At 40.7% G+C, this 72,089-nt stretch overlaps 1 protein-coding gene across 1 annotated transcript; it reads right to left on the bottom strand.

Moving 5' to 3' along the window:
• Positions 1 to 28,560: 28,560 nt before the first annotated feature.
• Positions 28,561 to 53,075, bottom strand: TNFSF8 (TNF superfamily member 8). The gene is made up of 4 exons (XM_063082665.1): positions 52,881 to 53,075; positions 42,801 to 42,843; positions 30,381 to 30,452; positions 28,561 to 28,955 (listed from the first exon to the last, which is right to left on the bottom strand). Exons 1-4 carry the CDS (start codon positions 53,073 to 53,075, stop codon positions 28,561 to 28,563), a joined length of 705 nt encoding a protein of 234 aa, XP_062938735.1.
• Between the last annotated feature and the right edge of the window lie 19,014 nt (positions 53,076 to 72,089).

Raw genomic sequence — 72,089 nt, 5'->3', positions numbered from 1 at the left:
ACCAATAAAATGCTAGGAATAAATCAACACCTTTCAATAACAACTCTTAATGTTAAAGGCTTAAATTCCCCAATTAAAAGACACAGACTGGCTGACTGGATCAAAAAGCAGGACCCAACTATATGCTGCCTACAAGAGACCCACCTCACCCATAAAGATTCACACAGACTAAGAGTGAAAGGATGGAAAAAGATTTACCTTGCAAACAGAAAAGAAAAACGAGCTGGAGTGGCTATTCTTATATCTGACAAAATAGACTTTAAACTAAAAACCATAAAAAGAGACAATGAGGGACACTACTTAATGATAAAAGGACTGATCCATCAAGAAGACATAACAATCATAAATATGTACGCACCCAATGTTGGAGCAGCCAGATTTATAAAACAAACTCTATTAGACCTAAAGAAGGAAATAGACACTAATACCATAATAGCAGGGGACCTGAACACTCCACTGTCAATATTAGACAGATAATCTAGGCAAAGAATCAGTAGAGAAACACAAGATCTAAACAAGACTCTAGACCAATTGGAATTGGCAGATATCTACAGAACATTCCACCCAACAACCTCAGAATATTCATTCTTCTCATCAGCACATGGATCATTCTCCAGGATAGATCACATATTAGGTCACAAGTCAAGTCTCAATAAATTCAAAAAAATTGGAATTATCCCATGTATCTTCTCAGACCACAATGGATTAAAACTAGAAATTAATAACAAACAAAACTCTGGAAACTATACAAACACATGGAAATTAAACAGCATTCTACTTAATGACATATGGGTCCAAGAAGAAATCAAGCAGGAAATCAAAAAGTTTATTGAAACTAATGAAAACAATGATACATCATACCAAAACCTGTGGGATACTGCAAAAGCAGTATTGAGGGGAAAATTTATTGCATTAAATGCTCACTTCAGAAGAATGGAAAGATGGCAAGTGAACAACCTAACACTTCACCTTAAAGAACTAGAAAAACAAGAACAATCCAATCCTAAAGTTAGCAGACGGAAAGAAATCATTAAGATCAGAGCAGAACTGAATGAAATTGAAAACCAAAAAACAATTCAAAAGATCAACGAATCAAAAAGTTGGTTTTTTGAAAAGATAAATAAAATTGACAAACCATTAGCATGGCTAACAAAAAAAAGAAGAGAGAAGACTCAAATAACAAAAATTAGAAATGAAAAAGGCGATATTACAACTGATTCATCTGAAATACAAGGAATCATTCGAGACTACTATAAACAACTATACGCCACCAAATTTGAAAATCTGGAGGAAATGGATAAATTTCTGGACACACACAAGCTCCCAAAACTGAACCGTGAAGACGTAGAAAATTTGAACAGACCAATAACAATAAAGGAGATTGAAGCTGTTATCAGAAGGCTCCCAACAAAGAAAAGCCCAGGACCAGATGGATTCACAGCAGAATTTTACCAAACATTCAAAGAGGAATTGACACCGATTCTTTACAAACTATTCCAAAAGATTGAAACAGACGCAAATCTCCCAAACTCATTCTATGAAGCAAACATCATCCTGATACCAAAACCAGGTAGAGATATAACCAAAAAAGAAAACTACAGGCCGATATCCTTGATGAATATAGATGCAAAAATCCTCACTAAAATACTAGCAAACAGAATACAGCAACACATACGAAAAATTATTCATCACGATCAAGTGGGATTCATCCCAGGGATGCAAGGTTGGTTCAACATACGCAAATCAATAAATGTGATACACCATATTAATAAACTCAAACGCAAGGACCATATGATCATCTCTATAGATGCTGAAAAAGCATTTGATAAAGTTCAGCACTCATTCATGACAAAGACCCTCTATAAGTTAGGTATAGAGGGAAAGTATCTCAACATAATTAAAGCCATATATGCCAAACCCACTGCCAATATCATCCTGAATGGGGAAAAGCTGAAAGCTTTTCCTTTAAGAACAGGCACTAGACAAGGATGCCCACTCTCACCACTCCTATTCAACATAGTGTTGGAAGTACTAGCCAGAGCAATCAGAGAAGAGAAGGAAATAAAGGGCATCCAGATTGGAAAAGATGAAGTCAAACTGTCCCTGTTTGCAGATGACATGATCCTATATATCGAACAGCCTAAAACCTCTACAAAAACACTCTTGGAATTGATAAATGATTTCAGCACAGTAGCAGGATACAAAATCAACACACAAAAATCAGTAGCATTTCTTTTCTCCAATAGTGAACATGCAGAAGGAGAAATCAAGAAAGACTGCCCATTTACAATAGCCACCAAAAAAATAAAATACTTAGGAATTGAGTTAACCAAGGAGGTGAAAAATCTCTATAATGAGAACTACAAACCACTGCTGAGAGAAATTAGAGAGGATACAAGAGGATGGAAAGATATTCCATGCTCTTGGATTGGAAGAATCAACATAGTGAAAATGTCCATACTACCCAAAGTGATATACAAATTCAATGCAATCCCCATCAAAATTCCAAAGACATTTTTCTCAGAAATGGAAAAAACTATTCAGACATTTATATGGAACAATAAAAGACCACGAATAGCCAAAGCAATGCTCAGCAAAAAAAATAAAGCTGGAGGCATAACACTACCTGACTTTAAGCTATACTACAAAGCTATAATAACCAAAACAGTATGGTACTGGCATAAAAACAGACACACTGACCAATGGAATAGAATAGAGAGTCCAGAAATCAACCCACACACTTACTGCCATCTGATCTTTGACAAAGGCACCAAGCCTATTCACTGGGGAAGGGACTGCCTCTTCAGCAAGTGGTGCTGGGATAACTGGATATCGATATGCAGGAGAATGAAACTAGATCCATACCTCTCACCGTATACTAAAATCAACTCAAAATGGATTAAGGATTTAAATATACACCCTGAGACAATAAAACTTCTTAAAGAAAACATAGGGGAAACACTTCAGGAAATGGGACTGGGCACAGACTTCATGAATACGACCCCAAAAGCACGGGCAACCAAAGGAAAAATAAACAAATGGGATTATATCAAACTAAAAAGCTTCTGCACAGCAAAAGAAACAATTAAAAGAGTTAAAAGACAACCAACAGAGTGGGAGAAAATATTTGCAAAATATACATCTGACAAAGGATTAATATCCAGAATATATAAGGAACTCAAACAACTTTACAAGAAGAAAACAAGCAACCCAATTAAAAAATGGGCAAAAGAGCTAAGTAGGCATTTCTCTAAGGAAGATATCCAAATGGCCAACAGACATATGAAAAAATGCTCAACATCACTCAGCATCCGGGAAATGCAAATCAAAACCACATTGAGATACCATCTAACCCCAGTTAGGATGGCTAAAATCCAAAAGACTCTGAACGATAAATGCTGGCGAGGCTGCGGAGAAAAAGGAACTCTCATACATTGTTGGTGGGACTGCAAAATGGTGCAGCCTCTATGGAAAATGGTATGGAGGTTCCTTAAACAATTGCAAATAGATCTACCATACGACCCAGCCATCCCACTGTTGGGAATATACCCAGAGGAATGGAAATCATCAAGTCGAAGGTATACCTGTTCCCCAATGTTCATCGCAGCACTCTTTACAATAGCCAAGAGTTGGAACCAGCCCAAATGCCCATCATCAGATGAGTGGATACGGAAAATGTGGTACATCTACACAATGGAATACTACTCAGCTATAAAAACGAATGAAATACTGCCATTTGCAACAACATGGATGGACCTTGAGAGAATTATATTAAGTGAAACAAGTCAGGCACAGAAAGAGAAATACCACATGTTCTCACTTATTGGAAGGAGCTAAAAATTAATATATAAATTCACACACACACATACCCACATACACACACAAACCGGGGGTGGGGGGAAGAAGATATAACAACCGCAATTGTTTGAAGTTGATGCAACAGACAAACGGAGGGGACATGGTTGGGGGGGTGGGGGGGAGGGAGAAGGGAGGGAGGTTTTGGTGATGGGGAGCATTAATCAGCTACAATGTATATCGACAAAATAAAATTTAAAAAAAAAAAATAAAAAAATAAAGTACACATCAGGATTCAAAGACTTAGTGCAAAAAAAGAATTGTAAAATATCTTAATATTTTTATATTGATTAATGTTTGAATGATAATATTTTGGACATATTTGGTTAAATAAAAATATTACTAAATTTAATTTCACCTTTTTGTAATTTACCTTTCTTAATGTGATTACTAGAATATTTAAAATTATATGTGTATCTCACATTTGTGGCTTGCATTATATTTCTATTAGATAACAATTTCATAGGTCATATTTCTTTTCCACAATGTAATGAATTAAAAAGTAAAGCATATGTTATAATAATCAATAAACTCCAGACCACTAGAAATTAAAAAGATAAAAATACAATTATAAACTCCCATTTAAAAGTCTTTTTGTGACAAAGAGGAAATCAAACTGGCAATGTCAGAACATCTGGAAAGTAAATATGAATAATAGAAATCGTATATATCAACTGAACTAATGGGTACAAAACTATGCTATCTGTCCTAAGTGAATCATTATGCATGCAGTATTAAACACCATTAAACATCATTTAATACATGCATGCATGTATTAAAACACCACACAGTACCTCACACCTATGTACAAGTAAATGTTAAAATAAAAATTGAAAAATAAAAAATATAAATTAAAATATCCAATATCATCAAGTAAAAAAAAAAAAAAAGAAAGAAAGAATATATATCAAAACATATGAGATTTACCCAAAAGAAAATTGAGCCCTAGTTACTTTTATTACTAAATAAGAAAAAATAGAAATAAAGGAACTAGACAGTCTATTAAAGAAATCAGGAAAACAAAAAGTACGCTATTCTCAGAGGTCTTACAGTCAAGTTTAAGAAAGAAGTCCCCCCACGTACAATGGATGTCTAATTGTCCCAGTATCAAGCATCTACTATGAGCCAAACAGCAGGGGCTTACATACATTTTCTTTTTTTCTTGAAACATAATTGATTATACATATTTGTGGTCAACAAAGTTAACTATCAATACTTACGTACAATCTGTGATGGTCAAATCAGGATAGTTAGCTTATTCATCATTGCAGTATGCAACCATTCTTTGTGTCCACTAACCAATTCCTCACTGGCTCCCCTCCCTCTGCCCATCCTCCTTTCCCACTTCTAATAACCACAGTAGTGTTCTCTCCTTCGAAAAGTTCAAAGAGTTATTGTGATTGTTGTTTCTCTGTCTTTCTTTTTATTTAGCTCCCACTTATGAGTGAGAGCATGGTGGTATTTCTCTTTCTGTGCCTGGCTTGTTTCACTCAGCATAATTTTCTCCAAGCTCATCTATGCTGCTGTGAATGGCAGAATTTCATTCTTTCTTACAGCTGGATAGTATTCCATTGTATATATATACCACATTTTTCTTACCCCGTCATCCCTCAATGGGCATTTAGATTGGTTCCATATCTTGGCTACTGTAAGTTTACCTACATTTTCTCTAATCCTTTTAAACACAATACAAAGTTAGCATCCCTACTCCCATTTTGTAGATGAGGAAACAAACTCAGCAAGGTTAAGTGACTTGTTAAAATCTTCAGAACAAAATACTAGACATGTAAGTTGGAATTCTGGCTCTAATCCCCATGTGGTTTCCAGTTCATCACACTGGTTTCATAAAATGTTCAGCTACATGCTGAGAGTACATGGGTTATAGGAGAGGAATTTGGAGATGAGAGAATTGAAAAGTCCAAACCATTACAATTGACTTGATTTAATTGGCATCACATGGTTTAGATTTAAGAACTTCAGTCTTCTCCTTTATAACACAAGGGAACGGCAATAGCTGATTGCATAAGTCCCCTTTTGGAAGGCAGCAATGAAAGGTGCTTTGAGAAGGTCAGCTTTCCCAGAGTATGATGGGTGTTACTGGTTTCTGGTGAGACCTCCTATCATAGCACGGCATTTACTCACATGTATGGTGCACTCCCGACACATGTGACATTAAGTGATCCCTGGAGTTTGGGTTGCCTACGCAAGTAATACTCTAATACTGACTCCACACTTGGACACATTTCAGCTAAAACTGGATTATCTGCAAAATAGACTTCACTAGAATTTAGAAAACCATAAAAAATCCAGAAAAAATTAACTCCTTCGAGCGTTCTGGTTTGTTGAATTCATCTCAACATGTACTTTTCAGTCTCCTACTAGGTGCTGGCACCAGGGACAGAGCTGTGAACAAGACAGAACACTAGCTCTGGGAAGAACCATACAGACTCTGTTAGTCTGTTTTTTTCCAGTTGTAAAAACAGTTAACCTCCCAGGTCAACTCAGGAGATACTCAATATTACTTGGACAGACAACTCGAACTCCAGAGAACTTGGGAGATCCCTCAGCCTTCTGTAGGGATACACATAGGAATAAGGAAGAATAGAACCTCAGTTACACAGCTAGACACCCTGAAGAGTGGATCATAATGGTGGCACTGGAACACTACAGGACGACTGCCACTGTCTCAGCTACCACCGACACACTTCTCTTTAGTAATGGTCACAACTGTTGAGGCTCAGACACTGCCAAACACTTTCCAATTGTAATGATGTTCTCTATTTCACATTCCCTACTACTTCTGGGCTGTTATTTTAGCTTCCTTTATATGTGCACTTTGGTTTTTGTCCCTGTTATTAATTTCTCAACTCGCTGTGTCTGCATTTTAAATGATTTTAGGATATCCTGACTGGTCTACTTCATTGACTCATTGAGTCAATATTTACAGTCCTCTTCTTATGGGCCAGTGTTGCATTAGGTTCTGGGAATTCCAAATTTAATGAGTTGTGCATCTTAAAGTGTATGTGTGTGTGTGTGTGTGTGTGATAGATAGATAGATAGATAGATACCAATAAACTGACATGATCCGATTTTTATTTTAAGAAGATCCTTCTTGATGGGTGGAGGATACATCGGAGTGGCAGGGAAGGCAGCAAGGAAGAGATGAGAATTAGAAGCCTATTCCAGTAATCGAGGGGAGAATTATGGCTTGGGTTAAAGTGCTGGCAGAGGGGATGAAGAAAAGAGGAAAAATGTAAGAGCACCTTAGGAGATAGCAGAAGCCACTTACTAGTTGCTTGGATGTTGGATATTAGTAAAAGGGAGACTTCTGTTTTGACCAATTGAGCTGATGGTGATAAAACTTACTGAGAAAGCTAGCCAATTTATAATAGTTACCAAATATATGTGTGTGTGTGTGTGTGTGTGTGTGTGTGTGTGTGCGCGTGCGTGCGCGTGTATGTATGTATATATATATATGTGTATATATATAATACACATACCTGGGAATAAAGTTAACCAGGGAGGTGAAAAGATCTCTACAACAAGAACTACAAATCACTGTTGAAAGAAATTAAAAAGGACACAAAAAGATGGAAAGGCATTCCATGCTCTTGAATTGGAAGAATTAACATTGTGAAAATGTCCATATTACCCAAAGCAATCTACAGATTCAATACAATCCCCATCAAAATACCAATGACATCTTCCACAGAAATAGAAACAACAATCCTAACATTCATATGGAACAGCAAAAGACCCTGAAAGCCAAAGCAATCCTGAGCAAATAAATAAATAAATAAATAAAATTAAAGCAGGAGGTATGACACTACCTGACTTCAAGTTATACTACAAAGCTATAGTAACCCAAAACAGCATGGTACTGACATAAACACTCAGACCAATGGAACACAATAGCGAACCCAGAAATCAATCTACATACTTACAGCCAACTGAGCTTCAACAAAGGCAACAGGAACATACATTGGGGCTAAGATTTCAATAAATCGTGCCAGGAAAACCGAACATCCATATGCAGAAGTATGAAACTAGACCTGTACCTCTTACCACACACCAAAACCTACTCAAAATGGATTAAAGACTTAAATATCATACCTGAAACTATAAAACTCCAAAAGAAAACAAAGGGGGAACACTTCAGGAAGTAGGATTGGGCAAAGACTTTATGAATATGGCCCCAAAAGCACACAATAAAAAGAAAAATAAACAAATGGGATTATATCAAGCTAAAAAGATTCTGCACAGAAAAACAGACAATTGACAGAGTGAAAACCTATAGAGTGGGTGAAAATATTTGCAAACTATTCATCTGACAAAGGATTAATATCCAGAATATACAAAGAACTCGAACAAGTCATCAGTAAAACACCAAACAACCCAATAAAAAATGGGCAAAGGAGTTGAATAGGCGTTTCTCAAAGGAAGATACATGAATGGGTAACAGATACATGAAAAAAATGCTCAGCATCACTAAGCATCAGGGAAATGCAAATAAAAACCACAATGATATAGCATCTCACACCAGTTAGTGGGCCATTATCAAAAAGACAGAGAATAACAAATGCTGGTGAGGATGTGGAGAAAGGAGAACTCCCTTACACTGTTGGTGGGATGTAAATTAGTGCAGCCATTATGGAAAATTGCATGGAGCTTCCTCAAACAACTACAGATAGAAATACCATGTGATCCCTCTATCCCACTGCTGGGGATATATCCAAAGGAATGGAAATCATCATGTTGTAGGGATACGTGCACTCCCATGTTTATTGCAGCTCTATTTACAATAGCCAAGAGTTTGAATTAATCTAAATGTCCATGGTTGAACCATTGGATAAGAAAAATGTGTACACAATGGAATACTATTCTGCCACAAACAGAATGAAATACAGCCATTTGCAGCAACATGGATGAACTTAGAGAAAATTATATTAAGTGAAATAAGCCAGGCATAGAAAGAGAAATACTGCATGTCCTCCTCATAAGTGGGAGCTAAAAAATAAATTAAAAAAAAGAAAGAAAGAAAGATACAACATCACAATAATGCGTTGAACTTTCAAAAGGAGAAAACAGAACTGAGGTTACCAAAGGTGGGAAAGTGGGAGAGGGTGGGGGTAAGGGAGGAAATGGTAAAGGGCAATGAAAATCTATTACATTGTATAATGCTTAAGATACTAATTATCCTTATCTGTGCATTCCATATTGCACAGAGGTATTGATATTGAACTCTGTACCCCACAGATATATATAAAATCAAATCAACTATGTTTCAATAAAAAAATAAAATAAAATAAAACATAATGAGGAAGCCCAGAGAAAGGGAAGCAGGTGGAGAAAGAAGACATTAAAATAATGAGTTTTGGACATTTAAAATTTGGAGTGTCAGGGAGAAAATGTTAAATAGTTGAATTTGGAAGAGTAGAGCTCAGAGGAACTATCTGGACTGGTAGTTACAGCATAGATTATAGTACAGTTATGGTAGAGATGGGTGATGGTCATGGAAGAGATAGTGGAGGGAAAGACTGTAGAGGGAGAAGAGAAAGATTCTCCAGAGAACCATATGTTCAGGGAGATGAGAAGGGGACAGCTAGGTCCCTGAGAAAGATGTCCTAGGGAGGTGGGAGAAAAAAGCCCAGGCAATTGGATTGTGGTGTTATGGAAGCCAAGAGAGAGGCATGTGGCAGGAGAGAAGTGGTCAGCTCTGACAAATGCTGAGAGGTGGAATAAAACAATATATCCATTGGATTTAGAAACATGGAGTGTATTGACTGATGATCTTAACAAGAGTAGTTTCTATTGAGTAGTGGGAGTGGAAACCAGGGTAGATAGTATTGAGAGTAAAACAATAATGCTAAAGTCGCCTGTGTCCCACACTTCTAGTTTTATTTTGCTGTCCTTACCATAGTAGCAACTCTGCTGTGCATTTTGTGTGTATCTTTTTTTTTTTTGATGATAGAAAACACTTTTAATTGTAGTTATGTTCTGCCATTAAAATACATGCTCACTATGTAAAGTGTGAAAAATATAAATTAAGCAAAAAATCATCTGTGATCCTATCACCCAGAAATAACCACTTTTAGTGTTCTAGTGGATGTCTTCAGGGCTAGCACCTATGCATTTGTTAAAAAAAAGTGCAGACAAATATACAATTCTTTCTTTATTTTTAAATTTTCTATTAAAATATAGTAGGTAAAAGAGCAATAAGAGGGAAGTGAGTACTTGGTAATATTGTATGTAAATAACTCATGGTTTGAGAAATGGCGCAGGCACTGGAGGGGTCAGGATTTGCCTTTTTGAAGAGGGCTGTTCTAGAGCCTGTTGCTTGTTGATGGGAATGATTTAGCAGAGGCAGTGCGGGGTGGTGGGAACGTGCTGACCATGTTCCAGGAAAGAACATAACTAAGGAAATAAAGTCCTTCAGAAAGAAGGGATAAATTCATGGCATGGGGTTCAGAGCCCAGGAGGAGGGTTGGACTTTACTAGCCTTGAGGATACTTCCTCTGTCATAGCAGGATATAAAAAGGGGAAAATGAATTGAGCTTGAGCATGGGTGGTGACAAGTTGAGTGAGTTTGCTTCATGACTTCTGTTTTTCTCAAGTAGGAGGCCAGGTCATCAGTTGAAATACAGATGGAGGAGGAGGCGTGGGAGGTATGAGGAGAGGGAAATTATTTGCCTTGGTGAGTGGGAAAGTGAACATGTTAGAGAAAGCTGGCCATCTCTCTGGGCAGCAGTGAGCCTACTGATACTGGGGCTCATGAACACGAAACCCCTCATCTCAGTTGTGCAACTGTTTTCTCCAGCAACATACCGCTGCTTGGGGACAGCCTCAGAGAAGGGAGATGTGGTGGGTGGCATTGGCAGGTGAGTATGGTGTGGGGGGCTATGAGTGAAAGAGTTAAGAGGATTTGCCAGAAACTAAAATGATTATTCATGACATCTAAGGTAGACAAGAAGACAAGTGAAGTCAGGAGAGACCAAGGGATGGTGAACAATGTTGGAAATGGAAGGATGAGGTCAGAGACTTGTGGTGGGGTGTGGGGGCTGTTCTGGAGCATGTGATCTGGAATGATGGAAGGTGGTGGTCAGGGAGTGGGATGTTTAAGTGGCTATTTAGACGATATAGTTTCTATTGATGGGGTGATCCAAGGTGTGACTGTTGGAGTGGGTAGCTGAGATAGTGTGGAGGAAAAGGTGAATAAGCAGAGAGACCAGAGTGCTGGATGGTTTATCACGTGGATGTTGAGACCAGTGGTGAGGATGACAGGGGTTGGAGTGACGGGGAACACTGAGCCAGGAGCTCAGGTCTTCAGGATTAGGGGACATAGCCAGGAGGTCAGTAGACAATAGCAACACGGAGAGGGTGTGAATTGGCAAGTGTCTGTGTTTTATAAGATTAAGGGGGAGGAATGGTATGAAAGAATAAATGGGGAGCAACGAGAACACATACCCCATCTCAAGACTTTGAGGTTATGAGGTGTGAGAGAATAAAACGTCTTCCACTTAAGAGGGCTATAGGAGAAACAGTGTCTCAGAGAATAGCCAGATTTCAACTAAGGCAAAAAAATGTAAAAAAAAAAAACTGACCAAGGAAAGGTTGACAACTTAAGGATGTTCGCTGAACCCGCGGTAGGATTCCATGAGGTTACGGTCAAAGGGTTTGTAGAGGAGGGATTGGGTTAGATCAGGTGTACAAAGTCCTGTGGAGTGGGAGTCCACTTACTGTTTTCCCTATGGAGCCAAGCTTGCAAACCAGATTAACTCATAGGCAACCGAACATTTTATAGGATTGATTAGGGGTAACCTATCCCTGTTCAAATCCTCTAAAAGCCAGGTGGTGATGACTTGTATTCAAAACGTGGTTTCCTACCCTTAAGAAGCTACCCGAACCATTCCCTCAGCTGGGGCTGTGGACAGGGAAGTACACCCTAGGGCAATGGGTTCCTGTGCAAAGTTCAACCAGCCTAATTCCTTTTCAAGCAGAAGTCCTCTCCAGAGCACAGTCAATAGCTTGTATTTACACATGTTTAATTAAGGTGACATTATTTCTAGAGTCTAGTTCATATTAGTGTTGGCAGTTTCCATCATAGATACTAAATTATCTTAAAAACGTGAAATCAAATCAATAAAACACTATTTCTCCCCCCTTAGATTATCAAAAATAATAAAGATTGGTAGTAACCATGGCTGGTGAAGGTGTAGAATATGGACATCTCTATACACTATTGGACAAGTAGTGAATTGGTTCAAAATTTGTAGAGGATAACTTGTGACATCTATTAGAATCTTAAATGCCCATATCCATTGACACCAAATTCCACTTCCAGGAACCTAAACTACAAAAATTTGTCACTGTATGTTAGGTGCATAAAGCTGTATTTTTAGGAATGTTGATTGCAGTACTGTTGAAATCACAAACAATTGCAATCAACCTGTTTGTTTGTCAATGGAGGAATGGTTTAAAAATTATCATAGGTCTTTACATAGATATACCAGAGAGCCATTTAAAAGAATGAACAACAACACAGACATCTGTAAGTGTTGACATGAAAGGATGTCTTTGCTATATCATTAAGCAAATAAAGTCACAGACTAATACATAGAGTTTTTATTGTGTTTTTTATAGAAGAAAATGCATATGTGTATTATTATGTATGTATGTGAATATATATTGATATAAAGGGATACCACACTTCCTCAACTCTAGGACATGTTTTTGTCATAATTTCATGCCTCTGAAATCAGGATGTATCTTACAATGTGTGATGTGTTATGGTTTAATTGCCAATTTTTTTCCTTTATTTCTTGATGGAACAGAAATTAATGGTGCATTTTACAATTGACAGAGACTTAGGTATGATGAAATATGGTAGGTAAATAGATGAATAGAGAGGAAGAAAGAAAAATAAAAATGTATAAAAAAGGATAGACATGAAATAGTTACTAGAAATTGTTTTTGGGGGTGGAATTGAAATAACAGTAGGTGTTTTTTTTGTTTTTTTTGTTTTGCTTTCTTTAAAATATTATAAAATTTAATTTACTGTTTTAATTGCCCAAGTCTTTAGTAAATAGCTCAATGAGTTTTTACAGGTATATATACCTGTGTACCTACCACCAAGAACAGATTTAAAACATTTCCATCACCCCAGAAGTTTCCTTCATACCCCTTCCCAGTCAATATTCACTGTCCCCAATATAAACTCTGTTCTGACTTCTATCAACAGAGATTAGTTTTACCTGTTCTGAACATTATATAAATGAAAACACACATGAATTCCTTCATACCCCTTCCCAGTCAATATTCACTGTCCCCAATATAAACTCTGTTCTGACTTCTATCAACAGAGATTAGTTTTGCCTGTTCTGAACATTATATAAATGAAACCACACATGAATTCCATTCATCAACTGAAAGGTGCTATTTTGTCTGGCTTCTTTTGTTTAACAAAAAATTTTTGAGATTCATTCATATTATTAGATGTAGAAGTAGCTTTTTTCCCTTTGTTTTTGCCTCACATTGTATTGTATGGATATACCACTGTTTCTTTATCCATTTTTCTGTTGATGGACTTTTGGGCTGTTTTCCTTTTGGAAGTACTATAAAAAAAGCTGCTATAAATGTGACCTCAAATCTCCTAGAAATGAGCCTCGGAGTAGAATGGTTGGATCCTAGGGCAAGCATATGTTTAGCTTAAGTAGATACTGCCAAACAGTTTTCCAAAGTTATTGTGCCACTTTAACTTCCTCCAGCAACATATGAGATTATCAATAGCTTCGTGCTCTCACTAACACCTGATATTGTCAATCATCTGAGTTTTAGTAATTGGGTGGGTGTGTAGTTATATCTCACTGTGGTTTTAATTTGCATTTCCCTGGTGACTGATACCATCAAGGAGTCATTAACTTACTGGACATATGGATAGTCTCTTTTTTGAAGTTCTATTCGAATTAGGTTAATTAGGTTAATTTGTCTTTTCAATTGATTTATAGAAATTTCTATATATAGTGGATATGAATCCTTTGTCATATAACTAAGTTCTTTCCAATCTGTGGCTTTTCATAATGGTATCTTTTGATAAACAGAAGTTCTTGTTTTAATTAATACCAATTTATCATTTTTTGCTTTTATGGTTTCTGTCTTTCATATCCCGTAGAAAAAAAAATTTTTCTACCTCAATATCATGAAGATGGTCTTCTATATTTTATCTCAGAAGATTTATTGTCTAACTTTTGCATTTAGGTCTATAATCCATTTTAAATAAATTTTTATGTATGGTGTAAGGTTGGGGGGGTGTCAAAATTTACTTTTTATACAGATATGTAATTGTTCCAGCATCACTATTAAAAAGAACATTGTTTCTCCATTGAGACTTTTGTCACTATTCAAATGATCATATGTGTGGACTTATTACATTGACCTACTTTTCTGTTCCTGTGCTAACACCACACTGTTTTGATTACCTTTGCTTTATAGTAAGTTGACATCTCATAGTAAGTCTTGCAGTTTGCTTGTTTTGAAGAAAACAAGCTATCTTGACTATTCTAGGTTCTTTGCATTTCCAAATAGATTTCACAAACAGCTTGCCAATTTCCATATACAAAACACCTACAGGAATTTTAATTGGAATAACATTGATTCTATGGATCAGTTTGGGGAGAATTTGCATTATTACATATTTAATCTTCAATTCATGTACCTGTAATCTTTCTCCATTGTCTTTACTTTCTTTCAGCAATATTTAATAATTTTTAGTGTAGAAGTTTTTTTTTTTTTTTTACATCGTTCATTAGATTTATTCCTAGGTATGTAATATTTTTGAGTACTATTATGAATGGCATATTTTTCTGAATTTTATTTTGCAGGTGTTTGTCGATAATGTAAGACATAATTGATATTTACATATTGACTTTGTATCTAGCAATTTTGTTAAATTCATTTCAGTATTTGTAAATCTTTTGCATTTTTAATTATAAGATTGGTATCATCTGTTAATAAAAAGTTTCACTTCTTTTCGTATCTTTACACAATTTATTTCTTTTTCTTACTTTATTACTCTGGCTAGAACCTCCGGTTCAATGTTTAATAGAATTGGTGATAATGGACAGTCTTGTCTTGTTCCCAGCCAGAGGGGAAACATTTAACAGCTCACCAGAGAATATGATTTTAGTTATAGGTTTTTATAAATATGGTTCTTTTTTTCTTGATGAGGGGTATTGGTGAGGAACACATCTTTCATTTTCCAGATGTTTCTTGCATATGAAGGAAGCTCAGTTAGTGTAACTGCATGCCTTTCTTTGCTCTTTCATTCACTCTGCCACAGGGATGACAGAATGACTTATCCACTGGTAAATGTGGGAAGAACACATTGAGCATATTCCTCTCAACTGCTCTCCATCTTCCTTAGGAACCCCATCCTTGTCCAGGATGCAGTGATGCTATGGCAGGCAACTGTCTAGATCTGGGAGTCAGCTAGCAGAGCTGGCCCATTTGGCTCTGAAACTGAGCTACATCCCCAACTTAACTTTTCACAGTCACCAAGTTGATATTTTAATTTCCCATCTGCCTTAATCTTTGTTTTAATCTTCAATTTGTTCAGCTCTGAATGCAGAATGGGGTGGCTACTTATTTCTTCTTACCCTTAAAACTCCAACAGTGCTATGAAGGGATACTTTTACTTTTTTGTTGTTGTTGCTGCATTATTTTCAATATTTTTCAATAAAATAAACTTGTCACAAAGAATTTTTTAAAAATCTGTCAAAGCAAGTGTTGGGCTGGATCACAGACCCCTCTGCCCATCCTGTGTAGGTCGTGAGTCAGGTAGTTGAAAAAAGATTCTGGTGGTGGATAACAGGACAGACATGCTTTATTACAACACGAGGTCTGCAAGCGAGCAGTTCAGAGCCACTGCCTTTTATACTAAAAGTACACAATAATGGCACTGAGCCAAGGCGTATATGGGCACGCATGCACAGTCACACCCCTCTTATATAAATTGTTTATGACGGTTGCACTGAATCATACCCAGCCAGATATGAGGTGAGGGGCCCTGACTATACTGATTCCATTTTCCTCACAGCAAGATATTTCCAAAGTATGATACTCATGCTTTAAAGATACCTCCTTCATCATTCTGCTTATCCTTTCCTTTTCCACATTCTTCCTGCTGTACCTTAGCCAGGCTTCCTTCCTGACAGTAAATTGCATCACACTCTTCCCTCCTTGAAGCCTAGACTTTGCCCTCAGTGTAGCACGTCTGCACAGCTTATTTCTCCTGTGGATCCCCCTTCTCCAACTGGCCAAGGGTGAGGAACTCCCCCAAAGCCAAATCTCATAGGATTGCTCCCTAGACTTATCACAGGAGTTCCACCCCTTAGGTAGACATTTTGTGACATGTCCTGAATTAAATTAGCCTTTCAGGGCCTCATTTCCTTATCTTTAAATTGGGCATAATAATAGTATAGACCCACCTCATAGAATACCTGTGAAGATGAAAAGAGTTACTTGATTGTGAAAGCACTTAGACTAATGCCTGGCTCATAGTAAACTCTTATTACAGGTTAGCTATTACTATTAGCCGTTATTATTACATTTGTTGGGTTATTTAATATATCATTTTATACTTTTATCAGGATGTTTTGTGTACACATAACTTATTTTCCAAATTAGTTGTTAAGCTCCATATAAGCACATCTGGGTCTTATACTTTTCTTGCATTTTCTTTGTGCTAGTCACCATAGCAAAACAATAATATGAGGAATTCAATATTTTTTCACCTGTATTTCTAAAATGCCATTAGCCTGATTCTTTTTGAAGTTCTAATATTCTAGAGATAATAGATGTGTCTCTTATACTATACAGAGATTTTACTTTGAGCATTCAGAGAAAGAGATGAAGAAAGCTTCTCTCACTAAACAGAATGAAAGCAAATTTAATCTCTGAAAATCTGGGTTGGAGTCCTGGGTACTGCATTTATTTAGCAGCTAGGTGATTTTCATCTCTGATTCTCAGTTACTCTACATCAATAAAATGAGGACAATAATGCCTCATTTTTAATGCAGCGTTTAGCTTTCTCCTATATTTCAGTATTCAGATTAAAAATACCAAAATCGTTATATTTCTTCAATAAAAATACTACTTAAAAATAGGTGAACCACTAGAGTACTATAAATTGATTCTGCAATTACTAGTGTGAATATGTTTGTGTGTACATGCGTGTGATTGTGCGTATGACATCATTCAGTTAGCAATTGCAGAAAAGGATAGATCAATATTTACCAAAGAAGATTCTCTAGAGATGCTAATAGTTGCTCCAGGGAAGGGCAGGGATTACAGATAGATGAAAAACTTGCAAAACTGGTCAATATCTTCAGAATGATAGCCAGTTGCATTGCATGAAACAAAATTTGCATTTTTATGGACAAGAATTGTTTGCATTACTATTAATTTTCTAAAACTTTCAGGGTTGTAAAAAAATCAGACAATGAAAGCTTGAAATAATTCAAATTCATGAACTAGTCAGCACTCATTAAATTTCATAGTCTTACTATTTTCCCTATATTGTATATTTTCTCAGATAGAATGCTATTCTTGTTAATCCTTTATTTAAAAGGAGCTTTGAGTTAATTATTTTAAAAATACATGCACACATAGCTTATTTAATGGGTATTTGAATAGAATATTTTCAGTTGGAAATGAGCTTAAACCAAGAGGAAAAAATTTAATATAGGAAGGTTTTTTTGGAAAGGTGATTGAAGCTTTTGCTCAAATGATAAAGATCTTATAAGTACCTACTATGTGATTCAAAGAGGAATAATGACAATACCTTGTCTTTATTAGGCATCTACCATGTTTTCTTACCCACAGTGCTGCAGTTTGGCTCCATGTTTGAGTAGACCACCAGCTCTGAGAATGTATTTCCAGAAGTCTGGATAATTCACTCTGCAAAATAGCTATACATGGGGTTTTATAATTCACATAGAATTCATTAAGTCCCATTTACTAGCATAAATGGAAGACATGTTTTCATATTTCTCCAAGTCACGAGCTGATCGCTGTTTCTGAACACCCTTGGGTAGTTGATTGAAGAAAAAACTCTACATTTAAGAGCAAACAATGATTTTTCTGGAGCAGTACATTATGAATTCGTATTTTAGAAAGAGACATTTTCATTAAAAACCTTTTCATTATTATGAAGTTCAACTCCTCATATCTCAAATCTCCTTTTTTTAGAACATGACCTTTGCTTTGTTTTTGCTAACTAAATGATCCATTAACGTGGTTTTCTAAAACTAAGGTTAATTCAAGCTTCTGATGTTAGAAAGCCCCTGGCAGCTTTTTCTCTAACTCAAATCACCAAGATTAAACATAACAACAACAGTAATAATACAAGAAAAATGTAAGCCAGAGCACCATATTACAACCAAATTGTTTCATTGTTAAGTGTGAGTGTAGGACCTTCACCTCTGAGCTAAAAGGTTCAAGTTGTGGATTTTATAATTACCCTGTTTTTCACATTTGTTCTTTCTCCTTTTTTATTATATGTGCTGCCGAAGCGAGCACTTTCTCCTTTTTTATTGGAAGCTATTCCGTCTCATTGCTTTCGATAGACTTGCCTCTGAGGCCACTCTTCTTCTAGTTTGTTACTTCTTATTGTTAGGATGGATATTGCCAAGTCCATGGTTAAAGCCCATGCATTTGCGCATAGAATCTCTTACTCTGCACTCACAGACACATTCTATAATGATTCAATATTGAGAATCTCGATAGCTGCAGTGGTCAAATGGTTCTCTTTGTGGGTGAATTTATGGTGTTTGTGTGTGTGTTCTAAGCATGTATATCTAAGCATACATGGAATCACCAGTAATATACAAGGGTACTTCAAAAAGTTCATGGAAAAATAGAATTGAAAGATGAAACAAATCTTTCCAAGAACTTTTTGAATTACCCTCATATAGCAGGGTCAGCAAACATTTTCTGTAAATGGCCCAATAATAAATATTTTAGGCTTCGCAGGCCATAGGATCTCTCTTGCCTTCTGGGGCAACTACTCAGTGGCACATTGTAGCACAAAATCAGCCGTAGACTATACTTAAATGAATGGACGCAACTGTGATTATATAAAACCTTGTCTACAAAATTAGGCCGAGTCCCATGAGGCTGTAGTTTGCTGACCCCAGAATATAGTATAGTTCTGGACAAGAAATCAGAATGCCAGGGGCTCCCAGTTCTGCTCCTTAGTGGCTGAGTGCACAGCTTTTTTCTCTCATCGGTCACTTGAAAGCATAGATTTGTACACTCTAAAGTACTACATAGATATCTAAGATGCTACTTATTCAAACTTTCATTTGTTCAAGAAGTGTATATCAAATGCCCACTGTGTGTCAAGAAGTTTCCTAGAATAACAAGGTGAAAGTAGATACGGATGAGTCACATAGACTTTGGAAAAGGTACCAATATTGAACTGCTGGGTGATTGTCAGGTCGGGGTCATAGGGTAAGATGACAGCCTGGTAATTGGGGGTGGGGTTTTCCCCTGGAGGGAAATGTTCTCACACAGTCACTCATTTTGGGAAGTGGTTAATTCTGGGCAGGAAATGAGTTGGCACTTTGGGTTGGGGGTGATCAAACTTCTTTCTTTCTCTGGGGCTCAGAAGAGCTGGGCCAAGATTCCAAATAACAGAAAGGCCTGGTGATTCTATTTGTGGGGAGTGAGCTGTCTCCAATCTATGTGGGTTTAAACCGAGAGTGGCTGGAATCATCAAGTTCATGATTTTCTACTTAGTAGTGACAGAGACTGAGAAGGAGAAGCAGTCCATTTCTGGAGCAACCAGCATTAAGATCAAGACTCAGAGTTGTCGAGTTTTAAGGTAATAGTGTCCCTTTCCAGAGTCCAGAATAGGATATGTATGGTGGGGGTTCGTGTCAAAATAATTTGGAAGCAAGAATCACTTTACTTCATAGACACTGGCAGGAGCGGTGTACTACATTTAGACATTGTTCTTACCCCAAAGTCCACAGTCTCGCCAGGGAGGCAAACACATAATCATACCATTACAGTACAGTGTGTTAAGTGCTTAGGTAGAGATGCTATCAAGGCCCAGGTTGGAGACCTAATTTAGCCTGGGAGTGGTTCTTGAGAAATCATGCCCCAGTTGAGGTTTTATGAATGAGATCAAGTTAACCAAGGTGAGAAGAGAGGGCAGGACCTTGTGGACGAAGCAATCAGCATGCAGAATGTCAAGTGGCCTCACAGCAGTGCGGTGTAGTGTGAAAGATGTGGCTCTGGAGCCAAACTGTGAGCATTTATCTCCCGGCTATTCAGCTCATGAGCTGCTTAAATTTGGACAGGTGTGTACATTTCTCTGTGCCTGTGTTTGCTCATCTGTACCATGGGAATGACAATCTCTATCTCAAAAGAGTACTGCGAGGATGAAGTAGACTACAGTATTTAAAGTCTTCAATAGGGAGCCTGGAACCTGGTGAGCAAACATCAGTTAAGTGTTAGCAAATATATAAATGTACATAATAGGAAGCTGTTTAAATAAACACCCACGGCTAGTGAAGGGGAAGCACGAACAGACCAGCTACAATCAAGGGCTGTAACTGGTTGTAGGAATTTAGCCTCCTTCAGTGTTTTCTCTGTTTCCTCATCTTGTCGTGTTGACCCTGTGGTGGGTTGAGGCCTCTCTTCCCTTGACTACTGTGCCAGATACTGACTGCATCAGGCCAGCTGACAAAATAAATGTAGTTGTGAGAGCGGAAGGCAAAGTCAGAAGGTCATGGTAGTTATGTCATCTGTGTCCCTAGTGATCGGAATGAAGTGATGAAATATCTCAGCTGGTTTTTGCTTGGAGCCTTCTGATTGTGGAGGAAGATCAGCCTTCAGTTCAGTCCATTCTTAACTAGTTTAGCCAATACCCTCGACTGTTAGTTCCCTTGTCCTGTTCTGAGTTAAATCTAAAGATTTCCTGAGCACCGACTTTGTGCCAGACACCGATCTTAGAGCTGGGGTTAAGAGATGGATCCTTGCCTTCTAAGTGCACATTTCTAAGTGGGAAAATGCTCATTTCCAGTATGACCAGTGCTGTCTTGAGAGAGGCACTGGAAGAGGATCCCCAATACTCTATCTCTAAAATAGTTGATCCAGTCCAGTTCTCCCTACAGCATGAAAGCATCCTTTGAGTGTTTGCCTCATTGAAGACCTTTGTTGGTTCAATGGCTGGTTTTTCCTGATGCACATGGGAACAGACTTCAGTGAGTTTGAGGAACTTTCATTCCTCACAAACTTGCATTGATTTATTTTTTTTCTTCTCTCTGCAAATTCCTTTGCAGATACTGAATATAATAAAATACTACACAGTTGTATACTTTTTAAGCTTATTATATGTTTATTCTCCTAACAGCTTTGGGAAGGATTATTCTTCCCATTTATAGCAGAGGAAATTTAAGTTTAGAGAGTCCCTGTGACTTGGCAAGGTCACAGTGTTAGTAATTGCATGAGCTAGGATTCAAACTCAGGTTTCCAAATGCCAAGATCACTGACTTTTCTCGTCCGCCACCCCCAGACTTGTTTTCTCTTTTTCCTTGGCTATGGGGAAATGACAGCTCCATTCAAGCTTCTGGACTGTATCCAAAGCTTTCAATATGTTGGCCAGTCTCTTGTCCTGATGCTTGCCCAAGATTTCTAAGGGAAGAGCTGGACCGAAAGCAATTTTTAAAGATTCAGTGACGATCATTACAAATGAATACCATCATCTTGACCTTTTTGGAGTGTCTAGACACTCGCATTTACATAAGCAATAGAAAGGGAAGGGAGAATCCATTTCCCAAAGTCAGCTTGGGAAAAACAGGGAAACATACTGGATTCTAAGCCATCTTCTCCACTTACTAAGGAAAGTCATTGAAATCAGTGTTCCTTAAACTGTAAGGGGCACATACATCTCCCTTGGTTCTTATTAAAAGTAGATTCTATTTAAACTTGCTTGTATGTATGAGATGTTGCATTTTTAACAAGCTTTCATATGATATCAGACACCAAGGCATGATCTGGAGAGCAAGGGTTTAAACCACTGATTTTTAAGGTTGGCTTAAAGTATGGGAGCTTAAAATAATCCTGATGCCTTGGATCTAAATTCAGAGATTCTAATTTAACTGGTCTGGGATGTGATCTGAAATTTCAGGACTTAAGAAAGTCTTCCAGTTGATTCTAAGGTATACCAAAGTTTGATTTACACTCTCTAGTATGTTTTAAAATAGCTAGAAGAGAGGATTTTGAATGTTGTTACCACAAAGAAATGAAAAATGCTTAAGATGATGGATATCTAATTACTCTGATTTGATCATTACACAGTGCATACATGTATTGAACATCACATTGTACCCCATAAATATGAAAGATTATTATGTGTCAATCAAAATAAAATAAAACTTAAAAAATATAAACTCTCTGAGATTAGTATCCTCACTAATCATTTATAATTACAAAAAGATTAGAATAGCATACAGCTACCTCAGAGGGGTAAGAAGGGAGATGGATTATATTGCGAATGTACTACATCTTGCTCATAGAAGGAGTTCAATGAGATGAGCAAAGATTTGCCCTTTTCCCTTCCAAGTTCTCAGGGGGCATAGATGAATTCTGTTTTCTAAAAATTTCACCCTTCTTTAGCAGTCATTGTTACTCTCCTGAATTCTGAAAATCATTTCTGGAAAAAAAATGGTGACTTTCAATTTACATTTCCATTTTTTTGTAAAGAATTGTTATTCCTTTTTTGGGAGGATGGCTTATTTGATACCTTTTTCCTAAAAGGGGTTTTCTTTGATTTTTCATTTAAGAAATATTTATTGAATGGTCACCTACCTACTACATCTCAGGAACTGTGCTGGGCTTTGGTTCCTGCCTTCTGGGAGTTTGGATGTTGGAGAGGAACTGTAGTGAGAACAGTAATGGGTGAATAGTAAGTGTCATGCAATTAAGGATGGAGGAAGAATAGAAACAGACAGCAAGGAATTAGGGGAGAACAGAAGAGTCAAGAAGATGTCTCTGAGGAGGTGACATTGAATTGGTTGAAACGGAGGTCAGAACAATGACAGGAGTTAATTTGGAAAACGAGAGGGAAACTAGGATTCCAGGCAGAAAGAAGAGCATCTGCAAACACCTGATGACAAGGGAGAGCATGGATGGTTGAAGAAGCTGGAAGAAGTTCAGTGTGATTTGAACACAGAGCACAAGGAGGTGGTGGTGGGCACAAAGCTAGAGAGTTGTGCAGGATCTATAGGGACCCCGATGAAAGAGCTTAGATTTTAGGAAGGCTGTGTTCATTGTGGTTGAAGCATGGAATGTGGAGTTAGATGAACTGGGTCTTGAATCCCAGTTCTTACTGCCCACTGGCTATATGATGTTGGCCAGGCTGCTCAGTGTCTCAAACTCTCAGTGTCCTTCTCTGAAGTGTAGAGATGATAATGCCTACCTCCTAGGGCTGCTGTGAGGATTAAATGAGTGAGTACATGAAAAGTGAATAACATGGAAGAGCTTGATAAATGAGCATTACTACTATCAATCCCAGGGACAAAGAAGAGTTATTGTTGCTGTCTGAAGATAGGATTTGTAAGGAGTAAGATTGGAGGCAAGAATGAGGGTTAGGATATTCACTGAATTGCAAAACTTCTTCCCAAGGCTTGTTTCCAGTAGTTGTAAAAATTAAGTTACAGATTAACCTTAAGAACCCTTTAGGAGTTGCCGCATGGACACAAAGCTTCAAGGTGGCTGCTACAATGACCCTCCTGGGGTGATGATTATGAACACTACCACCATATTGGACCACTGAGCAAGTGCTAGGACCAAAGCCCTAACTGAGCATGCGCCCATGATGCAACCAGGAAGAACAAAAGGGACCATCCCCAGAAGTGCAGTATTATGACACTGGCCTGCACCCCTTAACCTCTTGCCCTATAAAGGACCCTAAACAGCTGCCCTCGGGGGGCTAGCTTCTCTGTAGCTACCCCCCCCCTTATGCACAAGTCTATCTCTTCTTTTAATAAACTGTTGCTTGCTTTAAAAAAAAAAAAAAAGAACAGGAGTTAGGAGGTATTGAGAGTGGTGTGAATGAGAGGATGGAGGCTGGAACTAGAGAACTGGATGAAGTGGTCAGATGTGTATTGGGTTGGTGGGATCATGAGAGACTGAGGCAATCCTTGAGATTTGGGACATAGGAATAGTGATAAGTTTCCAGTGAGTATTATGAAGTCGGTTTGCACATGTTGAGGTTGAATGCATTTGGGATCAGTTGCAGAGAACAGACTTCACTTTTGCTTGTTTGGCCTGAAGGGACTTATCACAGGGTATTAAATGGCTCATAGAATTATCAAGAGGGCTGAGGAAACAGAATCCAGCTTGACCTTCCAGGAGCAACCTCTAATGCCACTCCTAAGAACAGGGCTGCTATGGTAGCTGCTGTCTCTTCAGTAATCTTGCAGTCAGGAAGCTGGCCCCTCTAGAACCACAACACTGCTATAGTGAACAGGAAACCACTACAATCAGGAAGCTGCCGCTGCCACCGATTCTAGAACCAATGAGCGTCTGTGTCAGCAGGATGGATGCTCGTCTCCCTCCACCCAGACTTGCCACAACTGCTAAGCTAGTATCTGAACATTGGAACCTCTGCAAACACAGCTGTGGAAAAACCAAACGCCTCCACAGCTGTGCTTGTCAGCTGAATGGACAAACATTTCAAAATCCTGTCCATCTCAGATTAAATGGTACTTGAGCCTGAGGTGCAAAGGAATAAAGAAAGTATATTTTTAGTTTTCTAACTTCTGGAGTGGGGGAAGGCACACTACAACAGTGTTTTGCAAATTGTGGTTTGTAACTTATGAGAGCATCATGAAATCAATTCAGGTGGTCAAGACAAGATTTTTTTTTCTTAGTTCTTGTTGGCATTATAAGATGTTTCTTCCTCTGGATTGTGGTTAAAAAGAAAAAAAAAGCTGGAAAGCCACTGCACTAAATGTTGAGAACCAATCTTCCATTGCAAGGTCTCAAGAGAGAACTATGAGAACAGCCCAACGGCTACCGAATATATGGGGTTAGATTTTAGGAGAAAGTCAAAGATGGGGGTATATTTTGCAGCTATTGTCAGAAAGGTGTCATTTGAAGCCCCTTTAAACACAGGTCCATTTTAGGAAAGAGATATCGAATAAGATATTAAAAAAAAAAAAAAAAGCCATGGGAGTGAGCAAAGTCACCCAGGGAGACAGTATGGAGTTCAAAAGAAAGAGGTCTGGAACAGAACTTGAGGAAAGTGGATATCTGGTCTTGAAGGAGATGTCTCCTTCCTGGGCTGTGCTTGTCCTTTGTGCACTCTGGCATTTTTGTTTACTCTCTGGGTCCAGGGAAGCTCCAGAATGCACCAGAAAGACATGTTTCAAACACAGCAGGCTGGCAGAGCTGTAGTACTCACTATGCTGGATCTTCAGCTGGCACCTTGCATGGGCCCTGGCACCATGTTGGCACTAAGGATGTGTGTGTCTAATGGATGTAGAGAGCAGAGAAGTATTTATAAAAGATGGGAAGGACCTTTCAGACTCTAGAGGTGAAGCTCCAGTTCTGTGATCATAGAGGGGTTTAAACTCTCACTAGCCATGGTTAACATAGCAGCTTTGAGGCACCATTTATACTTTTCCCAGAGTATTTTTGCTGTATAGGAAAATGGCAGCAAGGGGTGGGAGCTGTCTGAGAAAATGTGCTGTAATAGCAAATTAAATGTTCATCCATAGGATAATGGACAAACTATGGCATATTCAAACAAAAAAATACGTAGCAGTTAAATGAATGAGCTAGATCTACGTGTATTAGTTTGAGTAAATCTCAAAAACTTAACATTCCATGAAAAAATTCAAGTCACAGAATGTATAAATTAGGATATCATTTACCAAAGAGGCATATGTTCTAGGTAGACCGGGTTCCCAATTAGATAAATTATTTGTTTTACTTGCACAGATTTGCTTTTACATTTGCTTGTAACATTCCCAGGGGCTGGTTAACCCTCAAGAGTGATGGAATTTAACTGTAATCTTTCTGGTTTGTCCACTCCCTATGTTTCTATCAGTTGAGTTATTAATGATTATTCTCTTTTATTTATTTTTGTTTTGATACATGATTCTTTTAAATAATGTGCCCTTATGTCATTAGCTGTTGGCTTTCTGAGCACTGCTTGACATAGGCTGAGATTAGGAGCCACTCACAGTGTGAGTCAGGCCCCTCTGCTCTGCGGATGGTGAGTAAAAACCAGAAATGGAATCTATTTTGAGTTAGAAAGTGAGATGGAAGAAAATTTGCTTAGTTCACAAACACTTAGGTTGCATGTACCTTTTCGAGGCATAAGTTGGATTAAGCAAGATTCATTTGTCCCACACAGTTAGTGTATAACACAAATGCCAGATGACCCCTTTATTTTCTAAGTCTGAGCTCTCAAGACCTGTCCCTATGTTGACCCCATACCATTTAGCTTGCTGAATTCAACATTTCTTCCAATGTTCACTTTTCCCAAAGAATCTATTCACAGAAAGAGTTAAAGAGAAATATAGACTTTACTAGATATTTCATAGAGGAGGCCTAGGAGGAGATTGACATAGCACACTGCCTAGCAAATGACTTAACATATTCCCTTAGCCATTTTTGTTTCCCACATCCCTCTCATCCATACCACCACCGTTGGGGTTTTTTCCTTCTTTTAAGTCTCTTGTAGCCTTTGCTGGATTTTTAACTCCTTTTCTTCTCTCTCCTCCTTCAGAAAAATGCAAATTTTGTTAGATTGTTTTAAATAGTGGTGAAGGGTGCATCTTTTCTTACTGAAGCATAACCTTAGAGGCTTACACTTCAACTCAAATGGTTTGTCACAGTCCTTCAACACATCAGGTGCTTTTCCAAAGATGGTGCATAGATGTCACATTTGATGTAGCTAGAGAAATCTCATGGCTACCCAAATCAGGAGAGGAGGTTGCTGTTGCTCAGAAGTTCTTCTTACCATTTTCAGGGTCATCATCATCTATCAACAACTTTGTGGGTCCTAAAAATCCCCCACAGACTGGTTTTCTGAGAGGTTTTTGAAGCAGGGAACAGAAATATGTCATGCAAGAGATGGCAGCAGCTGTTCCCTGGCTAAATGACTGCATTGCCTTGACTGCTGCATGCTGACTGCGTGTCTGCTGAACGCACAGCACTTTCCTGTCTGCTGCTGTCTTCTCGTCAGTCTTAACTGGAGTGGAGTCAGGCCTGGTCAGATGGTTTTCCAAATACCCATGTGGCCTTCTTAGATCTGTTTGGTAGTCCTTTCTATTACACCTTTTAGATTCTGTGGTTCACACCATTCTGTAGGGCACCCTGAATTTTGTCCCCTTAAACTGATACTGCTGAGATGACTTGCCAGCCAGATGCTACTAGTACCATCAATTTCATACTGGTGGGGGTAGGAGGGGCCTTCCTTTGGTTGCAGGCTTCCAGAACCCAGTCTGGAATTTCAGTTCACAGGTTTGGTCTTCTGTTACGGAAGAGACTTTGGAGAGACTTAATCTCGGCCCCCTCATATTTCAATACTTGGATCCTAAGTTCCTGGGAGGGGAAGGTGTAGTGTATTCTTATAATTTTATGTTGCCTGGGTATCCACTGTGAATACAAGTTTAACTTTCTCATACCAGAAGCAGGACTCAGTCACCCTTGAGGCAGTTTCCAGTTCTACAACACACCCAAATGGCTCAAGCTGGTGGGTGGTCAGAGATGAGGACTGAGAGGCATCTCTCTGCCTAGCAGACTGGGCTCCCCACTTTCTGGATGTTTCCTTCAAGGGACCATTCAGGCATTTGCCTGCACACCTAAAGTTGATGAGAAGCTCCATTCCCTTATATGTACAGCTAGTTGCTAAGTGTTCTCTCTGCCTGACTCTTCATTCCTGCCTTGCATGACCCAGGTACAAAGGACTGCCTTCCTGACTCATCACACCCTCCTTGCCAGAATCCGCAAGTAAGAATCTTTAAAATTTCCTATTATGGTGGTGTATTGAATTTGCACCTTCCGTCTAAAGAACCAGGGGCTGCCCCAGGCGGGGTTCTCCCCAGGATGCTGGGGAAAACACGAGGCATGGCTCCCAGTGCCAGAGCAATGGTCAGGCAGGTGTAATCTGGACACAGGTCAGACAACAACCACAAGGGTATCTGCCAGTATAAACAAGTTTCCTGTGTGAGGAATTCCCTGGTCTTGGGTTGGACAAGTAGGCAGTAGGTCATCTGCCAGGTAAAGGAAGTATCCCATGAAAGACACACTGTAAACACCCACATCCAGCTCCCCTTCATTTCCTGTTAGGGCAGTGTTGCTAGTTGCTCTGGTACTGGAACCCCAATGTATTTGGGGTTCTCAAAACAAAAGAAATGGTTCAAGGTCATGCAGTGACTTAGAGGTTAGGCTTGGGCATATATCCATCCCTTCCGATCCCATACGGGGCTCTGTCCACTACATTACATTGCTTCCTTGTCTTCTATCTGAAAGATATGTCACTCAAAACTCTGTTTTTAATCCTAGAGATGTATCTTTCCAAGAGACAGAAGGAGAAGTATACTATTTAATATCTGTTGTGGTTTCAGTCTTGGTCTAAAATTTTCTGAGAAAGTTGCTTTCTTCCTGAAGGCCAGGAGAAACAGTTCAGTCTGAACTACTGTATAAGAAGATGGATAACACATTGTCAAGAGGAAAGGTGTCTGTGTCCACATACTGGAATTTATCCACATTGACTGATACGGTGGTGTTGGCCTGCAGGTAATCCAGCAAGAACTGAGAGAGATTCTGGTATATGTTTTTTGTTTGCACTTCAGACTCACACACTGTCACCAGAGCCTGTTTTTTGACCTCTTCGTTGATGAGAAGCTCCAACTTCAGGTCGACAGAATGATTTGGGCATTGCATGAGAAACTGCAGTTGGCAAACGATGACATACCAACCTGGGAACTGGATCACCAGATTCCCATCTCGATATCTGACTCCGTGGACAATGCCGTCTTTGTTCCAAGACAACTTGGATTGGTTTAGATGCTTTGACACTGGGAAGAGAAGTATAAAAAACAGAATTATTGAGCAAATTGCAGGTGCAGATTGGAAAATTCTGTCTTTGTTTAAGTTTGCTCCTTCAAAACCCATGTTTTCTATAATGTGGCTGGCTGTGCCTACATCTGAATATCTTTCACGTAAGTCCTTCTAGGGTCTGCTTGTTATTCTGGGCACAGGTAGAAAACCAGCCCTCTTCCTTTTTCTCTAAAACTCAAAGATGGAGGATCAAAACGCACATGCTACTGTACGTAATTATTATCATGTTATCTTATAATTATTATCTTTCCCTTTTCAGGCTATAAGCTGCTGGACTGTATTCTTCACCAGGTCTGGACTATCATGTTCATTCGTGAATGAACATTTGGTGGTAAGCATTGCAGAAAATATCAGAGATAGCACATTCAATATTGTTCAATTACCAACCAATTTAGGTATCAAGATGTTCAGGTGAATCTCCATTAATTTTCATATTTAACTATCCATTGTCTGAATTTTCAGATGTCTCCTTTCTTTAAAAGGGCAACCAGACATAATTTTGTAGGTTTCTTATGTGCACAGTAAGGGGCTTTTCCCATCCAGAATGTACAGAAAAGCAAAAAATTAGCAGATCCTCTAAGCCGATATATTTGTGTTGGAAGCCAAGTCTGGGTCCTCACAAGTGAAAATTAGCACTGACTGGAAAGGGTGCCTTTCAGAACCGGGAAGCTGGTGTGTTAGTTTTAATTGCTTCCATGCTTTTCCTTTAAACCATGTTGCAATTCAATTGAAGAGGGTAAAGTAATCTAACTACAAAATTGAATTTTTAAAATGGGAAGAATGGCTATTCAGAGAATCTTGGCCATCTCCTCCATATCTCATTCTCTTGCAGTGTAAGTGCCTCTTACTGTTTCATTTATAAGGGACCTCTTACCTTAAGTACCTGCAGTATGCAAATAGGCCCTGTGCCAACATGTTCCTTAAGCTGTCAGTCTGGGGACAAGGCAATCTTGTGGTTCCCTTGTGAATAACTTCTTAGAGGCAGAGATTAGGAGCCCGCCTCCTTTGCATTAGGAAAAGGACTGTGTACTTGGCCGAAACTGTAGGTAGCTGAATAGAGATGGGTGATGGAGGGGGTAGGGACAAGGATGGTGGGGGTGGGGGACACAATGCCTTCACAGCCCAGGTAGGCAACATGAAAGAGTGAATGGGGCTGAGGAAAGAGGAGCTTTGCTGCTTTGGAGAGTAACACTCTCCCCTTTCTCCCCAAAGCATTCAAATTCAAATTATAAACAATATCATGCAGGCAAAACAGAACACATCTCCAAGTCACATTCGGCCATGGGCCTCAAACTGTGACCTCTGGCTTGACTTAGAAGTTGCTGAAAGGCCACAGGAATTGGCCCTCATATAATTAGGTTTCCCTGGATTCAGTTACTGACCTTGGAGGTAGGCCCATGACTTCTTGAATGGAGCCTTTTTCAGGATACACAAGAGGTCCTCTGAGCAATTTCCTAAAAATAAAGAGATCATTATTAAATGTCTTTTGTTACCTGGGAACTGGAGGCACCAGAACTTTTTGCATGACCTTTGATGCAGAATTGCCATTCTTTTTCCATTTGGGGGGTAAAAGGGAACCCTTTTCATCATTCATTTTGCCATTAAGTATCTTTGGATTTTTATTTTTTTAAATTTATTTTTTATTGTTTGCTTCCACTTGGGCTTTTACAAAAGCCTGTGGAAGTCGGGGAAAGGAAACAAATAGGACCTGAATTCTATAATGTGCCAAGGGCCATTCTTGTCTTGACATTCTTGTCTCAGCAGCAAGTCTGTGAGGGAGGTGTTAGTAAGTCCCTTCTACAGATGGGAGAAATCTGGGGCCAGACAGGTCGAATACATTGTCCCATGTCACTCAGCCAGGAAGTGGTAGTCAGAATGATAATACAGATAGCAATTATTGCTCTCCTGCCTACAGCATGACAGATACTAGTCTGGGTACTTTTACCGATTTCAGCTAATCTAGTTCTCAGACTAACCTGGTGGGGTTACCCCTGATGCCTAGACATGGTCAATGATATATTCAAGGTCAAGCAAGTTTGCAGAAATGCTGGGATTCCATGTGTCAGTGTCTGATTCCTGAGGCTGGGTTTCCTCCTCTAGGCTGTTTTGCTAGACAAAATAAAAACATCTTTGCATTCAATTTTAAGAGGACACAGGATTAAAGATACCTTGGCAGGAGGCCTACTATCCAGAGCTTCCTTGGCTGACGCAAGCACGTTTACATCATTATGGTATTTAAGAAATAAGATGTTTCATATATTCACCAGTGATGGTGGCTTAGTTTTTTTCTTATTATAGTTAACTATTTTGTATGCAGAGAACTAAGTTACACATTTCCTGTGACAACTCATCAATTCAACTCACTCAGAGCAAATCCCTTCTCTTCTTTGAGCCTTGATTTTTCCTATCTGTAAAGCTGGGAAATTCCCTGAGCTGACACTGATATCTTTTTGGTGATGTCACCGGAGATGACCATTCAGTCCATCCATCAGACACGAGGCAGCCACAGGCCCATCAATGGAGTGGTCACACCCAGTGTATTTCTTTACTGCATCTCCAAGCAGTATCTGTTGGGCTCACAACCTTCGCCATTGTCCTCTCTGCCCAGGCCTGAGAAAGTCCCTCCTGGTCTTCCTCACAGTTCCATGTGTCTTTGGAATGGTTGAAAGTTAAGTGAAGAGTTCCCTCTGCTGTCTGAACAAGTTCATTGCTAAGGGTACCTTGAGCAGAAGTAGGGGCAAGTTTTCGTCCTTATCTGCTCTCATCCCCAAAGAGGTTCTGGTCCAAAGCTCTCCTTGGTGATGAAGACCAGTGGACCAGCTGCCATTCTCTGGATCTCACTCCTCACTCATCCTGTAATCAGTGTTCTGACCCTGCCTGCTGAGGTCCACAGCCCACACTCTAGGGTGTGTAGATTCAGAACCACAACAATGAGGGCTGCTTATGTTCCTACTGGGCTGTGTCTACTGTTAGGGAGATCCCCAGTCCAGCCTCCTCTTTTGGGGGGTGTAGAGCACCAACTCAGAAGGAACTACATGGGCCAGCCCTGTGGCTCACTCAGGAGAGTGCGGCACTGATAGTGCCGAGGCTGCGGGTTTGGATCCTATATAGGGATGGCTGGTTAGCTCACTGGCTGAGCGTGGTGCAGACAACACCAAGCCAAGGGTCATGATCCCCTTACCGGTCCAAAAAAAAAAAAAAAAAAAAAAAGAGAGAAGGAACTACAGGGAGACAGATCTGGCTGAATCTCTGCTTGGAATCCCTTTCTGACTTTCTTTGCCTGCAGGATCAGGCTCAAGCTCCCCCTCAGCATGGCATTCATGGTGCCTTGGGGTATGACTCCTACTGAACTCTCTGGTCTTATCCCTCACCTTCCCTCCTGTCCTTGCCCTCTACTCCCAATAGCAATAGCAATAGCAATAGTAATAGTGATAGCAGCAGCAGTGATAGTAATATTAGTAATAACAACTAATACGGGTTGAGTAATGGCTATTATCCAGGTACTCTGTTAAGCATGTTACATGCATTATTTCATTTAACTTTCATAACCACCCCATGAAAGAGGTACTGTAATTATTTCTGTCTTGTACATAAGGAAACCAAGGCTTAAAAAGGGTAAGGGACTTGCTTACATTCACACAGCTGGCCAGTGGTGGAGTGGAGATTCTAACTCAGGTCCAGAGGATTGTTGACCACGCTACTGGAGATTGGGGGCTTGTGGTGCCCCCAAACACACCACGTTGATTTGTCATTCCACCTTGGCACCTGCAATTCCCTCTACATGGAATCCCCTCCTTTACCAGCAAGTTATTTGTCATCTGAAAAGTAGCCTGGCAGTCCTCTCCTCCAGGATGCCTTCTCTGACCCTCCCCTCTGTCTGCTCCTCCATTGGACCTGTTTGCCTTCTCCATTGGTCCGTGAGCCTTCAGGGCACAGACTACTGTTTACACATCTCCACCGTCCAGCCCGGAAGATGCTTTGTAAATGTTTGTGGAGCTGAATCGTCTATTCCCTTTGTATTATTTCCCTCCATGGATACCAGGTAGGAACTTAGGGCATGAGTGGGGTGAGTGGGGATGCTTGGCCTGCCTTTCCCCTGGGGGCTGGAATAGCATGGGGCCTTGTCCTCCCATAGCTTTGCAGGTCAGGTCAGTTGAGACAGGTAGATAAGACTCATGCCTGGGCTGAGGCCAGCACATCACACCAAGAACAGGCTCTGCCCAGTGGCCGCAGGCCTCTCACACCATGCCACTTGCAGTGGTGTCTACATCGGGTGAGCCTCTGTAAACAGGTGGTCCTAGAAGCACAAGCCCAGGCTTGCCTATCATGCAGCTTCTTTTGTTGTTGTTTTTTCCCCTTTGGTCTTCACATGCTTAGTGGCATGACCTCAGTTGTAATTCTAAGAAACCCAAGGATGGAAAAAAAAAAAACAAAAAAAAACCCAGCAAACTTATTTTGAAGCATTTACATTTCCTGAAGTCAAATGGCATAGCTTATTTTAGTTTTTCTTAAAGAATCTCGTAGAAGGTTTCAAGTTAATGGAAAATCACGGGCAGCCCCTTTGGAGAATGACGTTGCCAGAGCTGGTGTAGAGAGGGGGCTGGAAGCAGAATGAAAAAGAATGCGGCTGGTGAACTTGGCTGGAGAAGACCCCAGAGGAGGCATGATGACTGTCCTTTAACATTTGACATGGCTGTCAGCAAGAAGACAGTGCAGTCTGCTCTGTGGGGCCCAAACACCAAGGCTCCAAGTGGAGGTTGAAGGACATGAAGCCCTGAACTAATGGCTAACACTGCTCCCATCCTCATTTCTCAGAGGCAGCAATGGAAATTCCTGCACTAAGGACAGCCAAGTCACAATGTAAGTGGCAGAGTGGGTAGCTCAAATATTTGACCAGTCAGTGCTGCTCAGATATTGAGTGAGCTGCTTTGAGGTCATGAGGCTCTTACTGTGAGCTAGATAAACATTCTCTGGGTCATCAGCCATGTGGCTTGAGTCTCCTAATCACCTTGTGAGTCCACAATATGACTTTTTTCTTTGGTTAGGAAGACAGGAAGGAGTGACATAAACAGATGGTGCTACATGCAGCTGGAATCCTGCAATGTCCCTGGAATTTTGAAGGCTAGAAGAGTAGGGAGTAACACAAACCTCTGCTTTATTTGTTTCCCAGCTCAATGTGACATCTTGAGGGGTTGAGATTGCAGAACAGAACATTAGGCAGGGGGAAATGAGAACTGTCTACAAGTAGTGGCTGAGATGATGACTTGTGAGTTAGTGTCCCTATCTAGATAAAGAGCAGCATGGATTTGATTACCTAGAAGGGCCCTTCTATCTTATTCTAGCAGGCTGTGCAGACTCAGCTGCCCACTGCCAGGCCTGCTACAGTATGGGGGCAAAATCAGTCCCAGCTCCAACTATCTGTCTTTGTGGGCACCTTGCTCTACCTGAGGTAGGAGACTGTGTCTTCACACGTTCAGATTTTTAGACACCTGCAGTGATAGAACAGAACATTTTAGCTCCAGGGAAAATCTAAGTTATAAATAGTCTGGTTCTGTAAATTGCCTTCCCAAGCTTTTTTCTTTTCTAGAAGGACATAGACCCTTCTTTGTGTTTGTTTGGAAGGCTGGAAAGAAAGATGTTTCAATGAAACACTCCTGGTCAATTGCACAGAGGAGAGAGATAGGAAGAAAGAGAGGTTGCTCAAGGTGGCTGAAAAGATCACGTTCTAGAAGGTTAGGATTAAGGTGACTGTAAGACTAGACTCTACCTTGAGATTTCATAATGTTGAACTGAAAGGGCCACTAGATGCCCTGTTCACAGAGATACTAGTTTTATGAGTGGGAAGACTGAACCCAGAGAGACTGAGTATCTGGGTTCAGAACACAGGCTCCTGACTCCCTGGCTAGGGCTCTGTCCCTGTCTTTTAGTCTTCCCATGGAGCAGGGAGGGTTAAATGCAGGGAGAAGTGAGTTTGCAGCCACCTCAGACATTGGAACTGAAAACTGATGAGACAGCTGGAGGTGCTGGGAAAACAGGCAGTAATGAGCCTCCAGGATCTGTCTGGTGGGAGAATGCCAGCAGATGACTTCAGGCCTATGTGCTGAACCCTGCCAAGTCACAGTCAGGGCACTTGGGCTTATAAATGGAACAATGCTCAAGGCAGCTCTACTGTGGAAAAACAAAGCATGCCAAACATTCCTGCCAGATGGTATGTGGTCTGAGTGCCAGGTACCTTCCAGCTCTACAGCACCTTTGATATAAGGACCAGGCAGACACAGCACATCTCAAGAAAAGCACTGGGTTCTGGTAAAAGCTTTTAGCTTTATACCTGTCACTTCCCCTTACTGAGCCTCAGTTATTGCATCTATAAAATGAGGATAGTAACAGTCAACCCAAATGTATGGACGTTGAGAAGACACAATGAGATTACGGATGTCAGGTGGCCAGGGCAGCCGGTGGCTGGAGGAGACACTCAGCAAATGGTAGTCTCTTTCTTCCTCACTTCTCTTTTCATTGTTGTTATGATGTCACACCTTAGCAATGCCACTTAACAGAGTGAATGGGCTGGTGAAATGCTCATTAAAATGAAGCTAGTGACATTATCTGATGGATTGAAGTTTCTCAATTATGCACTGAATTGTTTGAGGCCATCTGATGCTTCCAGGAAAGTGTGCAGAATCCTCCTTTCATCTCTTCAAAATACTTTAATCCTTCCAAGAGGTAGAGGGATTGTCCCAATGTCTCTGCATCTGCCATGTCCTTGCTTCTTTTCACCCTTTGGGAGAATATCCAGGAGAGACCCAACCGGGACATCTGGAGGACAGGCTCTCTGTTCTCAGTAGAATTTGGGTTCCAAGTCAATCCTTAACGTAAGGTTCATTTCAACAGGCTTCAGTAGGACCATTTCCTTGATGCCCCAAAGCCAGCTGGTGATGGAGAAATGAACTGTAGGATGGGCCATTTGTCAAATAAAGGACAAATAGGTGACCCTGGATTTACAACAGCATTTGGGGAATACCCATCTTGACATGCTTAGTGTTAAGCACATAGAAAATGGTCAGTAAATACAAATTGAGATCAAGCTATAATTCATTTAAATCCCTTGAAGCTTCCTTGGGATTTGGGGGTCTTGTAAATCCTGATCTGTTACACACCTAAGGCAAACCTGTCTGACTCAATGGATATTTCCTTGAAATTCATTTATACTAAATGCAGGTTGAATTGACATTTTGGGGGGTATTTAAGAAGCACCTTTAAAGTATATAATTTAAAAAGAAAAGCGAGTCTGGAGTTGTATGGTGAAATCTGCTAACATTTTTAATAACTTTGAAAAAACACTCCCTAGCTATTCGAGATGCAGAAGTACGGCAGCACTCTTAGGTGTGGGATCAGGCAGACTTGGGTTCAAATCTACCTCTGCTACTTAGTAGCTGTGTGGCTTTGCAGAAGTTGCTCAGCCTCTTGGAATTGTTCTTTCCCAAAAGTGAGATTAATAACAATCCCTACCTTGAAGACCTGCCAGGAGGATTAAATGAGATAATGCGTAACAATGAGCCTGGTGTCTACCACCCCAAGTATACTAAATAATGGTTGGCTCCTTTCCCTGGTCCAGGGCTTGTGCTGCTTGGCTTGTGGAAATTTAAGCCAATATGTGTTATGTCCAGAGAGCTTGAATGAAATATGTAATGAAACCAGTATGAGGAACAGGACTGTCCTCCCTCCCTCCCTCCCTCCTTTCCTTCCTTCCTTCCTTCCTTCCTTCCTTCCTTCCTTCCTTCCTTCCTTCCTTCCTTCCTTCCTTCCTTCCTTCCTTCCTTCCTTCCTTCCTTCCTTCCCCAAAGTATTTGAATGCTGGGAAACTCTTGAGATTTCCTCTAGATTCAGAGACTTGTGATCTGGGTGTGCTAAATTGGTGTATAAATTTTCACATTTGTATGAGTAATCTATTTTTTTTTCCCTTTTCATTTTTCCTTTCTCTCTCCTCCCCTTCCCTTCTTCTCCAGTCTTTTTTCCCCCTCCTCCTTTCTCTCAGTGGCAGGGGTGGGGGATTAGGGGTAGACGAATGTAGAATCCTGGATGGCCTCCCCAGAACCCTATTGCACTTTATTCTGAATGGCTCGTTTTCTAGTTTATTTGTTGTAGACAGATCCCTGATTCCTGTTAGCTCTGCCTTAAGAAAAAGAGAGTGGGTTTTGAGTGTGTTTAATGTAAATGAAGAAGTAAATAGGCTCCTTGAATCCTGTGACTATCTGAAAAGCAATTGACCCCCTGAGCAGGAGCACCCCCCTCCCTCTATTTGCTGTGGGGGGAAAAAGAAGACAAACCCAAATTAGTGAACTGGGCATTCTAGATCCAGATCAATCCATCTGAGAGAGGTAGGTCTTCATTTGATGGTTTTCAGTCTTTCTAGGGGAAGGGGCTACGAGGAAGAGACGGGCTGTTGCCCCTTCACCTTGCCTCTTCTGCCACCAGTGTGGTGCCCCTGAGGAGCTGCCACCGTCTGGACTGGCCACAACACAGTTGTGGTATTGGTGAGAAGCCAGTCTCCTTGGTTTAGTTTCACTGTCTTCAAAGGGCAGCTTTTATTGTATGTTTGGGGGTGGGTTCCCTAGGTAACACTAGAGAGCCAACCTCATATGGTCTCCTTTAATGCCCATATTTTCTTTTTAGCAGGGGTAGGGAGGATGAGGGTAGCCTGGCAAACCTTATAAAAATTGTAAATGTTAGAAAAAATGGTCAAAGAATTCTAAGACATTTGTTTGCTTCATGAAATGTTATACTCAAAGCAAAATCCACCCCAGGGTAGGATCATCTGGCTTGGTCCCCTTACCTCTGATACTCTAGGAGCCAGAAACCCAAGTCCCCGAGAGGGAAAGGAGGTGGTTCAAGTCTCAGGACCGGAACGCAGATATTCTAAATTCCAATCCAATTCTCTGCCATTGGGACCCTGTCCTCAGCTGGAGACTGAATCAGGCGAGGGTGGGGAATGTGCTGAGAAGGCTGAGACCACACGGTCTACCTACTGTTTCAACTTCCTTCAGGCCTCCAGGAACCTTTGGGTATTAGAGGACACACAACATTTGCAGGAATGACACATTTCTTCTAACTGGCAGGCAGTGCGGGAAGAATCATCCCAGGTCACATGACCTTGCAGCTGCAGAGCCAGGGCTTAAATTCAGTCTCTGGATCCCTTGCTGTGGACCAGTTTTTCCCCTCATACAAACCCACATGTGTGGTCACCCCTAATGTCCCTCTCTGCCCCAGAGCTTGATAACAGAGTATGCTTCAGAGACAGAAATGCAACAGCTGGGGAGCAGGTGGTGAGGAAGTGATGGAAATGTTGGAAGGATTCCTAGACTTGGAGAGCAGGTGGGGGCACTGGAAGGAAACACAGGACTGGGTTTTGCTAAGTGTTCCATGATGCAATCCTGGTTAAGCAGAAGGGCCCCAAGGTGAGTCAGCCTGGATTTGAGGTCTTGTCCCACCCCATACTAGCAGCAAAATCTGAGGCCAATCAGTAAACCTCTCCAGTTTCCTTACCTATAAAATGGGATAACAGTGACCCTCGGGGGCTTTCTGAGGACTGGACGAGCGAACCACCATGTCCTTGGCCATCTCTTGGCACATAGTGGGTGCCATCAATGTTCATTATTCTCACTCTGCCAGGGCCTCACACAGATGCAGTGACAGAATACCAGAAAGCTGTCTTGAGTGTTGTCTGCAGAATCTTCTAGTGCAGGTAAGAACTGCCATTTGGTTGCCAGAGTATTTTGTTATGAAAAGGTTCAGGGTACATTGGGAAGGCTTAGGGGGTGAGACCAAAGGACCAAAATAATTTTGCAAAGTCAAGTCAGTAGAATTTGAATTTCTGCAGAGCTTGTGAGGGGATGGGTGTGTGTGTGTGGAAATAGGGAGAAGAAGGACATGAAAACATTGGAAGGAGAGCGAGTCTGCCTACATGGCAGAGGGCTGAGCCCCGGGGAAGACAGCAGTCCCTTGAGAAAGTCCCAGTGGCTGGAAGAGCTGAGGCCTTGCAAGGACAGAGGGTCTTTTAAGCAACTCTACACCATCCGTGGACTGCACCGTGATGTAATACCCTGCCCTGCCAGCTTCTCTGCGTACCCTAAATCCTCCTGCAAATGTTGGGTGCTATTGGAACTTTAGCGAAATCAAGGCAAAGGTGGCAGTATTCTGTGATTTGGGCAAGTGAGCCACACACCACGAGCTCATGTGAGATTCAAAATTGGTGGGAGCAGAAAATTGAAAGAAAAAGTGATGAGGAGCGGCACGAGCCCCACTGTCTTTGTCCAGCCTCCTTGGCTCCCCGCCATGTGCGGGATGTGATGGGACCATCTCATTTGGATGTGGAAGAACAGAGTGAGCCCTATGTCCAAAGGATGTGGGCTCAGCCACGTGGTGGGCCAGGGTCGTGTTTGCTGTCCTGTCTTGATGTCATGGCAGCTGCACATTCTTAAGTCTGTCTTTCGAATGACAGAACTAAGACTCGGAGAGGAGAAGGGGGTGGGGAACCTGTCCTCCCTGCGCTCTTCCTGGCTCACAGCCCCCCTGGTCCACTGAGTCCTAAGCACCATGGAGCGGGTGTGGGGTGGCAGTGGGCTGGGGGCTATTCTGGCCAGGAACAGGCTTGAGTTAGGACTCAGAAATCCTTTATTACAAAAAAGCTTCTGTGGTTTCCCTGTGTTATGTCACTTTAATGTGTGCACACAGCCCTACATTCCAGGCTCTGGACCACTGCCGGTTTCCTGATGATGGCGAAAGTCTTCCAATAGCTGGTGGCAGAGGGCTCCCTAGAAAGTGTCTGGCTTTCACCCTTTGTCCCTAGTGACAAACCACGTGCTGCCCCTGGTGCTTGCTCCCAGGAGATTCCCCTCTGCCTGGAATGTCTCGCAATGGCTTTTTTCAAAAGGGGGCAATTTGCTGCTTTTGAGCATGTTCAGGGTGGGCTTCTTGGGGAAGGAGGCTGTGGCTTCAGATCTCCTGAAGACAGTTGTCAGCCTCTTTTCTTCTATCTTTACACATTAGACAAGAGAATTATAGTCTCATAAAGTGTCAAAGCTGGAAGGACTCTTCCAGTTCACTTAGTTCATTGCTGCTGTGTTACAGATGAGACCCAGAGAGGAGAAAAGACTTGCCCAAAGAAACACAGCCTGCTGGCGTGGACATCAGCCCTCTAGTCCAAATCTTGCTCTAAGGTAATATTCTTTCCACCTCACCTCACTACAGTGTCTGTCGTTTGCAGAGGTAAGGAAAGGGGACACACACAGCAGGTCACTGGCATCTCATGGTGAAGCACGTCATCCAGGGGGAACAGGGAGGAGCCCTGGATTTGGATCCTTGCTCTGCCATTAACTCCTTATGACCTTAGGCAAGTCACCTTCATTCCCTGGGCCTCAGTTCCTCATCTGCAAAATGGGAACACTAATCCCCACATGGCTTGCTCACAGGGTTGAGGCTAAAATCAACTCAAAGGACGTATGGGAAGGTCTTTAACAAAGTATTCACAACCCTAGCGGGGATTGCCACCAGCATTTCAAAACAATCTGGTTGTGGAAACTGGATGGTAAACTAAGGTTGGTTTTCGATTAGTTTGTGTTCTGATATTCCCAGTGATAACCCAGATAAGAAGAGATCTGATAAGCCACTTAGTTCATGGTTCCCAAAATTTTGAGTTTCATGGACCACAGACATTTTCCTCCATAAATGAAAATTCAGGGACCAACAAGGAGTGGGAAGCTTTTTATTTTGTCTATTGTGATCATCAAAACTAAACAAAATAACTCTGACGAAAAGAAAAAACTAAGTTCTCATCTCCATTAACTTCATGTTGTAAAAGAAGGGACATTTTAACATCAAAACAATGTAGGAAGGATGTAGTCTCAGAGGAAGAGTACCCCTTACATAACTATAATTGGCCACATGAAAAAGGGACCACTTTGTCCTTGTTTTCTCTATTCCACTCTTGACTGATGAAACTTTATTATGGGGCCAGAATCACTTGTTAGAGTCCCTGTACTTGGCAACCTACAACTGAAGGGTTCTGCGGGCAAGAAAGCTGAGAATCCGGAGTGGCTGAAGTCCCTTGGCCTAATCAAAATTATCCTTGTCATTGAGACCATGTTCGTGTTAGAGATTGCCTCTCACTCTCAAAAACTGAAAAGTTCCAGTCTTAGAAAATCTGGGTGGAGGCAGTGGTGAAACGGGGGGAATGAAGAGGGGAAAATTTTATTTACTCAGTGCATTCTGTTTTTTGCAAAGCTTCATGTGAACATGTGTTACATGTTAAATTCAGACATCTGACTCCAAAGCCTGTAGTGCTTCCTCTACAGGGATCTTCAAACTCTGGTTTGTGAGCCAAATCCAACACATCACCTCATTCTATAAATAAAGTTTTGTGGAAATACAGCCACGCCTACTTATTTGCATAGGCTCTGGCTGCTCTAAGCACTACAAAGGCAGAGCTGGCCAGTTGCAACAGAGACTTCATGGCCCACAAAGCCTACTATATTTACTTGTTGGCCCTTTATAGGAACACTGTGCTTTCTTCTTCATTATGCCTTACTTCTTTTTAAATTAATGTGATGGTTTACCCAGGCATTATGGAAATTGAGGTTACATGTTAAGTCATTCCAGCCAAGACTGAGATATTATTGACAAAGCTCTGATTATAAGTCTGCTTTGAAAGAGGCAGAATGCTTGTGTGTTGGGGCCTTTTGCCCCTACTTTCTAAGTCTCTGGGTGACAGACAGCAAGAAAGCCTTTGCCAAGAGTATCCCAAAGGAAACTCCAAGGGTGCTGCTATTGGTGTGAGGAGCTAAGTCCAGTCATCTGTGTCCCAAGGATGCCCTGGGGTTCCTACCCTGTGTCTCTATTGACTCACCCTTCTCCTTTACTTTCTTCTCTGAGCTGTCTGGTTATCCAGCTGAGCACATTATCTAGGTTCTAAAGGTTACAGGACTGAGATGGGAATTAATGTTATTGGGTGGAAAAGACACCGGATTAAGAGATGAGGATTGTTGGGTTCTAGGTTTGGCTCTGTATGACCTTGGACAAGCACCTCACTTTCCCTCTCTTGGTCTTACTTTTCCTCCTCTGAGCAATAGAAACATTAATCAGATGATTGCTAAGTTTTTCATCTTCAGTGTTAACTGAAATCTGCATAGCACTCCTCTGGGGCTGGTAGAGACAACGTGTTAATCAATGACTTCAGTGATTAGAAATATAGGCAGTGAGGAGGAGGTCTGTTTTCATAAGTCCTCGACTTTATTATACATTTTGGCTATTACCAGTTATTTCATGACTTCTGTGTATTGGCCATCAGGCCAAGCAATTCACAAAGAGAGTCCCACTGGATTCTCTAATACCTCAGTTAGTGGGCATTATTATTCCCATTTAACAGATGAGGAGCTGAGGCTCCCAGGTAGGAAGCAGAGCCAAGATTCATACCCACATTTGCCCGGCTTCAGGTTTTAAGCTCTTAACACAACCCTGCTTTGTGTTCCCGTCAGTGTCTAAGAGATAGCCTGTGCCAGAGCTAGCATTTTCATTAGTGGGACTGTCGAGGGCTGGTGGGAGACTTGTGTGGATGACAGTATTGATCAGGGCCACCTCAGATAAATCAGATGCATCGGCTCGTCTCAGAGCAGCCCCCACCCCCACCCCCACCCCGAGCCACCGTACTGTTGGGCACAGTCACAGTGTTTCTGGTTGATAGTTGAGAACCACACCTTATGACATCATTTGGATAATTCACTACCCATTCACTCTTAATTCCAAGATCTTACCTCCTTTAAGAGGGAAGTTGTCTGGTGGGTTGGGAATGGGGTCCTGGAAGAGAAGAAATAAAAAAGCATCATGAGGATGACATTTAATTAAAACAACGTGTCTTTTCCATATCCATTTTGGTTGTCCTCAAAGTACTGTGCAATTTAGAATTCACCCTCCATCTGACTCTTAAATTTTAAAAATTGATTCTCAGACTTAGTTGACAATGGGCTTTCTATCCATTTGCTTGACAACCTGCCTATCGGAAACACAGGACAAGGATTACCATCCACATTTCACAGATGAGAAAGAGGGGGTTGAGAGAGGGCCACACAGTAAGTTTATGACAACTCAGGGACCAGAGCTGGAACTCTTTACTCCTAGTCTGCTGCTTTTTCTCCTCCACATGTGTTATATTTTTCTCCCCTTCGGTCAATTTAAGAACAACTGAGTGAGCTGGCTGGTTAGCTCAGTTGGTCAGAGCACCAAGGTCAAGGATTCGGATTCCTGGGCCAGCCAGCTACCACTCCCCCCACCCAAATAACCCCTAAAACCAAAAAAGCGATCAAGTGTAGTGTGTAAGTACATACATGGTTTTTTCCATGTTTGATTCATCTGTGAAAGTATGTTGTAAACATACCTGGGAAGGTACATCTCTTCTATGGTTGGAAATTTTGAATTCAAAATTGAGTGTTTATATGCCGAACATAGGGAGGATACCATAAATAATCAAATTAGGTCCCTGCCCTCGTGAATTTATTACTCATTTGTCTTTGAATGTAATATACAAATATTTATAAATATGCAAAATAAATACAAATGTAGTATATATTCATATTATATTATATATTATTTATTCTATAATAAACATAAAGACATACATAAATATTTATACAAATAAAAGGTTGATAGAAACAGATTGTCCTTTGAAGGAGGGAGTCCTGGGCTGAGGGATTGGAGGGTATTAAAGGGAGATCTAGTTCATTCGCTCTGAGCTAGAGCTCTGTAGTCAACAGAAGCAGAGGGACACAGTTCTTTCCGCTAATAAATTTCTCAGAGACTAATTCACCACTCCTATTCCCCTGCCCCTTTCTCCCCTCAGCCATGGAGACACTCCTAAGGTGTCTTGCCAATAAGAAATGAAGTATCTCATTTCTTTTTTGACCTGGTCAGGTTGGAATCTCCTGTAGGACAATTAACTAAATATCAGTAAAGAACTCGAGAGGTGTGAACATGTACATGGAAAAAAACCCAACTTCCCAACCTCTACCAAAGCAAGAATTTAGCAGCTGTCCACATTGTGTTTTCTTAGCATTCTATATAAACATCTAGGATTATCTGGAGTTCACCTTTTATCCCACCATTTCCCTAGGAGCTCTGTGCTTTGCTTTACACTGACAGCTTGTTTTCTAATAAACAGGTCTCTTCTGTAGCCCACATGGGTAGCAGTGGGTCAAGGAAGGCACTGACGGAACAGCCCCGGCAAAGCACTGATCTGGAGATGGGTGAAGGTCATAAATATTTGAGCCTCAGCTTCTCAGGGGAAGGGAGGTGAACTTGGCAGACAGGTCCTTCCTTCCCTGCTGTCATATTCTATGATTTCATTGCCTTAGTTGAAAACTCTTAACAATGCTGTACATCTGTGATCTCTTAATTATTCATGTAGTTTGTAGGAAGACCTGACGTCACAAAATTCTTCGTGTTGCCTCTGTGAGAGGACAAACATTTCAAAAGTAAACAACTAATTGACTGCTGAGCATGACCATTGATTAGTGTTTGTGGTGCTAAGATCACTGAATTCATCAGCTGCCCAGGGAGAGTGGGAGAATGCTGAAATAGCAAAACTGGTAGAGCCATCCCAGAGGTCTCTAGGACCTGGGGAAATACTAGCTGATCAGTCATGCAGCATATGTTGAATGAGCACCTGGTCTGTAGTAGGCCATATGTTAGCCATTAGAAGATGTCCCATAAATGTTATGGTTTCATCTCTAATGCAAGTCATTTAAAAAATACAAATATATATAAAATTAGAATTGCAAGTTGTGGCAAGAGTTATGAAGGAAAAGAATCAGAGTGCTTTCAGAGAGTGCTTCTCAATACTTAATGTGCGTCTGAATCACCTGGAGATCTTGTTAAAATGCAAATTACGATTCAGGAGATTTGTGTAGAGCTTGAGAGTCTGTATTTCTGACAAGCTCCCAGGTGATGCTGATACTACTCCTGGCTACAGAACACACTTCGTGTAAGAAGGCTGTAAGAGGTAATATTTGGTGGGGAGGACCTAACTTATATGGGGCCAGGGAAGGTCTCTCTTCTGTCTGTCATTTGGGTGCTTCCTTGTTTCCTAACTTGAAGAGCGATGTAAAAAGCAGAGGATTTTAGTGTAGGAAAGTGTCCTGTCGCTTACACTTTCACCCAGGGCCCAAGGAATCCAAGACAGAAAGAAGTGTGATTGTTCCTATTTTGAAGAGCTCTTAGGACAAGGTCTCTCTTTACCTTCCCCTGCCTACCCATGATAGACAAATTTAGAGAATCAAAGCCAGAGGGGAACCTAGATATCTTCCAGTCCATCAAGATAATTTTATAGAGGAGGAAACTGAGGCACTCAAGAGTCGGTGGCAGGTCCTGAACTAAATTTCTCTTGGGTGGTTTCCAGTGCCCTGGGAGAGATGCTCTCTTCAGAAACCAAGTATAGAAAAGCTCATTCCTCCCTCCCCTGCCTGCCATAAGCAGTCCTTGTGTTTGAGGGGTGGAGAAGCAGGCTCCAAAGAGACATGGCTGTTAAAATTTGCTGAAGACTGTTGATGCCCCAGGCACTATAGTAAGAGCTGTCTACTAACTCCTCTTTGGGAAGATGTCCCCTAGTCCTAGTATTCTCTCCCAAATCTTGCCTGGGGATCTGGGGAGACATGAACCATCTTGCTCATCAACTTGGCTTTGAGTAAGATAGTTCATGGACTTAACACGGACATCAACAAATGGACTCTCCCAGGTTTTCATTCTCAGTTTCATTGAGTGGCTCAGGAAACTGCATCTCCATGCTACACTTCCTCAAGTGTACTTCCTTTTTTCCCCCCAGCCACTGTGGATGTCTGATGAGTATTCCCAACAATAATAAAATTATTTCTGTGTGTGGAGAAAGAAATGGTCATGCTTAACCTGTTCATTCTCAGGTGAAATGACTCCCAGCCCAATCATTTTTTCCTGCCTAGGACTGTTTTCTTCTCTCCTTTAATCACTGTGATTAGAGGGTTAATAATCTTTCCCTCCCCTGGGTTGTTGCAAATGTAATAGATACCATATATAAAGTATTAGCAAGTGCTTAAAAGTGGTGGTTATTTGGGGGACTGCCTTGATCCTAATGATGTGCTTAGTCTGCCCCAGTACTTTGAAAAGCTCATTTCTTTTTGCAGGGCAATGATGTGCAGGTGCAAACAGCTCCCAAATTTGCTTTTGACACAATATGCCCTGACTTAAACTGATCAAAGGTGACTAATGTTTTGAATATGCCAGGGGGGATTCCCTATTCCCTTCTTTGCTGTCCTCACATTGTCTTGTGAGGTGGGCTCTGACTCATGGTGCATGGAGTCCTTTGCCAGGAATGCCTCTCTTAATTTCAAGCTAACATGATTAAGCACTTAATGAGAATTACTCCTGAGGCTAAATGCTTTACATGCATGATCTTATTTCGCCTCTATCTTGACCTCAAAGGTGAGGGATTGACTAAGGCTTAGAGAAGTGATTACATAATGTGATGATGTTTACAGAAGGCCTCACGGGTGGTGAATAGCAGAGAAGGGATTCAAACTCAGGTGTGTTGACTTTGAAGCCAATGTTTGTCAAGCCTTGCTGTTGCCTCTCTAGATTAGGGCAGGATGAAGCTAGGCAGCAGATTCTCCTGAGACTTGTTGGAAAGATGAATGGAGGCCATAGAAAATCCCCAGGGGAAAAACTATTTTTACTGGGAGTACCTGGTTTGGCATGGTTTGTGAAAAGAGGAATTGGATCAGAGAGGCTTAAAGCAGTGCTTCTCCTACTTTAAAGGACTCACTGTCACCTGGGGATCTTGTTCAAATGCAGATTCTTATTCATTAGGTCTGAGAAGGGCCCTTAGGTTTTGCATTTCTAATGAGCTTCCAGCTGATGCCAGTGTTACTGGGTCGTGGAGTAGCAAGTGCTTAAAGCCATTTCTCAATAGGCAATTAGAACACCTGAGCTCTTGAGAGATGGCTACAGGAGGCTGAAGGTGGCTTTGGGCTCAGATACAGGTTTAGAAAATCTTCCTGGTCTAAAGATGGGAGTGGCGTCCTGTCCATCAACCTCTCCTATCAATGCTTTTTCCACCTAGTTCCATTTTCTGCTGCTCCCCTGTACAGCCTGGACCCACCTCTTCTGGCACCCCTACTACTGTCCTCCCACCTGGGCTTGCCTTCCTCTGAACTGTGCCTCTGCTCACTCTTATGCCTCACCTGGAGTATCCTTCCCCACCTCCACCTGCCATCATCCTTCCAATGGAGAGCTCTCCTCTACAGAAGAATGCTAAATAATATGAGAGTACTTCAAAACGTTCATGGAAAAATAGAATTGAAAGATAATACAATCTTTCCATGAATGTCCTGAGGTATCCCTGTAAATGTGGCATGACAGAATTAGACAATCATCCTTCTTTAACCCCCAGTGCATTAACTGATTTAGACAAGGATCATCGAAAAAAGCCAAAACTTTTGAGTGAAGAATATTCATATCTTCAAAATATTAACCCATAGATTACTTATTAATAAAAAAGAAAAACCGTTTCACAAGAGACAGCCAGTGGTCACCACCTAAATTAAGTGACTAGAGATACCATCATCAAAACGGGACTACCTTACTTAGGTCCGTAGCCATGCTGTGATAAGTATATAACATTACTGGGTACTATTCTTGCCGGAAATGTTTCATCTGAATATAATCTTGAGTACACACTAAGATAAATCCAGAATGTGAACTCTTCTGTAACAGAATTGACCTAGACCTTTCAAAAAAGTCAATGTCATGAAAAATAAACAACCAAGGGCAGGGGAGACTGTTAGATCAGTGCTTCTCAAACTTTACTGTGCAAGCAGATAACCGGGGGAGCTTATTAAAAATGCAGATTTTGATTCCATAGTTCTGGGGTGGGGCCTGAGATTCTGCATTTCTGACAAGTGCCTAGGACTACCCTTTAAATAACATTCTAGATTAAAACAGACATAACCAGCCTGGCTGGTTAGATCAGTTGGTTAGAGCACCACCTTGTAACACCAAAGTCAAGGGTGTGGTTCCCCAAATTCACCAGCCAACAAAAAAATAAAACAGACATAACCATAATATACAGTGTGGTGTGTGACCCTAAGCTTGATTCTGGATCCCAAAATAAAACACAATGGCTGTAGAAGATTTTTGACAAGCGGAGAAATTAAAATATGGACTATATATTATTAGATATTACTGAATTAACATGAACTCTCTTGGCTATGATATGGTATTGTGGTAGGGAGATGGGTGCTGAAGTGCAAGTGATGAAAGGTTGTGCTGTCTACAACTTACTTTCATACACACACACACACACACACACACACACACACACACACACACACACACACACACACACTATACATGTAATATAGAGAGAGCACAGATATGGTAAAATATCGACACTTGGCCAGTCTAGGTGGAAGGCTGTATGGGTGTTTACCATTCTAGTTTTCTGTAGGTTTAATTTTTTAAAAAAAATAAAACTTTGGGCATAAGGCATGATCCTTCTAATTCTTGAAGGACTGGCTTCTGTTCTAGCTCTTCTGCAAGCCCCTCTCACTGTAAGCAGAAATGATCTCCCTCTCCTCTGGTCTGTGGCATTCTGTGCCATTCTGCCTGGATCCCGAGCTCTTGAGTCCTTGAGGCTTCACCTTCTTAGAATTTAGCAGAGAGTTCCCAGAAGACAGGGATCCTGCCCTGTCCACTTGCATCTTCCCCTCACAGCTCAGCAAAGGTGTGCTCCTGAGGTTTTCAGTAGATTTTTGGAGTTGAGAAATGGAATAAATGTCAGGTGGAGAGACTAACTTGGGTAGACAGAAGTATCACAGGGCATTTCAACTCATTCCTATATTGTATCTGAGCTTAAGAACAAACAACGCCCACACCCCCACCACCAATAATCACTGCTCTTATGCAGGCGCTCAGCTCACTGCTGGTGGGGAGGTAGAGTGGTTCTGTAAGGCTAAATGTTTAAAGAAAAAGAATCTTCTTTTCTTATATAGGGAAAGGAGGCAGCAGCTTTCTCTTTCTTTCTACTTGAAAACCTAACAATCCTGAGCTTTTGCTCCAACCTTTTGGAATGTAACCATTTACATTCTCAATTGGGGCAAGATAAACCCAGTCTCCCGGTTTACAAAACAGAGATGTCTCTAAGGTTGAAGGCCTCAGAGCCCCCTTGAAATATAAACCCAACCTCTGGTGGGTTTATCTGGGAGCCTATCTCACTATGTATTCCTTTGTCTCTTGAGGAGATGAGAAGTTTGTTATTTTTTCTTCTGTATTGCTACATAAAAATTGTGAAGTTTCATATTTACTCTGTGTTCTCTTACAGGCTACCTATATTCTTGTACTTGTGTGCCTCCTCATTAATAAATAAATTTTCTTTCTTTCCATATTGATGTGAAGAGGTGTCTCCCTGTTGTAGAACTTTTATTTCCTCAAGAGTATACTGGTACAATCTTTTTGGAGGCTGATTGACGACATTTATTGAAGTGAAAATACACATTTATTGCCACCACTAGGAATTTATCCCACGGATATACTTACAGATATGGACAGAGGCCAAAAATTCTAGAGAAAAACATGTCTCTTACTAGACACAAATGAAATAAATTATAAAGCATTTGTACAATACAGTACTATGTGACTCTTCAAAAGAATGAAATGTACTTCTGTGAATTGACACCAAGGATCTCTAAGCTATACCATCAAGTGAATAAAGCAAGATGAAAAACTATGAGTTTATTACAATCACATGTGTGTACTGTGTATTTGTAGATGCATAGATCTTTGGAAGGACACACAAGAATTTGTTATCTCAGTAAAGAGAAATTGGTGGTTGGGTGGGGAGGTTGTAAGTGACTTGTATTTTTCCTCTTTTCCCTTATTTGCTGGTTACTTTTCTTAAACCATGTAAATATAATATTTTATAAGAAATATGCTGGTTCACATGTAAATAAAACAAAAAACAACCACCACAGAGACTTTAAAGACATCATTAGAAAGTAGGTTCCCTAAGCAACATGAGAGCAAGGATTTTATGGATTTTGCTCAAGGCTATATACCCAGTGCTTAGAACAATGTTCTGCACACAGTGGATCATAAATGTTTGAGATTGAAACCTAAGTTCCTTCTCTGTCTCTCCCAAAAAGTTTGACCTTGGAGTTATTTGATCTTCAAATCTCTTTGTTGATTCCCTACATGTCCTATTTCTTCTCTTCTTTATCCATTTGCTCAAGCTGTCCCGTGGGCTGGTAGTGCCTCTTCTATCTCCCTTCTCCACCCGTTTGAAATTGTTCATGTTTCTCAAGCCAACCTGAAACTCCAACCTCCAGTGGAGTGTCTCTTAAACCTGCCTGGGAAATGCTCTCTGTCCTTAACTTGTGGTCTCATGGTAGTCTTATGATGGTAAGTCCATCACTTATTATATATGATGACGTCTCTGTTTAAACATGTGCCTTTTGATCTAGAACAGTGTGACCTCTTATGCCAGTAATACCATTCTCATGGTTCGCCAACCCGTCCCCATCACACGCAGAAAATGCTACGTGGCCATAGACCCATTCCATTTTTAATAATGGGGATGTGAGTCGAAGCTCCTTGGGTTTCTCCCATTGATTTCTTCTCCAGAGGTCCTATTAGAGACTCTCCACTTGTCTAAGTTCTACCTTTCCTAAAGTCAGTCTACATTCCCTCTTCCTACAGGAAGCCTTCCATGATAACTCAAGCTCAAGGCATAACACTTTCTTCTCAGTCCTTACAACAGTTAATGTCTGAGGAATTTATTGGAAATGATATGTATAAAGCATTTAGTGCTTAATACCACACCTACGGTTAATATTACAGGTCTTAGCTTTTAAGCAAGTAACTGAAATTTCTTGGGCTAAGAAATCACAGCACACCAAACCAGACAATCAGATGTGGAAGTGAATCTTTTCATATCCAAATATGAGGGGTATGTCAAGGAAATGGATGCACCAAAAGATAAAGCTCCCAAGAGAACAGTGGCAACTAAGCTTCTCAGTGCTTCTATGGCTGTGTGTATTGGCAAAGGGAACGATGTTCTAATTAAACAATCAAGCAGTCTTGACTTTCCCATTTTCTCCCGGTAACTTGGTTCAAGTCCAGTTCCCTCTCTGTTCCTCATTTTTCACACTTAAAAAAATGAAGCAGAAAGGTCCACTCCAGTTCTTTCATAGAAGGAATCAATTCAACTAAAAGTTGAATTTGAATGAGGACTATTGTGGAGCTCTCTCTAGCTTGATATGTCACCATCACCACCCCTCCCCCAGCCATCTAGGTTTCTCTCTGTCTCTCTCTCAGCAGTTCTAGCTGCGTCCTCTAAATAAAGAACTTCTTAACAGCCCACATCAACTTCTTTTCTCTGGCCATTGCTATAAAATGGCACACCCTTGACTTAGTCCAAATTAAAATTACAGAAATTGTACAACCTCTGCAGAAGAAAAGGTGCCCTCAAATGTTTTCAAGAGTATTATTCTTAGTGGATGTAGATAAGCCCATTAAATTATGAGTTTTACAAATTCCACTATGTAAATCAAATGTTAGCAACTCCTGCTTTTCACTTTTATGCTGATATGAGCTTCAAAGCTTCCTTTAAATTTCAAAGCTTGACAATGTTTGAGAAATAGATATCAAAGCCTTTTTGCCTAGTTCTTTTTAGCAATTGATGAGATCTAGTGCATTTGGCCTAAGACAACTGATGGAAAACCAGAACCAATTTTGCTGGATTTTAATATTATGAAAAGTGTGAGCTGTGAAGTAATAAACAGAAACATTATCACTTTGGCAGGATGTGTGTGTAAGTACAGTTCTTATATTACCAAAATTAACAAAAACTTTACTTCATCAAAAAAAAAAATTCATGAGTGATATATGCTATCACTACAGTATTTTCTATACAATACATAAGTGGTAAATTCTCTGTAAACACAAATTTCCTAAAATATGAAGAAGCTTCCTCCTTCATCTCTTGTATTTTCAGAAACAAATCTTACCATTTGCTTCAAACCAAGTAAATCTTCCAAGACAGTCTGACCCTGTACAACGTGTACCCCACAATTGCTTAGCGTTCTGAGAAATCTCAGAGGGAACGGGTATTAAAAACATTTCTCTGTTCTGCTCCTGTGCTCTCTTGTGACAGTCTAAGTTCTTCAAAGTGATGGCTTGTGAGGAAGCTTTCAATTTGTCTTGTGGTCTTTAACACTGACATGCCCAAAGCTCTAAGGAGCTTTGGTCTTCTCTCTTGTTTCCTTTCCTTCTAGACTTTGGCCTTTGAAACTTAGCTCCTGTTTTTTGTTATTTTTAAAAAAATTCTTCCCAATGGATGAGGCCTCAGAAACCTCAGGAGCGCTTGGACTGATCACACTGAACCTCAAAATCTAGCCTGAAGGCCTGATAACAAGTTGTGCAAACATGTTATTAGATTTCCTTTATTGATTCTTTCCTTGATGCTGGTTTCTGACTCTACAAGATTTAAATCTTAATTTCTCAAGGTCAATAGCTCCTCTCTGCTCTTTTGGTTCATACAGATCTAGAAAGTTCTGAGATGATGGCCCAAGAATGTTTCTCTCAGAAAGCCAAATTATTTCACAGACTTAAGTTCCTGTTTCTTTTTTCCCTTTCTCTAATATATATATATATATATATATACACACACACATACATACATATACACACACATATATGTATACATATATAATTTTATTTTTTGCTCTCAACTCACTTGTTAGTCTGCACCCAGGGCTCTTTCTCTGGGGCCACCTGAGCACGAATCAGAAAGGAAAAGTGAGGTAGAGGCCACTTACCGTCCTCTGAACTACCAACACCATGATGGTTGCCACCGTGACGACGAGGCACAGTGCCAGCGTGGCCGTGGTAAAATAGAAGTGGCTGCGGCTGGTGGTCCCCACATGGCTGGCCACCGAGTCCGCCGGCACTTGCATGGCTGTGTCGCGAGAAGGGGCCACTCGGATGAGTGCTCTCCGCAGCCCCGGCTCCATCCTTTATATAGTCTTCCCCACATCACACCTTATCTGTCTTCATCTGATTCAGTTCTGGGCCCATCTCTGTTCCAAGAAGGATTGTCCCCCTGCATCCTGGATCACGTGACCTGGAAAAAAACCTTCACCGGCTGCCTGGTGGAGCAACTCTTCTCCGGAGGCGTGAGGCGAAAAGCGGCAGCAAGGGTGGGGGAGAGGTTCATTTTTCATCGCCCGAGATTAATTTGAGTGCAGAGAAACTGCAGCTACAGAGAAGGTGGCTGATGTCAGAGGATGCGTAGGAAAACGACGGTTCCCCTGCTGTGTGTGTGCGCGTATGTGTGTGCGCGAGATCACAAAGTGACTTCTGGTTCGACTAGACTTGTCCGCAAACCACCTTCCTGCTCTAGAGAGAAGCTGCACGTTCTGGCTGGCGAGCCTGCAGCTCAGGGGACCTCCTCGGCTCCTGTCTCTTGGCTGGGTCTTAGGCAGGCTGGAGTCCTCCACCGGCAGTGGGATGACTGCAAAGGCTGCAGTTGCATAACATCGTCTCCTGCTGAAAACTGGAAATGCTGCCAGTTACCTGGAAGGAAGAGCCCACAAATGTGAAGATCTATCTATCCAAAGGGAGACAAGCCCCTGGCAATATGAAATTTGGGGACAGGTTTAAAGAAAGATACTGTGGGAATCTGGAAACGTTGATCTTTTGAACAAAACTTCTGCAGAGTGTTTTGGGATCTGTGAAACTTGCAGATAAACCTAGGCTGGCCAAAAAACTCATAAAAAGGGGAAGGAATTGGTGGTGAGGGTGAAGTTGGGGGAGGGGAGGCGGTGTGGTGTGGGGTGTGTGTGTGTGTTCTGTGTGGTGCACTATGCGGCGTGTGTGTGTTGTGTGTTCTGTATGGGTATGTATATATATATGTATGTATGTATCTATAGGTGAATAGGTATGTATGTATACAGTGTGTGGGGGGTGTGCATTTATGATGTGTGATGTATGTGGTCTGTGGTGTGGCATGTGTTATGTGTGTATGCGACTACCATAAACGAACTTCCACTGTCTCAGCCACAGTGCTAGGAGCTTTACATATGGCCTGCCTCCACCTTCGTCTCCACCCTCTGAGAAGGTAATGTTTGTTTTTTACAGATGGGAAAACTGAGGCTCAGAGAGAATGAAAACTGTCTCAACCAAAGTTGCAAATGTTGATCAGTGAAAGAACTTGGGTGCATTTCTGAACCTGCCTGGCCACAAAGCCTACCCATGCTTAGTCATTCAGCCTTCATTGCACTTGAAGGCTGAAAATCTGAGGTTTGGCCTCAGTCCTTCCCCTTCTTAGCCTTGGGTCTTGGTACAAGTCCTTATGGTCCTCCCTTTCCCATCTGTGTTACAGTTGTAAGATCAAATGAAATGATGTAAGAAAAGAGTACTTCATGAATGGGAGGCGACCTGGCAAATGGTGCAGGACAATTCCTGTTAACATCCCAAGTGGTCCCCAGGGCCAAGTCTGGAATTTAGATAGATACGTTAGATTTTCTGGGGAACAGAGCTGGGTCACATCTGTGGCTATTAATAATCCCCATTTCCAAACACCGGTTAAAATGTTAATTACTGCATATCTGCTGCCCCCAGGTGTGGCTTTTGGAAAACTTCATTTGGTATCACTCTGGAAAATGCCCATTCTTTGAAGCACTTCTCCCCTTTCTGTTCACTTTTTTGGCTGCAGTGTATCTCTGAGAGCCAACGGAGATCTCAGACCCCCTTAAGGAAATATCCTGTGTCCAAAATCAAGCTTGGATTATTATCATTGCTGCCTTTGCATAGATCTGAAACTTCTGAGCATTACCCGAGTTAAGTCAGACTTTAGAAATTTGTCTGGATATTCCTTCCCAGTGAATTCAGAAAAGCATAGGTCCTGGAGACGAAGAGCCATCAAGAGATGAATTGTTTTCTTGGGTTAAATAGAGTGGTAGGCAGTATACCCATTTACAGTCAAGGAAGCTGAGGCTCCCTTGATCCCAAGTTGAGCTTGGTTTTGAAAGAAGCGTGTGTACACATTCATTTGGTCTGGTAATTGAGGTGGAAATGAAGACAGCTGGAGTTTTTCAGTTTGTGTACCTGGCTAATTTGGGGAGAAGGCTGTGTTCTCTGGTGGGCATGGACAGTGAGTAGGTAGCATGGGCTCTGTGATCTGCCCAGAGCTGCTGAGAACAGGCTGCTCCCTTGGCCCTCTCTGTTCGGCCTCTTTGATCAAAGTGGAAAACTTCTGATTGTTGAATGGAAGCTGTGGGTGTTGAAAAATAAAAAGGCTTTGCTTGAATTTCAGGTCTTCCTGAAGGCCCGTGGGGCTGAGAAGGGCAGTGGAAAAAAATGTTTGTCTTACAGTTACCAGTTTTGCATATAGTACAATGTCCTGGGAGGGAAGGCTGACACTGGGGAAAATCGCCCTTTGTTTTTACTCAGAACCTTCTGAGCAGTTGAGATTTGCAGATCCATTTCTAGTAGTTAGTGTGCCCGATTTTATTCCTTCTTTTTCTGTGGCACTCCCCCACTCACAAACCTTCAATGGCTCCCTGTTTCCCAACCCCATTGGTCTAAACTCCTCTGTGCTTTCCAGCTGTTCCCAAATCTAGCCAAGCCAACCAATCCCCTGTGCTAGCAGGCTCCTGTATCCCTTCTCCTCTAGCCACCCAGTGTGCAAATGGAAGGAGCCTTTACAGAGTTTCTTGCTGAGTAATTTTCACATTTCTTCTGGAAGTAAAACCATACGGGGTGTGTAAAAATGTAAGAAGGCGGAGCTGCTCTGGCTGAAGCAGAGGTTGGAGAGAGAGAAGAGCTGAGCCCAGCCTGCTCATTCACCCTTTTCTGGCCTGAGGTTTCTCCAAGATGAACAAAATTTAGAAACTTGTGGATGTAGCCAAAATCCCTCATTCCTCAAATGAGGAAACTGAGACACAGAAATGGGGATGACATGAGCGAGTTCATACAGGGAGGGATGGAGACAGAATTAACAGTCCTCCTGCTCATTCCTCTCCTCTCCCTGCTAACATGCCAGGTGCATCCAGGCTTCCTTTCATGCTTTCCTCACTTTTCTATGGCTTCAGTCCTTCCTGTCCCTCCAAACCCCTGCCAGCCTGCCTCTCCTTCTCCAGGAAAACCTGCCCAGATCTCTCGAGTCCTCCAATTCCCTCTCTCTGGAACCTTCTATCTCCATGCCACATAACCTAATTACCCACTTATCTATTCGTCTTGATGTGTGACTGTCAAGCGTGTGAACATGTGTGAGCTTTGCCTTTCCTGTGAGGCTGGGAGTCCCCAAGGGCAGGCTGCACTTTCCCAGTCTTCTGATTTCTTGTACCCCACTCTGCATTACTTGGGGCCGGGCCTATGTAGGGTCAACTCTCAACCAATGTTTGTACTAACTTTGTGTTTCTGGAAAGAGAAAGTTCTAGAAGGGTGGCTTATACAAAGGAATTGCATGATGGTATTTTTGCCTGTCACTGCTCAACTGTCCCCAGTTTCCCCATCCGTCTCCAGATGGCTTACCTGGCTGCCGTCAGCCTTTATGTTCCAGCATGGCCCTGTGAGAATGATCACCAGTCACCTTTCAGCCTATAATTAGTTGCTGAGATGTGGCCCCAGCCCCTGAGACTCAGTTTGCAAACAGTACTAATCTCCTATCCCTTCAAGAGGGAACTCCATTTTGAAAAAATGAAGAGGAACCAGCTGTGGCTCCCCCCACCCCCTGCAACATTGCTTCCTTATATAAGGGATTGTGAGAACTCTGTCATATAGATCATTGGTTCTCAAAGCATGGTCTCTGGACCAGCAGCACCAGCAGCAGCATCACTGAGAACTTGGCAGAACTTTGTGACCTTCTAGACCCACTGAATCTGAAACTCAGGTTGGGGTCCAGTAATCTGTGTTTTAACGAGCACCTCAGGGAATTCTGATGCCTGAAACCATTTGAGAAACACTGGTTTAGGGAAATAACCTGTCTGACTTCCAGAAAGAAACTCTAAGGGATCACCTGGTCTAGACTCTGGCCTTTGGCCAGGTAAATATTACCCACATTTTGTAAATGAGAAGACTGAAACATAGCAAAGTTATTGTTCAGGGTCATGCAGCTGGGTAATGTTGGTATAAAAATTAGTTTTTCTGCCCATTGATTGAGCCCTCTTTCCAATCCCAACTGTGGCTGTAGGTTCTGAAAATACCATTGCTTATGCAGATGGAGATATGTTTGTAAGAAAGTGGAGATACTCTTATTGATCTAAAGTTCTCTTGTGGTGACCACTATATGTGGTAGAAAGAAATACTTTCAAAAGACTATTGGTGTGTGTGAAAGGACTGACTCCCTCAGGATATGTTTAAGCAACAAAACATGTAACTAAGCTGCCTTCTGAGGATGAAGGGTCTTGTCCCATTAACTGTAGAGCCCTTTGGCTTGCTGGGGCTAACTTGAAGAGACTGGACATTGGAGTTGAGCCACAGTGACATTTTACTGAGAGGACCCAGTGAGGACAAGTACGGGGGAGGGGGGGAGATTTAGAGCAAGGTCAACAAACTATGGCCCATGAGCCAAGTCTGACAGCCATTTAGTTTTGTAAATAAAGCTTTATTGAAACACAGTCATGTCCATTTGTTTATACATTCTCTATGGCTGCATTTCCACTACAATGGCAGAGTTGAATAGTTGCAACAGAGATCTTATAGCTTGCAAAGAAAAAAATATTTACTATTTAGCCCTTTACAGAAAAAGTTTTTGACTCCTGATTTTGAGTATTAAAATAAACCCAAGGCAGGATAACCAAAAGGGATTTGGGGAAAAGAACAGTAATGTGTGTCTTAAGACTCCTTTAGAAAATCTCCACTAATGTCTACATTTCTAATTCATGCTTTCATGTGAGAAGATTCTTTTGGGGGGATTCACTAATCGTGGAGGAACTATACATCCTGGTTGGTGTATGACAAAACTAGACTGCTGCAGAGGACAAAGGAGCTGAAAGGGAGATGGAGCAGAAGACATCAGGGAGACATACAAATAAATCTGTAGTGTTGGCTATACCAGTATGTATGTGTGTGTGTGTTTATAAACGACGTATATGTATATATAATATTTCTGTCAAGTTTTATAAGGTTTTGAGGCAACTTAAATGTACAGGTATATAAGAACTGAAGCCATTAATACAAGGTAAAATATAGGAGCTGAGATCTAAAAGTATTGTATTAATAAACCCTGGCTTATGACAGTTTCAGCAGTTGAGCATAACATGTATACCTATGAGCTTCCTGCTAACCAGGGCAAAGAAGGCAACACATTGGATTGCATGACTCTCTTTGGGAAAAAGCAGATGAGCTCAAAAGAAGAAACGGACACTTTGCTGGTGGTATAGGTGCTTTAGGGTGTGTAACATATTCCAAAATGCCAAATCATTATAATCTATGAACTTAAAGCATGCCGTTGCAATGAATTAGGATAAAAGCTGATTTTAACAAGTGAAAATACTGGGGCTACTTAGCCACCCCAAGACCCGGTTGTTTTCATTGGTAATATGACAATTGTTTTCACTTTTAGGGTGGTTAAAAGATGGATATTTTGTGTTTAAAACACCCTAGAACGCCTCCTGGTACACAGTGGGCACTTGGTTCATGTTTGGTGAAAGGATCTGATCCTCTCTTTTGTTGACGTGATGTGTTAGACACCAAGCTAACCAAATAAGCCAGTGGGCTGCATATCTAAACAACAAAACTTCCCTCCTTCCTCATGGGTCAGATCACACAAGCTATCATTTCCCCTTTTCTTTCTCTCCCTCTTTCTCTGCCCCAGGCTCTTTCCTTCTTTTTTTTCTCATTTTCCTTGTTCCCTCTTTGGTTCTTGCGTTCCCTCCTGCTAACTCCCCAGCTGCAGCCTTACCAAGTATCTCTTTCTCTTTTGTTTTTGTGCTATTTTTTTTTCATTTGTCCCAAGTTTTTTATAACAGCTATGAATTACTTTTAATAAGAAGTTACTATAAGCAATCCCTAATATCTACCCATAGGGAAGACTACGGGTAATATCTTGGGATCATACTGAATATATGCTATACTCTTTTCTTTTTTAATATATGTAGTTTCCTATGTGCCATAGGAAAATCTAGAGTTTCCTTGTCTGAACACTTTTCACTACCTCTTTCCAGGGAATGTGGAATATATAAGAAATAAAACTAAATTTCTCCTCTGAAACCAGCCCACAGAGTGGTTGACCTAGCCCAGTGGACCCTTTTCTTCGTTCTCTATAAAGTTGCTTTCTGTGGTAGCCAATTCTATCCTTCATTTCAGAAGATGTTCATGTAGCTGATGAATACCTGGATAGGCTAAAAACCCACTATGGGAACTGAAAGGGGATAGGGTATCTGTCTCATTTGGGGGCTCAATCTGCCAGTTTGGCAAAACTGTAGATGATTCCTGTGCCCTTAGAGAGCTGGAACCCAGGCATGGCTGGGGGAGTCTCTCTTGGTCTCAAGCTCTCCCCATGATGTGTTGCCTTTGGTTTCCCTGTGCATGGCCATTGGAGGGTCCAGGATGAGCAAACCTAGTCCAGCTCTAGGGCTTCATAGGACCAGGGGAACCTTCAACCTCTGAGGTCACATGATTTTGCCTTTCTTTCCTCTTTCTCTTGCTTGGATGTGAAGGAGTTTGATTCAAGCTTAAATGTCAATCCACTTAAAGCAATCGTTGTTCATGCTGCATCAGAACTGAGGGCTAATTGATTAATTATAGGTTAAAATAGAAGAACCTGATCTCTTTTACAGAGTCCTCTGGAGAACATCAGTAATGTGGTGACTGAAGAACTACAAGTAAAAACTAGAAACAACAAGAAGAAAATATACATGAATCCTGATTTGACCTGGCAATGAGTAAGAGCTTCTTAAGAGTGTCAGGAATTGGTGAGTGCTCGTTGCAACGCCCATCCTACGTGACCACTAGCTCTGGTCCTGGTTCATCTATACCACTGTCTCTCAAACACTAATTGCACATAGGAAGTGCCTGGAGAGCTTGTTAAAATGTAGATTCTACTTCAGTGGGTCTGGAGTGGGGTTGACTGCTTTTCTAACATGTTTCTGGGTAATGCTGATGCTGCTTCTCCAAGGGCCATACCTTGAGAAGCAAAGAGAACCAAACTTACATGACCACAGTGATGTACTTCACTTAGAGGAATACAGCAGCAGAAACACAGCAGGCCGCGAGGGCAGCATCGAGCATGTTCTTCAACGGGAGTCTTCCCGGCAGTCCAAGGGCTAGTCTCCTCCTCCCCTGAACTGCATGGGTGTTGTTGGAATGAGACTACATAGTTGAACATTGGAGCCACCCTACCTTAGATGCTCTAAGCTTCTTGGGGACTAATATCTGTTGTAAAAGCTTTCAGGTATTGCACTGTGTTAAGCTCAAATCTATGTCTTCTCACCACATATTCCTAGTTCATTCATGGTTTTCCCATCCCATTGAAGGTTAGGGCTTCAACATATGAATTTTGGGGAGACACAAACATTCAGTCCATAACAGATACCTTCTGACACTTTATGCCTATACCTAGGACACTCTTCAATATGCATACTTGGGTTCTGGCTCACCTGTGTCTCTGGAAACTCCTCTAGTCATGTGGCTTCTTGATGCATCAGTTTCCTCAAATGTCTGTTGTTAGAGCTCTTGAAATAATGAGCATGAAGGAAATTTATGGAAAGGGGTGGTAATTATCGTGACACAGTCAGAGGGAGAGAGGTTGTGTCTGTTCCTCCTTTCATGTAGCATGTTTTTTGAGCACTAAGTGCTAAACATTTTTCTAGAAATTAGAGATAAAATGGAGGTCAATAGCAAATGTGATTGCTGCACAAGTCCTCATGGATTTTTTCCTTAGTCAGGGACATATACATTATTTTTGTGCTTATTTGAATAATACTTAATTATGAATTGTAATTAGTGCTATGAAAAAATTTATACAGTCATATGAATGGATGTGATGGCCGGGGTACCCAATCCAATAGTGGGACCATAAAAATTTCCTGGAGCAAGTAATATTTAACTAGAGACCTGGAGGGTAATTTGGAAGTAAAGTGATGATGATGATGATGATGGCACTTATTGAGACCTTTCTGTGAGCCAGGCTTTATTTTATGTGCCTGGCATGTATTATTTCAATTATTCCTCATAACTGCTCTATGATCTAGCTATTAATACTAGCCACCTCCCCCACTTTTATTTTACAGAACTAGACAGAGAAAAGAGAGGTGCATCTTCCAGTGAAAAGGAGTGAGTACAAAGGCCCTGTGGTAGGAGAGAACATGGCACATGATGAATTTGAGGAACTGAAGGGAAATATTTTAAATCATATTGTATAAAGAAGCAAGATTCCCTCCCTTCCCATCAAAATGTGAATGTGTTGGGGGCAGGGAGAGGAGAGAAGCAAACGTGCAAGTGTGTGTTTGGGTGTCAAATTTTGCTCTCTGTGAAATATACTTCCCATGTAATATGAACTTCTGGAGAATTTGATTTAAAAGTTTTGTGTCTGGATTCCTCATACTGTTCCCAAGACCTCAGAGAAATGTAGGCTTTGGGAAGATGTGTAAAACTCAAAGACCAGGAGAAGAGGATTCAGGGTTTGCTAGCACTTTCCTTCTATGAAGCTGTAAAGTTGGGTGTGGGAGCTGCTGAGGTTTTGTAGAGAACAGAGTTCAAGGAGGAACGCTTCCACTTGACCTTATTTAAATCTGCAATGTGGATCGGGGAATATTACAATTTTGTATAAAATACAGTGATGGCTTGTCTAGTCTGGCTCAGAGGGTTTTCATAGGAGGTAAATAGGAAAGGCTGTTTTCTTTTTTTCTTAGAAAATGATCAGCTCCTTTTGATGTTAGAGTTTGATTATCTGTGCTAGGCAGCCATTTTGTTTTCACTGAATTGACTTAGATGTAAAATGTCCTGGCATTTATTAATTTTGTAAAGGAGGTTTCTTCCTTTGAAGCTAAGATGTGTATGTGTATAATTATGTGTGTTACATATGTAATATTGACATTTTTTAAATGTTTAATTCTTTTTAAAATTTATTTTATACTTTTTAAATTTATTTTTTTACTTTAATGTTTAGATACCAAATTATTTTCTCAATAGACAAAGGAAAGAAAACGTCACAAATTAAATTTAACACCAATTGATAAGGAACAAATTTAACACACAAAGATTAACATACTTAATGAATAAAGAACTTTTAAAAATTAATTAGAAAAATCTTAGAAATTTGGTTAAGGACATGAGCAGACAAGTCATACACCCAAAAGAAACACAAGTGGCTAATAAATAAATTCCAAGATGTTCATAGAAATGGAAATTAAAACAGAAAAATGGCATTTTTCATTTCTCAAACTGAAAAAACATGATATAATATGTATAATATGTACAATATGATATAATATGTATAATACCAGTGCTATGAGAGAAACAATGTCAAAATCTAGTATAAATATAAATTGGTAAAAATCTTTTGAAGAACAGATTGGATTCATGGCTAGAAGTCTTTAAAATGTGCATATACTTTCAACCAATTATCCTACTTCTTGAAACTGTAAGCAAATAATCAAAGAAAATATATATATTTTAAAATGTGAAGACAGTTATATAAAGATAAAAAATTGGGAATAAAATGAATGTCCAACAACATGAGAATGGCTAAATAAATTATGGACCTCCATAAGATGAAATACAATGCAGTTATTAAAATTATAATTTTGAAGAGTATTTAAGACAAATTTTCAAGATATAATATTAAATGAAAAAGCAGAATGAAAAACAGAACTAAAAATAACTAGATATGCTTAAACTCCAGATATACATTCCCCCCAAAAAAGACTGAAAAAATGCTTAAAAATTTTTTAAAAAATTATTATTAGTTTTGCTAAAAGGGAAATTTATTTAATGGAATGCATACATTAATAAAAAGAAAGATCTCAAAACAACAATCACCTTAGGAAACTAGATAATGAAGAGCAAACTAAGCCCAGAACTAGCAAAGGAAGTAAGTAGTGAAAATTAGAGCATAGATAAAAGAAATAGAAAATAGAAAAAAAACACAGAAAGTTAATGAAACCAAAAGTTCATACTTTGATGAGATCCACATAACTGACAAACTTTTACCTAGATGTATTAAGAAAAAGAGAGAAGACTCAAATAGCTAAAATCAGAAATGAAAGAGGGGTAATTACAACCAAATTTATAGAAATCAAACGGGTTATAAGAGAATACTATAAATAATTGTTGGTCAACAAATTAGATCATCTAGATGATATAAGTAAATTCCTAGAAACATGCCACCTACCAAGACTGAATTATGAAAAAAACAGAAAGTTTGAATAGAACTATATCTGGTAAGATGAGTGATTATGGTTTTTCAGTTTCCTGATGCAGGACTCCCTTGAGGATTTCTTGCAGGGCTGGTTTTGTGGTGGTGAACTCCTGCAGTTTATGTTTGTCTGGAAAATACACTGTTTTTCCTTTGTTTCTGAAGTCTTGCTGGGTATAGTATTCTTGGCTGGCAGTTTTTTTCTTCTAGTATTTTGAATATATCATCCCATTTTCTTCTGGCCTGTAGAGTTTCTGTTGAGAAGTCTGCTGTTAGTCTGATAGGGGCTCTCTTACAGGTGACTTAACACTTTTATTTCTTTTAAGATTCTCCCTTTGTCTTTGAACTTTGCCAGTTTGGCTATAATGTGTCTTGTAGAGGATCTTTTTGGGTTGAATCTATTTGGGGATCTTTGAGCCTCCTGGATCTGAAGGTCCATGTCTCTCTCTATACCTGGGAAGTTTTCTGTTATTATTTTGCTGAATAGGTTTTCCATGCCTTTTCCTTTATCCTCTCCTTCTGGAACTCCCATGATTCAAATGTTTGTTCACTTAAAGGTTATCTGCTAGCTCTCTTAGATTTTCTTCATTTTTTAAAATTCTTTTTTCCTTTGTTTTTTCTGCCTGGGGTTATTTCAGAAAGACTATCTTCAAGATCAGAAATTCTTTCTTCTGCTTGTTCTAGCCTGCTGCTTAAGCTCTTGGTTGTGTTTTTTATTTCATTGGGTGAATCTTTCAATTCCATGAGTTCTGATACACCCTTTTTAAAGGTATTAATCTCTTTGTAAATTTTCTCCTTCATATTTTCGGATTTTTTTCTTATTTCATTATGTTGTCTGAGTCTCCTTGTATCTCAGTAAGTTTTCTAAAGATTGTTGCTTGTAATTCCTTTTCAGTCATTTCAAGGGTTTCCTGCTCTATAGGGTCTGATATTTGAGAATTACTGTACTCTTTTGGTGGTGTCATATTTTCTTGGATTTTTGTATTTCTAGTATCACTACATTGATGTCTGGTCATCTGGGAGAGCATTTGCTTCTATTACTCTGGAGTGGGATTTGAGAAGAGAGATGTCCTCTTCTTTTTCAGGTCTCCACTGGTGACTCTTTTTGTATCAATGCAGTCAAGTGTCTAGTGGGCTGCCTGCATGGTGGTTGTGACTATTGCTGTGGTATTGAGCCACTTTTGTGGCAGCCATTGATGTAGCAGTGGCTGTGGTGGGCCACCTGCTTGGAAGTAGTGATTTCATCATGTTCCTTTCCTGCTTCTGGGTGGGAAATGCTTCTCTCAGCTCCTGCCTAGGATCCCAGGCATGCTCTGCTGCTTTTCTGTTTCTGAGCAGAGAGGGCAGCTGCCCTTGGCTCCTGCCTAGGAACCCAGGACTAATATTGACACATGTTGATGTGTCTGATGGATCCTTATGCTTGCCTATTCACTAGTACATGCATATACATCTACTAGGTGCTACATTCTGGGGATGCTTTAGTGAGCCACCAAACAATGCTCATGTCTTCATGGCCATGTAATTAGCAATCTGAAGACCTTTTTGCTTACAGGCATTAAGCAAAAAGGTAAATATAAAAGTGAAATTTTTATTGAATACTAAGAAGAAAATGAACAGGTTGCTATAAAGCAGAATAACAAGTGGGTCTACCCAAAAATGGGTGGTGAGCTGGGAAGCTTCTGTTAGTCTCCACAATCTTTCTGCCCACCTTTCCCCACCTTTCTTGGGAGACTAATCTGCATGGACTACCTTTAAAGGCTCCTCTGCTCCCAGTTGGGAGTTGGCCATTGGGATGGTAGGTGAAGAACAAGGCTGGGGTGTTTACTTCCCTTGCTCCCTTCCTACTAGTTCTCCCTATTTGATTGACACTCTCTGCTGAAGACCATCAATTCTTTAAGGTGGTCCTCTTTTACATCTACCCTTTCAGGGTTCTGATACATGTTCTATCCCCTTCTGCTTTAGGCCTCCCCTTGCTGTTGCTAGTGATGGGTTACTACATTATTACTTGTTGATGTCCCTAAACTCTGCTAATATCTTTGTATATAGCCCCTTTATAAACACCTTACCTTGTTTGGTATATGGCATCTGTTTTCTGCTAAGGCCCTAACTGATATTTATCCAAGAGGGTATTTTTGAGGATGTGACTTTTAAGTTGAAACCTGAAATGTCAGAAATTGTGGACCAGGCAATTAATGGGAGGAAGTGGGTTTTGGGAAGAAGAGAGTGTGTATGAAAGCCTCAAGGCCAGAAAGAACTTTATATGCTCAAGGGACATATAGGGGAGGAACATGAAAAGAAGAGGTGGTGCTGGATGAGGCTGGAGAAGTGAGCAGGTACAATCACACCCACCTTCGTGGTGCTGTTAGGGAGCCTGGATTTAGTCTGATTGCAATGGAGGCCATTGAAGGAGTTTAGGCAGGAGAGTGTTATGATTAGATTTGATCTATTAATTTATTAATTTGGTTCAAGTCATTAATTGACATTTACTGTAGGCCAGGACCCATACAGAATATGGGGGGAAGGGGTGAGGCAGATCTAGAGACTTATAAGACATAGCCCTTCCATCAGGTAGCTTACTAGAAGAGTTAGGATACTGATATATATGCTGATATATAATGCTGATAAAAGACAAGATACAAGTAGTGTAAGTGGGAGCTCCAGTAACAGATTGTTTTCAGCTGAGATAAATAGGAAAGACTTGCTGGATGTGTAGCATTTGTCTGAGGCTTTAACAGATAGATATCAGATATTAATAATGGACAGGCATTCCAGAAAAAGAGAATTGTATTAGGCAGTGCTATTCAATGTAGTTGGTCTGTGTACTGATGAGGTAAGAAACTTGTGTTAGATGTAAATCAATGCATTGCTTCCTTTATCCAGAGAGGCTTGCAGTGGGCCACTTTACACTTGTAGGTTGGAGGCAGAGGAGTAGAAAGAGAAAGAGAAGGTTGGTAAAATGGGTGCAGCCAGATCAGATCACAGAAGGATGCAAATACCAGGGTAAGAAGTTGAGACTACGCTGTGGGCAATGATGGGACATTGAACATTTTTGAGAAGAATGGCAAGTTTAGAGCTGCATTTAGAAACATAATCAAGCAGTTTGGTGTTGGATAGATCTACAGCAGGGTAGTGTGGGGCAGTGATCAGAAAACCACTGTGGAGATTCAGCTCTCTCTCTTATGTTTCCATTAATTTAACCAGATCTGTTTTATCTTTGAAACAATGGCTGTGATATAAAATGTGCTATTATTTACCTTCTTTCTTCCATGCTTATCTTGGATGATGATGGTTTTAGAAAAACAAAGCCAGGAGTCTTCAATGAAATAAAACAGAAGTCTTGACTACAAAAGTGAATTGTACTATGCTAATTTTCACTTTGATTTTTTTTTTTTTTTGGTGGGGAGAATGTCTATTCTGTAACCTCTGGTGTGTGTGAAATTGGGCAAATTATAGAATTTTACTAGGACCCATCACTTTCAGAGTGATATCAAAGAATTATGCAGAGAAATTTGGTGAATTAGGGCCGAGCCCGTGGCGCACTCGGTAGCGTGCTGCGCTGGGAGCGCGGCGACGCTCCCGCCGCGGGTTCGGATCCTATATAGGAATGACCAGTGCACTCTCTGGCTGAGTGCCGGTCACGATAAAACGACAAAAAAAAAAAAAAAAAAAAGAAATAAAAAAGAAATTTGGTGAATTATTAGCATGCTGTTTAGTTGTAGATGAAAGAGACCAGTTAGTTTTATTAACAAATGTCCCCAATGAGATTTATAGAAGAGAAAGAGAAGAGGATGGGAAAAACCAACTACAGGCAGTCTAGAAAGAGTGAAACTTGTATGCACACTTTCTGGGTAACTGGCGTCAAGCAAATACTCAGTTTAGTGTGGGCGGTCTACCCTCGAGGAGACAGGCTAGAGGTGCTGAAGAAAACCATTCCAGTTGTTTATGGGTTATCTGGAAGACCTGGAGAGTTTAGCTGTGGGACATACATGAAGGGCCGCTTCTCTGCCTTCCTGTGTCCCTGCCTCACTATCTCCACTATTTTCTTCATCAGAACTTCTCAGTCATCACAAAGGTTGGACAGAGTAGGGTAGTCCTCAGCAGAGTGTGTATGACTAACAGATACTCTTTAAAGCACATGTACTCTGTTTCTGTGAGTTTGATTGATTTAGTCAATGCCACATAAAGTGAGGTCATGTGGTATTTGTCTTTTTGTGTCTGGCTTATTTCACTTAGTATAATGCTCTCAGGTTCATTCATGTTGTTGCAAATGACACATTTGCTTTCTTTTTGAAGGCAAAATAATATTCCTTTGTGTATATATACACCATATTTTCTTTATCCATCCATCCATTGCCAGACACCAAGGTTGATTCCATATCTTAGCTATTGTGAATGATGCTGCAATGACCATAGGAGTTTAGTTACTTCTTTGAGATCCCAATTTTATTTTCTTTGAACATATACCCAGGAGCGAGATTGCCTAGGACTGGTGGGTTTCTGCAGATTTGAGACTTTCAAAGTCCTGGGTGAATAGAATGGTTGGTTATCCTATTGTTGAGCCAATATTTGAAGCCAGATTTGTGATATCCATGTCCTGGTCTAAGTCACACTGGCCAATAGATTTATAATGTGAGCCATAATAGGAATCACGTATGTAATTTTAAATTTTCTAACAGCTATATTTAAAAAGTTATATATATATAATAAAATATTTTAAACAATATTTTCAGATATCATTTCAACATGTTATCAAATTAAAAAATAATTGCAATACTTTACATTCTCTTTTTCTTGTCCTAAGTCTAAAATCTGGTGTGTATATTATTCGTACAGTACACCTCAGTTGGACTAGCTACATTTCTAGTGCTCAGCAGCCGCATGTGACTAGTGGCTGCCATATTGGACAGTGTGGCTCTAAGCCATTATGGGGGCTATATGTGCCAGGCTCAGTACTAAGACGTGGGGATGCCAACCTGACAAGGCAGTGACTCAGACCTCATTGTGCTTACAGAGTCAGTATACAGACACATACACAGACACTTGCATTACTGTATGACAGGTACTATATAAGCTGGGTGCTGGGAGCATGAGGGATGTTGTAAATCTGCCTGAGGCAGGTGGGAGTGCTTCCCAGAACAGGTGACAGTGGACACGAGTGAAGAAAGAATAGGTTCCAGGGAGAACATTTGAGCAGAAAGAAGTGGATGGTTCAAATGGGATGGTGTGTTAATGTGAGGGATGAGTGGCAGAAGGTGAAGCTAGAGAAAGAGGCAGGTGCTACAGTGTGGAGGATTATTTATGCTGGGAGGGAGGACGCAGTACATGATCCTGAGGGCAACTGGAGCCTTTGGAAAGAGATGCTCTTTCAATCAAAGCAAAATACTGTAGGTGCATGGGAAAGACTGGCAAGAGGTGGGAGGCAGGGACACCTTGTAGGTTTTTTCACTGCTAGGTGGAAAGTTCCAGAGGTGAGGAAGACTTTCTTCTAGCAGGTGCCATATGAATTCTTGCCAAATGGAAGAATGGGAAATGTAAAGGAGAGAAGGGCTGTTGAGTCAAATGTGCCGAGGAAGATGCTGTAAAGGCTGGTGTTGGCCCGCAGAGAGACCTTTCCACCTGGGATTCCTGGGATTAGGAGTAATGCTGACAGAGGAGGAAACTGCACAGTTGAGGCTTTGCTAACCACATGAAGGTAAAGAAAGAATAATCCAGGACTTTGGGCTGGGGGAAGCCTGAGACAAAGGCACATTGTCCTTCTCCCTGAAGAGGTGAAGATGTGTACCAGCAGGAACTGCAAATGAAGCAAGATGAATTAGAAATGAAATACTAAGTATAAGAGTCGGAAGACCAACCTTTGTCTTTGGCAATGATGAGGTGTCAGAGGAGGATCCACTTGATTAATACATTTCAGCTTTGACATTTCTTTACAGATTAAAAATGTGTACTCTAATAATTGTTAGCTGTCTAACCTTGGAAATATATATATTTTTAACCTCCTAAGACTTGGTTTCCCCCTCTGTAAAGTGGGTATGTTAACAGTAAGCATCTCACAGGGTTTTGTTTGAGTTGAATGTGGGAATCCACACATTGTATCTAGCATAATGCCAGGCAGGATAAATGAATGAAACAATATTACAGATTGTTGAAAATGAGAAGTGTTTGCATTGAGATTCTTAACAGAGTGGAAAGAATGTGGATTTTGGGGTCCAACTGATCTGGATTTGAATTTTGCCTCTGCTCTTTGCTGATTTTGACCTTAGTCCAGTTTCTTTACCTCTCTGAATCTGTTATTCCATCTGCAAATTTGGGTTGCTGGGAAAATTAAACAGGTCATATGTACACAATGCTTGGCATAGAGGAACATCTCAACAAACAGCAGCTACTATTATTATTATTTTCCTTAAAAAATTTTGGCCTGTCAGTTCTTTGAGAATTTTATACGTGGGGCTGCTACCTGTGCTTTCAGCAAATCCAAAGAAGAGAAAGTTAATACATGTGGCATGAGGTAGAGGAGATAGCCTCAGATGCTATGATCACATTTTTTTTCTTGCAACTCAATAGAAACTACAGAGAAAGGGGAAGGAGACGTTAAAAAAGCGATTACACAACTACTTCATTAGTTGACAATACTATGAAGAGACACTGGGTTCTCCGTAAGCCTATGGTGGCAGAGGGTGTGTGTGACTAGTCTGGGTGGTCTAGGAAGGCCTACTCAGAGGAAGTGATGATTTTTATGAGCTCTGAAGGGTAAGTAGCTGGTTGACTGTGTATATGAAGGGTTTGGGGTGCCTTCAGGCAGAGGGAATAGCATTTAGGAAAACCCAGAGGCTGGAAGGAAGCTGGCGTGATTGAGGATCTGAAAGATGGCTCTTGTGGCTGGCATACAGTGGGGGGAAGGGGAGGCTTGTCACCTCTCACAGGGTGACAGAGATGCAAAGGATTACTCAAAGCCCATTTCTTCTGAGCAGTGAGAAGCCCCAAAGGGGTCAATTTCCAGGAACCTTCAAGAGAGCAGCATTCCTCAGAAAGCAACCCTGAACTTGGGTTTTCTCTCAGTATTTATTCTCCAGGCCAGAAAAGTTACAGAAAAGGAACATAGGTGGTTACAAAAAGAACAGTAAGATAATTGTCATGGCAACAGTCATTAGGTTTAGCTGCACCAAGGACATCTGCCCTTAGAGCCATCAATTTTGCTGTGTTACAATTCTTTATCTACAACAGAGACTTTTAGCCCAGGGAAAGTTTTCTGTCTTTTGCAAGCTTAACATTTCTATGTGCAATTCTAAAAAGTTAGGCCCTGTGAAATACATTTGCATTATAAATGTTAGTATGCTCCACAGAGGCTGTAGCTTCTGGCTGTGGTTCTGGACACTCTGTGGGTCCTTAAATCAACCTGGCTGGGCCAGTGTCAGGGCTGTTGCTTCATCATCATTACTGTCATCCACATCATCACAGCCACCATCTGTGGAGCTCTCACTATGTATCAGGCACAGTGACAGGCCCTTTCCATGCATTATCTTATAGGAAATTTCCAACAGCCTTGGGAGACTGGCATTGTTAACCTCACTTTACTGATGAGGATACTGAGATTCACAGAGTCCCTCAGCTCACCCACATCATACAATGATTTAGTAGAAGAAACAGATTTGAAACCAGTTCCATCTTCTTGCATAGCTACAGTCCCTATACTGTACTCATTGCTTCTTCCCATGGTCCCCCTCTTCCTCCCCTACTCCAGCACTCAGCAAAGTGCAAATTGGTATTTTCTCAGCTGATTATTGCTACGATTATTATTTTTCTCAGCAGATGGCAGGTTTAAGGCATCATTGCCTTCCCCCAAAGTGGTACAAACAGGAAATAGGAAACACCAAAACAAGACATCTTGCATCCTGAAATAGAAATCTATGCTTTAGGCAGATAAAATAGAATTGGATGATAAATCCAAATGAATTGCCCGCAGTGAATATTGAAGAACAGAGTGAAATACTCAGGTAAGTCCATAATCTTTGAGTGACATCTCTTTGGCCACTGGATGTCATACAGATAGTCCCATAGACCCTGAATACTGGCTCATGCCTCCAAATGTTTAAGAACCACCTTATTAACTTATTAATGAACACTTCCTTATATGTAGTGGCATATAAATATATCTCCTTCTTGCTTAGTTGGAAGGATTAAATAAAAGCACTCATATAAAAACATAATGTTTAAATAAATAGATGAATTTTGCTTTATTATATAAACTAAGACAGTGGCTTTCAAAATGTGGTCCAGGGATGTCTGAGGATCCCAGAAGCCCTTTTAGGGTCTTACAAGGTCAAAACTATTTTCACAGCAGTACCAAAATGTTATGGGCCTTTTTCAAGTTCACTCTCTCATGAGCGTAAGTGGAGTTTCCCAAAGACTGCATGATGCATGATATCTGCAACAGATTGAAGCAGGTGTAAGAATCCAGCTGTTTCTTATTAAGTCAGACATTAAGGAGATTTGCAAAAATGTAAAACCAATGCCACTCTTTTTAGCATGTTTTTGAAAGCAGTTTTTTCTCCCATAAAAATATGTCATTTATGTTAACACGTAATAGTCATTTTGTTACTTTATAGTAGTAAAGATTAAAAAAAATTTAAAAAATTATTTCTAATTATATTTATAGACAAGGCTTCAT

The sequence above is a fragment of the Cynocephalus volans genome, chromosome 17 (genome assembly GCF_027409185.1).
Source record: "Cynocephalus volans isolate mCynVol1 chromosome 17, mCynVol1.pri, whole genome shotgun sequence".
Taxonomy (NCBI): domain Eukaryota; kingdom Metazoa; phylum Chordata; class Mammalia; order Dermoptera; family Cynocephalidae; genus Cynocephalus; species Cynocephalus volans.
The sequence above is the reverse complement of the archived record's forward strand: the minus strand, read 5'-3'. Positions and strand labels throughout refer to the sequence as shown.

Excerpts from the sequence above, each read along its gene's own strand:
- TNFSF8 (XM_063082665.1), bottom strand. The coding sequence starts at position 53,075 with ATGGAGCCGGGGCTGCGGAGAGCACTCATCCGAGTGGCCCCTTCTCGC. Across the intron at positions 42,844-52,880 it reads TGTTGGTAGTTCAGAGGACG|GACCCCATTCCCAACCCACC; the intron begins GTAAGTGGCCTC and ends CTTCTCTTCCAG. Across the intron at positions 30,453-42,800 it reads CAACTTCCCTCTTAAAGGAG|GAAATTGCTCAGAGGACCTC; the intron begins GTAAGATCTTGG and ends CTTTATTTTTAG.